Source organism: Diadema setosum, chromosome 3, assembly GCF_964275005.1.
Source record: "Diadema setosum chromosome 3, eeDiaSeto1, whole genome shotgun sequence".
Taxonomy (NCBI): domain Eukaryota; kingdom Metazoa; phylum Echinodermata; class Echinoidea; order Diadematoida; family Diadematidae; genus Diadema; species Diadema setosum.
Window position 1 is genome coordinate 23,682,733 of NC_092687.1, and position 70,025 is coordinate 23,752,757.

At 37.1% G+C, this 70,025-nt stretch overlaps 2 protein-coding genes across 2 annotated transcripts; both read right to left on the reverse strand.

Moving 5' to 3' along the window:
- Nucleotides 1-14,898: 14,898 nt before the first annotated feature.
- On the reverse strand, nt 14,899-36,763 carry LOC140226296 (cytochrome P450 3A29-like). The gene is made up of 12 exons (XM_072306794.1): nt 36,681-36,763; nt 30,601-30,694; nt 28,217-28,366; nt 25,384-25,500; nt 23,672-23,760; nt 22,014-22,162; nt 20,872-21,002; nt 19,838-20,011; nt 18,892-19,112; nt 17,686-17,823; nt 16,018-16,180; nt 14,899-14,973 (listed from the first exon to the last, which is right to left on the reverse strand). Exons 1-12 carry the CDS (start codon nt 36,761-36,763, stop codon nt 14,899-14,901), a joined length of 1,584 nt encoding a protein of 527 aa, XP_072162895.1.
- An 8,166-nt stretch (nt 36,764-44,929) lies between these two features.
- On the reverse strand, nt 44,930-46,727 carry LOC140246701 (cytochrome P450 3A19-like). Its single transcript, XM_072326038.1, has 4 exons — nt 46,510-46,727; nt 46,148-46,285; nt 45,724-45,886; nt 44,930-45,004 (listed from the first exon to the last, which is right to left on the reverse strand). Exons 1-4 carry the CDS (start codon nt 46,725-46,727, stop codon nt 44,930-44,932), a joined length of 594 nt encoding a protein of 197 aa, XP_072182139.1.
- Between the last annotated feature and the right edge of the window lie 23,298 nt (nt 46,728-70,025).

The window sequence follows — 70,025 nt, forward strand, 5'->3', positions numbered from 1 at the left end:
AGCTCAATTAAGTTATCACTTATCTTATATATATATATATATATATATATATGCATTAATTCTTACACATCAACTATTTTCTATCATGAGTCGAATATAAGTTCTCCTTAAATATGACAGTCATCGAACAATGCATCATTGTGTCTATTCTTTGTTTTCTTTGTTTTTAATATGTCCGCTCTTTTGTAGTTTTTCGGGTATATGTACCCAATCCGTATATTCACAATATCATTCAAGGGTGCGTCTTATTACTCCTATACATCCTGGAAATCTGTTTGCTTGTGTCCACGATGGCGTGTGTTGCTGTTTCATTTTCTTTTGTTTCCCTTTTCTCTTTTTTTTGTTCTTTCCTGTTTTTTCATTTCATGTCAGTTGACATTGGTTTCTTTGATTTTGTTTCATATATTTGTTTGTAGTGTCATGAAGCCATTATTTGCTTTTTATGTATTTCTGAGGGTCCCATATCTTACAAGCTTGGCTTTTTAGTGGGACCCTCCATTTCCATTCCCATCCGTGTAATATGCATATGTATATACCTTATAAATGCAATTATGTCGTTAATCATCATCACATGTATCTTGTCGATGTACGTTTATCGAAATTACTACAAATTTGTTCTGTTTATGCATTGAACATAATTTCTCCTTATTTAATTGAACATAATTTGTCCTTATTTAATGGAAATGAGAATAAAGTTGAATGAATGAATGAATGAATGATCATGATCATCAATGCGTAACGTTACTTACACACGGTCTTCTATGGGCAGCACGTTCGGATAACGATGCCAATTTCATTTTGCATGTCTGGAATTTCCCCACAAGTTTTAGCTAAATAAAAAGCTGTTGAAGAGCTTGCTTTTAAAGATTAATAGATATTGTTTAACATATTTATTATAGCCCCATATTGCAATTATACTAAATTACAGCTTTTGGAGTGCTTCGTGTGAGATTTCATCAGTAAATTGGCATTATGTAGTTCGTCTTGCTAATGTCGGAGTTGTGCACAAAGAGCACCTGTGACGTAGGCCAAATTGCGTGGATCGTTCCATGGCTTGCTCGTTTTCATTTTTTTTTTCAAAAAATCATTACAGGCTTATCCTGGGTTTTACAATCCTCTCTTTCCAGTAGTAGGCATCAAAAAATGTAGATTAGAATTATCAGACAATTAGAAAATGTCAGTACAGTTTTCTTTTAAAGGCACATAGACCCGGTGGTTTGCTTGCGTACACGGCGCACGGCACAAGCTTCCTTGAGAGACCTATGCTATCGACTCCTCTTTATCGTTAGCGCTTACGCTTTGACCCATTTCCATGAGTCCGAAGAAGTCCAATCCACTGCTGATGATGACAGCTTTAATATTTTTTTTTTCTCTGAAGTCAAACAAAGAAGCATGCACCCTGGCATTCAAATGCTACGGACTGTCTGACACGCAGAGAAGACAATGAAGGCAACATTACCTAGCAACACCTACGCGCTTTACTGTTGACGACAGCTCAATTTCGGCAGTCTTTGTATCAATGCTAATGGTGATCGGCACTCTCATCCAAAAGCGCTGCAGCAACTACCGGGTCTAGGCACCTTTAAAATAAGAAAGTACACAAGGGTAGAAACAGTCAATTATGATTATACATTCAAAAGTTATTTTTCAGCAGCTGGGTGTGAGAAGTCAAAGTATCATACAAATATCACATTATTTCCAGTTGCAAAACTGTAGGTTTATGTAAACAAATCAATGAAGACAATGTACTCTTACTGAACCTCAGTCAACAAATAAGACATAAGAATGCACATTTGCTCACTTTGCTGTTACGATTGAAAAGTAACTTTTTATTGCTTCATGAGCAGCATCTTGACTGTACATAGGTATGGCTTATTGCCAGTCACATGATTTAAAACTACAATGTATAACAATATCACCTGCAAAGAATATTTGGATAATTAAATACAGTGTACATACATTAGTGCATGTTTGATGTACACGATCATTTGTAGCTTTGTATAGATAATGCAAATTTGGACTTAAGTGACACCAGGAGCACTGGACAACAGAACAAAACAGCATCATATATATATATATATATATATATATATATATATACATATATATCTAGCAACCAACAGTCCTGACATGAGAGCATACATGCACACTTCACATGCTTTGAAAACTGTCCTTGTACTTCTACTGTCCAAGACTATCCAGCAGTAAGCTTTGGTGCAACTTCTGGATGAGGCTTCGCAGGAACTAGGTCTTGATATAGCTTGGTTAGTGTGCCCTTTGTCGTTGTGGAGCCTTGAGATGTCATTCTTTTGCAACCGTGAGCCGTGAAAATTTTCTTGGGGAAGATCACTCCTGCAACGAACTGAGAATTTATTCATCACGCTATTATTTTTTTAATGATAATAATAATAACATGTAGTACGTGTTAAACTCTACTTCAAATACTCAACACACAAAATATTCTTCCACAGAATAGCTACTTTGCAAAAAACATAAGAAGAATGGGATTAGATTGATCAATGGTCATGGATGAACCTCAAGTCTTCTATGGACTGCAAGTCTTCTATGGAAACACCTTCTCACATCAGTCACCTGCACAGTCAATCTTTGATTCTGATGAGGAGAAAAAAAAAAAAACAACACACCACATAACAATAATACACCTATTAATGATTGAGAGAAAAAAAATAAGGTTAGCCAGAAAAATCACACAACAATCCGTTAGGTGAATGATATACTGGTATAACATACAAATTACAAAATACAGCATCCTTTGCCATTGGGGGATTTCAAGATCAGTGCTAGTGCTAGCTCCCAAATGATTGACTTAAACTGAGCTCCAACACCGACGGTCGGATTAACTAAGCGATACTGATCAAAGTTATTGATCCCCAGCAATAGGTGTTGAAATCGCAGCATCGCGAGGTCCGTGAGAATCGCACGACGAAAAGTGATGGCGCATGATTACACTCGAATATTAAAAGATGCAGGACTGCTTTGTTTTTAGACACAAAGTGAGGAAGACAGACTAAAATGCCCCAAATTTCAACCATTCTTCAAAACACAACTAACTCGATAGTTAATTTTATGCTTCCAGGCTCAGATTTACGAAGCCACATGCTTGTGTAGGGCCTACGTTTCGTGGCGTGGGTGACCATTGCATTAGCATAAAATGTACATGCTACAGGCCTAACTCTTACACTACGAAATGGCGGAGCTAGGTTCAGCAGACGACATTCTTTGATTTCAACACCAAGCCCAGCACTTGACCGAAAGATTGGTCTGTATCTCGTCGAAGGGGATATGTTCCACAGAGCAGAGACTGCATCTGGCTTTACGGATCCCCTCCTATAGACATAGTCCGGAGGTAGAGAGCCATAAGTAACGTCAAAAAAGAAAAGAAAAAAGACTCCTCCTCCGGACAAACGAATCTTTCACAAGTTTGCCCAGCACCAGCAACCAGAAATGTATGACATATTTTTGAGGTCATCCTACCAGCACCTACGGACTTCAAGTTCACTTCAGTTTTATCGCCAGTGCCAGTGGCTGCCAGTGCTAAAGTTAGTGCTGAGACACAATCAAAGAGTATAGAAGCTAAGAGGGCGTACTCTCGCGACTTCGCACGCAAACGGGTGTAGAACCCCATGGAGCGGGAGCCCAACATGGAGCCCAATGGCAGCCATTTTAGTAATAATACCACAAGCTTCTTAAACACATGAGCCTATGGAGCAAACCCTACCTTCCTTTCATTTTCTTCATTTTAAGGAAGCACACAGCGGTAGAATTGCGTTTCTGTGGATAGCATCCATTTGAATACATCAATTGAAGAAACTTATCAGAATTTCTATCACTGTCATAATCACATATCAAATTAACATTAAAATCACCCATTGAATATATCTGCTTATTTTCACGTGATAACGCAGCAAAGCATTTTTCCAAATCTTCCAAAAATAATTCATTATGAGTATTCGGGGGTCCATAAATCAAACCGACAATCGTATTTTTATTTTTAGAACGTTCTATTTCTACAAATAATACTTCACATTCTTCAAAACAAATATCAGCTCTTACTTTATATTGCAGGTTTTCATGAATGTAAAATGCTACGCCTCCACCTCTTCTTCCTTCACGGTCTGCTCTAACCATATGATAATTTGTTAAATTAAATAGATTGCTGAAGTACAATGCAGCCAAGTTTCTGTGATACCAATAACTGAAAAAGGAAAATCATCTACAATATGAAGAAAGGTTTCAAAAGAATCAAAGTTCTTATTCATACTCCTAGAGTTAACATGTAACAAACTAAAATTCTTCGAGTTTTTGAAATTCTCAACGAATTCCGTAGTTGTATAATAATTACTGTCAGAAGTTGAATTGTTTAACTCAAAGCATGATTGCTGTCTTAAATCCATTTACACAGTACGTAGCTGTATTTTGAAATCTTTTCAATTTGAATTCAATTCAGTATGACGTTACACAAGAGGTTTCTGTGCGTGAAGGATGAATGAAAAGAGAAGTGAGTGACAATGATGAAGATGATAATGATGGGGATGAGAAAAGAAAACATGTATGGCATGATGAAAATGAGAAAAGAGAGGGAAATGACAAATTCGTCACTATACACGTCCACGAGCATATTAAACTTCTCGACCACTTAATGACAAAATGAGGAACCAGTTATTTGTTGTATTTTTTTTTTTGGTAGTCGGATCGTCTATCCAAAATAACTAATTCTTATACCATTGGGATTTATAATCAGTACGAACAATTATATCAAAGTAATGCAAAAACACATACACAAAAAAAAAAAATGCAATTCCATTGTTATTGTTAAAAATTTCATCAAACTGTTATGCAAATACAAACAAAATTGCCCAAAATACGAGTACACAATGTGTAAACATATAAAATAATAAATAGCCCAATCTGTCTCACGGAGTGACTACCCTAGATAGAAGAGCGAGGGAGGGAGAGAGAGAGAGAGAAAGATAGAAAGAAGTGAGTGAGAGGGGGAATGAAAAGAGAATCTAGACAACGAACCTTGACAAACTGAACAGAACGGCTATACAATTAACTTATAATATTCGTAGGTATACATGTGTCTATAGGTGTGTGTGCAAAAGAAGGCAAAAAGCAAAGCCAAGAATAGATGAAAAACATAAAGGCGAGTTGTCACCTGGGAAAAATATTTACACATTACCTCATTACACTCTTGCATAAAAATGTAGTCAAATGTGGCTTGATCTATATCATAGTGTATAGCCGTATTCACATATTTTCCTAATTTACCTAGGGGATAGGTAATAATTATGATATTGACTGGCCTTGAGGGAGATACCAGATAAATATTGACCGCACTGAAAGAATATTGCCCTCGTCTTCGACTCGGGCAATATTCTTTCAGTTTGGGCAATATTTTCTGGTATCTCCCTCGAGGCCAGTCAATATTATGTAAGTGTCTGCTCTCTTGGATGAGGAGGCAAATAACTATGACACAGTTTAGAAAGCAGTCCTTCTTGCCTATCAGTTAGTCCCAGAAGCCTACAGGCAAAAGTTTCAAGGATACAGGAGAAGTTCAGGACATACTAACGTAGAGTTTCAGAGAGAAAAAGAAATTCTGTTTGATCGATGGGTTCGATCAATGAAAGTAGATCTCACTTATGAAAATTTGAGAGAGATAGTGTTAATGGAGGAGTTCAAGAAATCGACACCTCCAGATCTGAGAATATATTTGGAAGATCGAAGAGTACATGATGTAAAGGTGCAGCAGTCGCCGCTGACCAGTATGAGTTGACACATACGGTGAAAACAAAAAGTCCTGCGGGAAAGAGGAAGTGTGATCAGCTGAAAAATCCTGACACTCAGAAGTGGCACAGTCGTCATAGTGAACGCAGGGATAAAGTAAAAACTGAATCACAGAAAGAGAGCCCGAAATCGCCACGGCCTCAATATAAAGAGGTGAGATGCTTTTTCTTTGGAAAGACAGGTCACATTAAGTCCGAATGTAGGCGATTCCTGGAACAGAATGAAGCAAAGGAAAAACAAAAGCACAAAGCAACACATGGTTTAGTCTATGCAGACACACGTCCACAGAACAGTTCAGATGCTGAAACATGAGAGAAACCATACCAAACAGCCACCAATGGTTTTGTTAAGTTAAGTGTAAGTGATGAACAGCGTCCTCCAAATGTTGTAAAAAGCAGTGTCTCAAAATGACAGATACGTGTTCAAGTGGTCGTGTGGATGAAAAGTACAAGGACTTCATTTCCAAGGGCACAGTTACCATTGCTGAATTTAGAGTACCGGTTGTCATCCTTCGTGATACTTGAGCTACACAGTCCCTCATGGTAGGAGATGTGAAGAGTATGCCCATAGACTGTAACACGGGTAGAAAAGTACCGATACATGATGTCAACGGAGGAAAGCAGGCGGTCCCTCTTTTCCGAGTGAATTTGGATAGTGGACTGATTTCAGGGGAAGTGATTGTGGTAACTGTTCCGTTTCTCCCTATGGATGGGGTTTCCCTTTTGCTTGCAGGAGGTCGAGTGAGTGTCCTTCTGGTTGTTTCCGAAGTCCCAGTGTACGAGCAGGAAACCGAAAAACTCGTCGATGAATTTCCAGAAGTATTTCCAACATGTGCTATCACCAGGTTTTCGAGCAAGTGAAGCAGAGCGTGAGAGAAATGAGTCTGAAAGTGAAATTTCTCGTGATAACACATTCTTTGGAAAGGTGACTAGTGAAGATTAAAGAGAACAAAGTTGGGAAGAAGGTGTGTTCAGTCAGCCAGCTTTAATCAAAGCACAGATGGAAGATGAGGAGTTGTTGAAGTTGAGGGATGGTGCATTGACTGTAGATGAGGCGAAGGGAGTGCCAGAATGTTCCTATAAAGGTCTTGTGTTCTAATGAGGAAATGGCGGCCTCCAGATCGTCCCGCAGATGAGGACTGGACGATTGTAGACCAGATAGTTGTTCCTCCGCCGTATCGAAAGGAAATTCTACGTCTTGCACATGAAATTCCACTGGCCGGACACATGGGTGTCAAGAAGACTTTGTGTAGAATCAGAGCTCACTTCTTCTGGCCCAAGATGAGAAAGGATGTGTCTGAATTTTGTCGAACGTGTCATGAATGGCATGTGGTAAGAAAACCACTACATGCCATTAGACCTGCGCCGTTGATTCCTATTCCGGCTTTTGAGGAGCCATTTAGCCGTGTGACGGTAGATTGCGTTGGTCCATTGCCGAAGTCCAAGTCGGGATGTCAGTATTTATTGACTGTGATGGATGTTTCCGCGAGATACGCAGAAGCATTTCCCTTGAGGAGCATAACTGCTAAGTCAGTTCTGGATTCCTTGTTGAATTTCTTTACTAGGCACGGGCTACCAAAAAAAATTCAGTCGGATCAAGGTAGCAATTTCATGTCTCGTGTCTTTCAGAAGTTGATGTACCAGATTGTTATTCAACAGATCAAGTCGTCTGCATATTACCCGCAATCTCATGGCGCCTTTGAAAGGTACCATCAGACGCTAAAGACGATGTTGAAGGTCTTCTGTCAGGATAATCCCAGGGACTGGGATAAAGGTATCCCTTTTCTTCTCTATGCTGTTCGTGAAGCGCCTAATGAATCAACTGGATTCTCCCCCTTTAAGTTGGTGTTTGGGCATGAGCCAAGGGGGCCCCTGAAAATTGTGAAGGAGCAGCTGTTTTCTGATGGGGAAGAGAAAGATTCCAATGCCTTAGACTACATCTCCACGTTCAGAGAGCGTCTTGTGAGAGCGAATGAAGTGGCGAGAGAACACTTGAAGTCTTCACAACAGACAATGATGGAACACTTTGACCGAAAGGCAAAGAGTCGTCTGTTTGAGGTGGGAGACAAAGTCTTGGTTCTGCTTCCATTGCCAGGAGATGCACTGAAGGCTAAATTCAGTGGTCCATATGTAGTAGAGAGGAAGCTTGGGAAGGAGACTTATGTGGTGAGCATGCCTGACCGTAGGAAAACCAAGAGAGTGTGTCATGTTGATATGTTGAAGAAGTACCATGATCGTGTAGAAGACGTAGGTGCAGTTGTGAGTGAGAGTGTCGTACACAGTGCTGGGAAAAGTGCAGAAGAGCTTGAACATGATGGTCCAGATTTTCAGAGTGTGAGTTTCAAGTCAGGAATGATTCCGCGAGTAGAGAACTCAAAGGCACTAGAAAATCCAGAGTCAGTCATCTGTCTGATTTAGAGAAGCAAGATGTTGTCGACGTCTTCCAGGAATTTCCAGAGGTTTGCAGTGATAAATTGGGTTGTGCGAAAGACACTGTTCACATGGTAGATTTTGGTGAAAATAAACCCATAAAGCAGCATCCATATCGGATTCATCCTGCTAAGAGAGAACAGGTGGATAGGGAGATAGATTTCATGCTTGCAAATGGATCAAAGAGCCCAGTAATTCAAACTGGAGTTCCCCAGTAGTGCTAGTCCCAAAGCCAGACGGAACGCCCAGGTTTTGTGTAGATTACCGGAGGTCAATACCATAACCAAGACTGATTCGTTCCCGCTTCCTTTGATTGAGGAATGTATTGATCGGGTAGGAAGTGCTGAGTACGTTAGTAAATTGGACTTGATGAAAGGGTATTGGCAGGTGCCATTAGACAAGGATGCAAGAGAGATCTCGGCGTTTGTCACGCCCTCCGGTTTATACCAGTGTTGTGTCATGCCCTTCGGGAGGAAAAATTCCCCCGCCACTTTTCAACGGATGATGAATGGAGTCTGGCTTTGGGACTAGCACTACTGGGGAACTCCAGTTTGAATTGCTGGACATGATAACTGTGTTGTCTATATACTCAGTAGACGATTTGTTGGTTTTCAGCAATACGTGGGAGGAGCATGTTGCTCATCTTCGAGAGCTGTTCCGGAGGTTGTCACATGCAGGACTCGTGGTGAATCTGGCCAAATGCGAGTTTGGAAAAGCTTGTGTGACCTACCTAGGTCACAAGGTAGGCCGAGGTAGCGTCGCACCACGAGATGCCAAGGTCCGAGCAATCATGGACTTCCCAGTGTCGGCATCGAAACGGGAGCTATAGCGCTTTCTGGGAATGTGCGGATTCTACCGGAGATTCGTTCCCAACTTCAGTCACCTGGTGGTGCCCTTGACGGACCTGTCAAAAAAAGGGTACAACGTTCCAGTGGTCGGCGAACTGCCAGGGTGCGTTCCAGAAGCTGAAGGCCGTGCTCATGAACGATCCCGTGCTCATTGCACCAAACTTCGAGAGGAGCTTCCAGCTGGCTACGGATGCTAGTGACCGAGGAGTTGGAGCCGTGCTGCTTCAGAACGACGACAACGGACAACGCAAACCCGTGTGCTTCTTCTCCAAAAAACTGAATCGCCATCAGCAAAAGCATTCTACGGTGGAGAAGGAATGTCTCAGTGTCGTTCTAGCCTTGCAATATTTCGAAGCGTACTTGGACGGTGGAAAAGACATCGTGTTGTACACTGACCATAACCCATTGACGTTCTATGAACGCTTCAAGCACAAAAATCAGCGTCTCTTCCGTTGGAGTTTGATTCTCCAGCCGTACCCACTGAGAATTGTGCACATAGCAGGAAAGGACAAGTTAGCAGACGCTTTGTCGCGAGCTTGAAACTCTGCACGCTCTGATAATGTTGCCGAACGATAACGATCTCAAATTTACAGTAAAACCTATATCAAGCAGAATATTTCAAACAAGACTCAAAACAGACAAGAAACTGATGTTGATTTTTTTTTTGTATATGACAATGTATACATGTGTTTATGTATTCTTGTTCAGTTTTCTTCCTTTCCCAAGGATCTGTGAAGGAAGAAATTGTATTTATATTAATCATGTTGGTTTTAAACGAAAACAGTTCATGTGAGTGAGGCTTGGAAGAATGAGAAAGTACACAATATACTGTCTTTATATTAAAGGAGACATTACTTGAAAAAATTCATGATGTGTCACACGCCAAGCATTATATGGTATTTAGAAAACCCAAATATTACAGGAAGCGCCAGGATACATTTGTGGTGTGTGAGATTACAGTGAAAGCTTTGCTTCAGTTGCACACTTCTATTTTGATTTCATTCAATGAACCCCAAAGAGTCAAAGGATTCAGATTTTTATGTATACCGATACGTTACAGAGTTAATGCTAGCAAATGCAAAAACAGTATAGCAAAACACAACCGGCCAGTCACAAGAAAACTGTTGATCAAATTTTGAGTTTTATGTCAAAAGATTTGTGTCAAAACAAAAGAATTTTTATTGTTTTGTATTAATGAAAAAGTGTTGAGTGACAGTGAGGCATAAAGAAGCCAAGATATAATGTCACTTCTGTAAATCAATAATCTGTATATGTATTTCGTTACAGAGTGACAGAGTCACATTTGTGTGTCGAGGATGATTTCGATATTTTCCAGAGTTTGCACATATACAGTGTATTATAACATCCTAACGAGTAACAATACATATGTGTGAAGGGACAAAAAGAAATGTCCCAATAGTTACATTTTTGTTGTTGTTTTGGCTAACTTATAAGGCAGAGTTGACATAAGTATAAGATATATTAGCAAGTACATTGAGTAGATGTACACCTGTGTCATAGTGTTTAAATACGATTTTGTTATAATCAAGAGATGCGTGCTGTTACCTCATCCAGTGAAACTCCAGTGAAAGTTTCTTTCATGAAGAAAGTGTATGTTTGGTTTCCACATTTAAAGATGAAGTGTATGTGTTTAAATATATATATATATATATATATATATATATATATGTGAGATATGAGGAAGGAAGGAGAAAATCGGTGCGCAGCTTTGACATTATTATTCCTCTTACTGTTCTTCCTTTTCGGAAAAGCGCAAGAGTTGAAAAATTGGTCTCCGCCGGGACTCGAACCCGGGTCTTTGGCATGGAACGCCAACGCCTTAACCGCTCGGCCACGGAGACGTCATAGCGGTTCAGGCAGACCCAAGCTCGAATACCCGACGGACCAATATATATATATATATATATATATATATATATATATATATATATATGTATATACTGTACATGCCTGAAGTTATTTTAGTTTATTGGTCAAGTATGTGAGGATATAATTACAGTCGAGACTACCAGAAAGCACAGTCTCAGTCAAAATATTGATACTACTGGAGAAATGATTGATTACATCTCGTGTAATCTTTCCGGATTATGTGCACCCGTATGTGCGACCGTTGATAACAGTTTCACATGTGTATTGACTGTAGACACATTGCGTATTTATTGTACAGGGTGTATTGACATGTTTTTGTAGGGGGCTTGTCAAGTATAGTCGAAAAGTTACATTCATAACTTTCCTCTTGTTGAGGGGAGGTGTGATGGAAAACAGAAATGAAATGGAATAAAAAGTGTCCATCCGGGACACTAGGGTTGGTTGCAAAAATGGAGTGAACAGTTGTGGTCACTTTGGCTCTCAGAAGGTTCAAGTCTCGGTGTTGGTTCAAGATTGTTTGTCGGTGCATGACATGGTTTTGTTGGCGTATGACAAAACATTATTATTCCTCATCCCAGTCACTATAAATTCTGAAACTTTGTACTCAGTATAAGTTGTTCAAATGTAAAAGTTTGAAAATCATCCGGAGTTCTCCTTTAAAGAGCATGGAATTCTAAGAGAAATTCAAAGTTTATTTGATGAAAATGAGTTTTGAAATGGATGAGATATTCAAAAACAAAGTAAAACAAAGCGACTCTAATAAAAAATTGGTCTAAACTTTAATTAGGATCGCTTTATTCTGGACATTTTAACTATTTCAAAATCATTTTTAATCAAATAAACTTCAAATTTAAATCCACTTCTAAAGAATTGTATGCTCTTTCATATTTCATGAAATGTTTCCAATTATTTCAAAAAATTATCATCGAAAAACGTTGGTAACCTGAAGCCCAACCTCAACCAAAACTGTACCATCCCTTTAAGAGAATGGAAGTTATGTTGAAGAAACTAGCAAACTAACTGGGGAAAGCTACGAACTTACAAGAGAATGTACAAATCATATCGTCAGTATGGCAGATATTATGTTAAATGAGAATCACCCACTACATGGTTATTTTGTTCTTCTGCTGTCAGGTAGCAGACTCGGTCTCTGAAATGTCGTATCAATCGATATGCAGATTATTATTTTGTCTCATACGAAATGTGGATGTGCAAGAGTGAGAAATCAAACAATAGCTGCAGCTGGTTTGAATATGGAGGCGGATGGGATTGGGAGTGCTTGTGTATTAAAGGAAATAATTATGTGAAAGAATTTACGTATTATGATATCACATTTTGCACAAAATGATTTTTAAATGAAGTGTTTATATGATATTTGTTTCCTTTGAAGATAATTGATTTTATCTTACATTTTTTTTTTCGTATGTAGGCCTATACTTTTGCTATGAAAAAAAAAAGCGACTTAATTTGGACTTATGCAGAAGTTAAGCAGAAGTTTTAGTTCTGAAATGTACCAACAGATATGCAGTTTTTTTTTTTTCTCGGTATGAGAAATAGCCGTTGATAGAGCACAGGGCACCAATGAAAGGGAGTGGACCGTATAGCTGGTTTGGGATGGGGGGGGGGGGGGTAACGTGCAATATGTGGAATAATTTATGACTTATGATACTGATGTAGTCTGTCGAAAATTTTCTTTAAAGAATATGTTTTAGAATTTGTAGTAAGGATTTTTCAAGTAGTTGATTCTTTATATAGGTTTTGCGTATCTATTTTCTCTATCGTATGTTCACCATGTAACGTTAATAATTTTTGTTTTTATTGATTATTTAGTTCCGTGGAACATTCTAGTACCAATCAGATATTGTATCTAATGCAAATTGTTTCTTATAATTTATTTGTTAAGATGTTTCCATAGGAAACGTCTGACCAAACCAAATCCTCAAACCATATATATATATATATATATATATATATATATATACATAAAATACAATGTATATAATTCAATTCAAAGGTTTTATTTTCACTTCTTTCAACAGTTATGTAATTATACATAACTTGGTGAAATAAAGAAAATAAAAAAACAAAAAAACAATAGATTATTAAATTTCAATTCTAAAATGCAAAACTATACTTTAAGTGGATGGAGGGGGGGGGGGAAATACCCCCTCCAAAAAATCCCTCGTTTGGTACATCTCCGTGGTCTTATAGCTCACAGTGAAAGACAAATACACTCACGGAACAAAAAGTGCATGCAGATAGCACGATTTTTATTAGCCATTCACATTCTCCCTGGATATCTGTTTTTCTTACTTTTTTATTTAATATGACAAAACATGCCACCTATAAATTGCACTATACACATAACATTATTTGCGGTGTGTTCGCATAAGTTTTATTCTTTTTCTACATTAGAGTAAAAAGTGTTGGTGTGCTAGTGGGTATGTATGTCTCTCTCTCTCTTACCCTTGTTCCTGCATTGTTTTGTCATCACGAAAGTGTGTGTTTATGTTAGAGAGAGAGAGAGAGAGACAGAAAGACAGGCAGAGACATCCGAGACAGGATGACAACATCAGAATGAGACCCAGAACCACCAGTATTGAAATGCGCTGTAAAAGATCGTTTATATGTGAGTTGATTATCAACGATTTGAGAAATTCCTTGTACATGAATATATAATTTATGAATCACATCCACACATAACAATATATTCATCAATCACATTAGATGATTATCTACTACTTTCTATACTAGTGGATCGGCTTCGGAAATGTATATTGCCGAGGAGTTACAAACTCTTTTGTTAAGTGATTTTGTTTGTTTTTTTACAACTTAACTTTAATGTAAATTTACGTTAATTCAAATTAACTTAAATTTACTAACTATTGAACGCTATGAAAAAAAAAAATGAACATGATTAATGTCCAGGGACTACTACTCACCACTGAATACGATTTTTTGTTGATTTCAAGAGGATTTCTTTTTTTATGGAATCTTTCAGAAAAATTAAATGATTCAAGGCTCAAGGTTGACTTAGCCTTTGTTAAAGGCATAATATTTTGTGAAAAGATAATCCAGCTCAACGTTCGCAGTATACTGACCTCTGAAAAATGGACCTCTCATATTAACGTACTAGTAGATTAATCTCTTAGATGGCTGAGCAGTTGAAAAAAAAAAGACGAACAGAAAGTTGTACTTTGCATGTAGGATCCGTGAATACCTTAAGCTAATTTGGTTTGAAAAAAAAAAAAACAACCCACACACATTTGCCCGTATATTCCGATTCGTGACTACTTCACCCATGTACATTCATAACAGTTTTCTTGAAAACGTACCCAATTTTGAAAATACAACAGCTGGAAGTCGGTTTCGAGAAACAAAACAATCTGCAATGACTTTTATCTGCACATGCTCAGATTGCAGCCTTGACCTGGCTTAAATCCTTCCTTATATTGGCATGCCGACATGAACAAGAAAGAAACAACGAACAAGCTGGAAGTACGTGAAGTAAATGTGACAATTATGATACAATGGAATGCATTTTTTCATGACTAGAAAATCTCTACGTGAAATCTTATCATGACATTTTAATCACGTACTTGTATATGACAAACCACATGACAAATTAAGAAATGAAATAGGTATTCCCATTGACACTATGTGAGACAGTGAAATTTTCACATCATACTTTAGAAAGCTCCAACATCCTAGCATTATTTCATCAGCTCTTAAAAGTTCAGTAACCAAGGTTTTGTCATCGACTTTTGAATAGACATAATTTCAGCAGCAAATTATCACGCAAACAGATATAAAACCTATAAGGCGGTAGAAAAATGGCCAGTTCCACCTAAAGTCTACAGGAAGTTAAGAATCTCGCAGGGGTCGGTTAACACGAAGACCTATAATAGCGAGTAGAATCATTCTCAGCGAGCGACCAGTTTCAGGGTTATTCCATTGGGAGGAGAAAGAAGACCACTGGTACCCAGCTTTGGAGGAATCTGCAGAAAGTAAACAAACAAAATAAAGGAACAGACAGTGACATTCTGTTAGAACGAGTTCAAATTGGCGAACGCCAAGACGAATCTGGCCACCTTCAATTCAGTGGAGAAGCGGGGGAAATTTATGTCGTGCATGAACTTCAGTAAAAATAAAATATTTTGTGTTGTTTGACATGCGTGTCAGAGTGTATGCATGTCACCACTGGGCAAAAGCTCTCCCTATACGCTACTGGTAATGTTTAAAGATGATATTCTAGATTTGCAGTGGGAAGTATTACCATAACTGCCTCGAATGAGAGATATGAAAAATATAGAAGATATTAATGTTTAAAAGTAAAGGACACATTCTAATGCAAACAGAACAACCATTTATTGTGGGATTCGGTCAACATCTCAAACAGCTTTTGGGGGAAATGAAGTGGGTAAGGCGCTTACTCCTAGTGAACACATCACAAATTTACGTTTATGACCTGATTTCGTTTTACGGTTGGATGGAATCACTTTGTTAATATCCAAAAGCTGCCGAAATTTAGGTCAGGCGCTAATGTAAGTGGGATAAGTCTATAAACGATAGTTCTTTCGAGATCATTACTAATAGGCACACCAGTTAAAGAGACAAACACACCCTTACGAGGATTCAATACTAGTATACATGGATAATGCCAGAAAGAAAAAAAAAGTGGATATTTAATGTGTTGTTTATAAGGATATGTTTTTTTAGTAAATCTTAAAGGATAATAAAAGCTCAAATCAAGAAACTATTGATGAAACTAATCAATTTGGTTTTGAGGAGCTTTGCCCGGCCTTTAAAACAGCCATTTTCAGAATTGATAAAGACAAAAAAAAAAAAAAAAAAAACCAACCTCAAATCTGCAGTCTCGTGCAACCTTTTTTTTTTTTCTTTTTTTTTTTTGATTTTGCAGATGTGCTTGAACGTGTACGTTTATTTTACTCTAACCCTTTAATAACGGAATCTGATGATATGATAAAACTCGAGTTTTCAGAATGGGGGTAGGGTTTCAACAACAGGCAGCGGGACCGTACCTCAGTCAGCGGGCTCGTCTCGAAACGAGCTTTCTGCAGGACGCGAACAAGCGCCATCTTAGCTTCCATCAGGGCGAACCTCATTCCAACACAGATTCGCGGTCCAGCGCCGAAAGGCATCCAGGTGAAAGGGTCTCGCTTCTCGCGATTCTCCTTGGAGAACCTGGAGACGATGGAATAAAGAGGCATAGAAGAAGAATATAATATTAAATTGAAGGAAAGAGGGGAACAAAAAAAAAGAGACATCGAAAAAGGCAAAGGAAAAAAAAATCAGAAGCAAAAGTAGGCCTACTTCAGCGACACATGAAGACAATGAGGACAAGAAGACAAATAGGGAAAGAAAGAGAAGGCATAAAAATCAAAAATAAGAATATAGTGTAAGAAAGAGAAAATAAACAAGACAAGGAAAGAAGAATAAAACGCGCAAGGAAAGGGATGAAGAATAATCAGAAGAGGAGGAAGAAGAACAGAATCAACAGCAACATTAATAATAATGATGATGATAATAATAATAATAATAATGATAATAATAATAATAATAATAATATATTCTAATAATAATAATAGATATCATTTATAAAGCGCTTATCACGTTGCTAAGCCCTAAGTTTCTCGTAATGAAGAAAAATTAGAAAGGAGAAATTCAGTCATGAAGTAGATAGTAAGATGAAACACACTCCAAAATACATAATACACACATTGTAACGTAATAGATCAATAAAAATAATAACAAAATAAATCATTAACAGATATAGGAATCTAATCTGTGCTTGAGAATAGGCTGGTGTTGATGTTGCTTGATAAATTAATTATTGTGCTAATAGTGTGTGTATTTTACATCCTTTTATTGTCTCCTGTCTATCAGTACAATATCATTACAATGCTCTGTTGGAAAGGGTTGTACCCGATCAAAAAAAAAAAAAAAAAAAAAAAAGGAGAAGAAAATGAAAAGAAACATGATTTCGAGAAAACAAGTGTGACAGTTCAATGACTTTATGCAGAGTTGGTGTAGCAGGCTTTTACGTTACACGCCAAATCCCCCTCCCCCATATCACCATGGAATACGTTTCGTTACACGACAAAAGCCATTGCCTTTCTGGCTCAGATATTTATTGACTGTGCACAATCTATGAGGCGAGAGACAGACTTCATGAAGCTGCTGTTTAAACAGAAAGAAAAAAAAAAAGAAAATTATCTCGAATATCCATTGAAATGTTCGGCCCAATCACGTCACGTGGTTTCAATTTATCCAATCAAAACTCATGTCTTCAAGGCATGATTTAAAATTTCGAGATGGAACAAAAACCCAGCATTAGTGCTTCAAAATAGGATAGAAACAACCAATGTAAAAAAATTGGAACCAGTATAATCAATGTTCGGTATCTAATTCAGGTATCTAAACTTTGCACAGAAACGATCTAGAAATTAATACTTTATCTGTAGCTGTCAAGTTAATGTTTTTGTTTTTTTTTTTCGCCTGATGGTTGATCATGCATGTATGAGTACCGCTGATGAATATGACATGATGTAGGCCTAATTACCTCTTAAAACTGGGTCAAATAGATTATGGTATCCTCTAGTTCCGTCTGACTGGTGATGAGTAGCCCCTGATTTAGGCGATGCGTGATTTCATGGCGGCTAATCAAGTTGAGGAAAAATATATCTTACCTATCAGGATCAAACTTGCTCGGTTCGGGCCAGTAGTCCGATGAGTGGTGCATGACGTACGGGCTGACGAAAACTCCTACGCCCCGCTCGATGGTGACTCCCTTGTACGTCACAGTTTCGCCACACATGCGATCCAGCCTACCGTTGTCCATAAAATAATAATCATTTGATATTTGCCTGGACGCCATTCATGTAGTCTATACTCAATGCTGACACACTGGGGAAGGATTGAGGAGGGGCGTGGCTTTGTATATGATAGTAAGCAATTTTGGAATCTGTATCACACAACTATAACATGTGCGATTATCGTTATCGGTTATTGTCATGCAAAAATGCATGTTTAATCAAATGTTAAAACAACTTGTCATTCAACACCATAATCATAATCACTGCTACTTTGTAATTGATAGATAGATCATCAATGAAAAATAGAATATGACGAAATTATCACGGCAAGTTTTGTTTACTTGTCATCTGCCGAGAATTGCAAATCGAGAGCTTTCACACACACACACACACACACACACACACACACAGACACACACATCCCTAAACAAAACAAACCAAAAATCAGAAATGACAGTGCACATGAAGCTTGTCATATCCCTTATCGAAGGTGTTAATGTAACGAAGTCATAAAGTTTCGTATTTTCCGTAAGAAATAAACAATCGTAGGCTCTTTATTCTTGATGTCTCCACGATGTCTCGGCGACGTCTCCTGCAGGCTAGCCTAGTATCTAGTGTGTCACGAAAGAATTGAACATGTTCGATTTTTTGTTGTTGTTGAGACATTCACCTGTCTCCAGCTGGTCTCGGAAGCGTCTTTATGACGTCTCAACGACGTCTCTTAAGACAAGGCCAAGTCGCAGGGACTATGCTTTATCCACGAGGTCCCTGTGATGTCTCGGCTACATTGAGGGGACCTAGTGGCGGTCTACGGGAGACTTCGTTGAGACGTCTCAGCGACTTAGCAGAAGTTTTATAGACGTCATGAATACATTGTAACCTTGTTGAGAGACTTCTCGTGTGTTGCTCTAGAGTCTTATTTTGTGAGCAATTCTTTTTTTTTTTTGGGGGGGGGGGGGGCTCTAAAGACTCTCAACTGTCGCGAAAGTACAGTAAGATGGGCACTTTATTATAAGAATTATACAAAGAAAAAATATATATAACTTATAAAAATAATCAAACATAGAAGAGAATCATTACGAGGTAGCGGGTGGGTAGTAGCGGAGAATCTCACACATGACCTGATCGAGGTACGGCATCGTTGAGACCTTCGTGTAGTCGACATCGTCGCGTTTGGGAGCGAGCTTGTCGATCTCGGCGATGAGTTTGTCCTGGGCTTGAGGATTTCGGGCGAGGAGGTACGATCCCAGCGTGAGAGCCGTAGTAGTCGTCTCATAGCCGGCCGAAAGGAAAGTCACCGCCTATATAGAAAGGAAAAGTATTTCTAATGGGGCATGGATTATTGGTAGTAATGCGCGCTTTAAAGAAGTGCGTCTCCAAATGTTTTGAAATAAAGGTGACTCCCTATTGACAAAAAACGTCTGTTTGCTTAGAAATGATGAAAGCAGTCGTAGGTGTTTCGACGCCTGAAAGAAAAAGAGAAAAACACTGCTGCTGCATTCCCAGTGACATATGCGCCAAGCATTGCAACGACAGGCATTATTGCGTTATGATGATGATTAATACTAAATTTTCCAGTAGCTTAGGCTCTTCATGCCATGTACCACGGCTGGGCCACACAAAGGGCGGTATTTACACCTGTGATAAGGGGAATAATTATTACATTACAGTAGTTATGATTATAAATCTCCATTAGTCCAGATGTTGTAACTTTATCATGAGGCGGACATAACTTACATTACATGCTACAATTTTACTGATTTCGTTCATGAAAGTATTTCCTCGTGTAGGTTGGTTCAATAATAGTTTACCTCGAAAAGGAGTCAAATCAGTGGTTGAGTAAAAAACGCAATCAAAATTATAAAAAAAAAAAAATCTTGGGAATCACAGGTCTGAAGTGAAGCATGATTATTGGTGTATTGGGCAATGAAATATGAGATACATTGTATTTTAATCATGTTCATGTATTTTTGTCTTTTTTTATTCACTTTACAAGAGCATGATCAAAATTCAGACTTGAGCCTACCTGTCCAATAACTTCACTTCGAGTAAGTCGCCCTCTAGTGGCCGGCGTGATGGAATTCTTGCCTTCGTCGGATCCGACGAAGAGTTGGTTATGCTGGTCGTCTTCGTCGTTTTCGATGGCGTGTATGTTTTTGCCATCCTGGGCATCGATCAGGAGTTGGAGGAAGTCCACATTCTGTTATGTCATCAGAAAAATCGATCATCTTATCATTGTAACCATAAATTTTCTTGTTATAACTATCCTTCCATTCAAGGTTTCCACATGTTTATTAGGAATTGAGATGTCATGGTCTACACAAGTCCAGGCTAATACAAACCAAAGGTTTGCGTCATTGTTTATTTTTTTGTGTATTTGTGGTTCTATTTTACCATAAGGGGGCAATGGGTATGATAAATATATTCTTTGGAGCACATTTCAACTGCTGCAGAGAAGGTAGTTCTTACGAAAGAGTCTTAAAGATATTGTTAAACCATAAATTGTGTTTACTCAGAAAAAAAATAAAGCAAAAAAGAAAAGGAGAAGAAAAATGTAAAGAAAAGAAAGAGACATGCGTGCAGTAAGCCATGAAGTCATGGAAACGGCCATTCTAAGGTCTGATATCTCTGTTTCTTATCTTAACTACATTGTTATCATTCGTCGCATCTATTTCAAAAGATCGAATAAAAACAAAAGCTCTTTCATTTCAGATACTTTGGGCTTTATATAACTATTTATTTCGTCTGCAAAATTATCAAGAGTTGCCATCGCTGCAACATTTTAGAACAATAAAAATGTTTCTGCCTCAATTTGGCCTGTTTTTTAGGTATACATGTAGATGCATTTAATTAAATTATTTCCATCAATTTTTTTTTAAAACGCTACATGCACAGTGAAATGCAGGCAAACCTATGTTATTAGTAAAATCTGATAATTTCCCGCGTAAGTCGATGGGTTACGTGAGTGATAGACAACAACAAGAAACGACTAAACCCAGATGAAAAAAAAAAGACCACACAGCGACGAAAAGGGCAGCAGCTAAACCGTATCAAACCTACGTGCGTGCCGTGTCCGCTCTTCCTCAGAGCTATGGTTTTGTCAATGACTTCAGTGAAGAACTTGATCGTTTCCTTCGGGAAGAGGGTGAATCCAAGAAATTTGACAACAGGCGCCATGAATGGCAGCAAAGCTGAACCCGAAGAAAAGCATCGTGAAAGACATAAAACAGTGGGGAAGAGGCAGTCAGTGGAGGCACACTAAACATACTACTAGGCACTACTACTACTACTACTACTGCTACTACTGCTACTACTACTACTACTACTACTACTACTACTACTACTACTACTACTATATTATTATTATTATTACTACTACTACTCCTTACATTGGTTACCTGTAGAAGAAGTGATTATTTTCAAGATTCTGTTATTAATACATCATTATATTCATTTTTTCTCCGTATACCTAAGTAAGTCTGTTCAAAAATACAATATGACACGAAGTTTATATTCATCATCAGATGCATTGTTACTCCAAACACCCAGAGTAAAACATGCATGGGGTGATCGTGCTTTCTCTTTTATGGGACCAAAATTGTGGAATCAGTTACCTATACTTTCATCTACAGAGATATTCAAATCCAAACTTAAAACTTTTCTCTTCCTCTCACACTGAGAACTGTAATATTATTGCCGTCATTAGTGTTTGGAACAACATTGTATTTTTTATTTGGTATATGTTTGTTTTTTGTTTGCCGTTTTCTTCTTTGTTGACATGTTCGAACATGACCGTAACAATTATACATGTATATATATTTATGCTTTCATTTTTGAAGCGCATGAGCACTCGAAAGTTGATCTGTGCGCTATACAATTATAGCCACTATAATTATCATTATCATCATTATTATGTTTTAGTTTTCTCAAAACTGGTAATGTCATTGGCGCGCATGCGCAACAAATGAGAATGCTTGAGTCGTCTGAATGACTGTGACGTAACAATGCTCACACGTGCATCAATGGTCACGTGACATACTTTAGAAAGTTTTAGTTGCGTGCGTCCAGACTGTACCACGTCGTGGTCAGACTGGCAATACATCGAGAACTTAAACTTTGCGAACTTGGACTTCGCGATGTTTTGCCGGTGTGACCGCGACTTTCGTGTACATAATCCTTTCAATAACTCCTCGGTTACTTACAGACAAGGGCGAACACGGGCGTGGTGAGAGAAATCTGGAAGAATTTCTTGGCGTGATTGACAAAAGGTTCGTCTGGCTGAGTCTGTGACTTCACCTGCAGACCGAAGGCACAACTCGCCACAGTGTCCATCACGAAACCACCGAACAAACTGCACCGGGTAATCAAGAAGACATCAAAATTAGAACAACAGAAACAACGACAACCACAACTGCAGCAACTACAGCAGCAGCAACAACAAAACGACACCAGCAACAGCAGCCTCAGCAAAAACAACATCAAAAAATATACCAGGTGGGTTGAGGAGGATGGCCTAATGGCCCAAGTCATTTAGTTGGCTCTTTCAAACCCCGGGCTAACCAACTTGGTGCACCATCACCTATCCAGTATATGTTCTGATTAAAAAAAAAAAAAAATGTAATATTGATATTTGTGACTAAAAGCCGAATAAATAATGACAATAATAAGTGTTCCGATACTAATGAGTAAACGCGCAGTATTTCTTGGTAAGAGTCTTATTTCGTCAAATTCCTCATCCTAGGACTAATTTAATAGTCGCAGCACAAAACACGTCACACATCTCGCATTCTTGTGCCGACAACCTAGCATGTCTGAAAACGAAATATCAAAGCTCGATTCACTTTCGTTATTTTCCATTACATGCCCAATCACCTTGTTGACTGCAAAAGATTATTCCACATTTCCGACAACGATGTACACAATGAGAGATTTTAGCTGTAATATCAACTCACTGGTGGACACATTAATCATTGTATGCACGTACAGGTCTCACGTCCGTAAATAAGGTTAAATAACCCAAGCCCATCATTTCCTCATAGCAAAAATATTAAATCAAATGCGGATTTGTTATTACTATTGCATTTTTTAATAAACTTGAGCACCCAATTCCAAACTAATTAGATAGAGCTTATGAGTGGGAATTCTGGTAGAAAACACATGTCATTTGGAGGCTGGAATTAGTTAAGGGAAAATACTCTATTAATTTGTTTTGGCCAAGACTGAAAAAGCACGTTTAATAAGAGCACTGAATATGATTTTTATAGAGACTTCTGAGTGGAGACAACCCCTCCCCGTTCCTCGACTGGCGTGAAGTAAGAAGTTTATCTACTAATAGACATACAACAACAACAACAACAACAAAGACGCTGAATCTATTGCTACCATTTACATAATATGCTGCAATCTCTTTATTTCTATAAACAATATGAATAATATGGAAAATTATTTACAGGTTTGAAATCGACGAACACTCGAGGGGAGAACACTGCAGTGGTGGCCTGTGTCGAAATTATCCGTAACCATGCCGACCTGTACTGAATATCTTATTTGTTGAGAGCTGTGAGGAGCGCCCTCTACAGCCCAATCTAGGGCTATTTTGAAGTGTCTCGATAGTGACACGCCACTTTACGAATGTGATTTTTTTTTTTTTTCACTTGAGAGTGTTTGTAAATTTGCAACTGAGTTAAAATATGAAATGAATCAGACGAGCTTTATCTAAACTATTTAGTAATGTGTTTCATGGGTGGGAGGTAGTCTGAAGAAATAGGATATGTGTTGAAAGCTACAGTGATGCTACAGAGAAAGCGTCTGGAGAATAATAGAGAATAATAAGAGAATAATAATAAATTATTAATCTTACTCTCTACACTGCACTGTGCCATCCTTAGCACACGCCTTTTGCACGTTATCCATCATGGTATCTGCGCAAGAATTCACGATACCTGACATCTGGGAGAAAAGAAATTATATTGTACATGATTAGAACAAGCTGCAGCATGGATTCGTTGAAACTCTTCGAAAGGATCACATGCGAGATGAAACGGACGGAAAAAAAAAGAAACTTTCCTTAACCCTAAAAAGACATTTCGCACGATTACTCTGCAACACGCAATGCTCTCGCCGCGATGCTCTATGACTTTTTTCTTTCGAGTTTCCCGCATATTTTGACACCAAATTTGTGATGCCCGGGGGTACGGTTCTGAAGTTACATAACTTTTTGTACATGCACGTGAGGCCGAAAATGGCTCAAAAATGTGATTTTGTGTACAAACTCAATGCAAATTGAGTTTTTTCACATGGTTCATATCAATATGCTTATTTTTACTCTCAGTGGCTAAAATTAATTTGTTTTAGGAGTATTATGCTTCAAAAAGTGTCTGCCACAAATTTTGTTTAAGAAAAAACAACAAAAACAAAAGGTCGAAAAAAACAAAGAAATACATAAGAAATTCATAAACAATAAAATAAATAAGAAATTAATTTTGATACCGATTTTTTTTTCAAGTATATTTGCTAAGAATGCCACAAAGAATAATTAGACCAAAAATGAGCACTTTTGGAGCTTTATTTACTGATTTAGATCAAAGAGTCTGATTTCTCGCATAAATTAGCATAATTAATCAAAATAAAATAAAAGAAGACTATTTTGTAAAATTTAAATATACGATCTTGTAGATTACATCGCACACTACCATTGTGCAAATTTCCGCGGCGATCGCACGATCCACGGCCGAGATCTTAAGGGGGGGGGGGGGGGGTGCGCCCTTTAGGCCCCCCCCCCCAGTCTTTCGAGCTACCAAAATAGCCCAGTCTTTTTAGGGTTAAACATGCGCAGAAAAATTGGTGACTATACATAATTGGAAGTGTTAGGAAAGCAGGATGATTCGTTCAAAAGTAAAAATTATCATTATTTTTTTATATTTTATTTTATTTTATTTTATTTATTTATTTATTCTTTTTTTTTTGCCGGGGGGGGGGGGTAAATTTGTATTATCCGGACATTTCTATATACCGCCCTCCTTAGATCAATAAAAAGTCTGGAATAATTCTTGAATGTCACAGTTTTTGTTTGTTTGTTTATGTACTTGTTCGTATCAATTCAAGGAGGCAACAATGGAGGCATTTGATGATCATGAGTTGAAAATTGATATAATGAGAAAAAAAGTTCAGCTTAAACTGGAAAATTTCAGGGCAAAAACTAATAAAGGAACTTTTCGAATAAAAAGCGTGTTACTTTGAATTAATTTAAAACACCCTTATAAAATAAGTATTATAAAATGAATGTGGCCAAGACAATGATGTAATTTATATGACATATATTCCGTTAAAACACATACAAATTTGACTTTCATCCAACTGGAGAGAACAATTCATTGAACACAACATAAGATAAAATATGCACGAATGGCATTATGAAAAAAAAAGGAACGCTCTAGTGTGTTTTGAATGTGTTTGAAGATGTATTGCTTGTGCAGGTGTGTGCGTAACACTAGCAAACAGGAGAATAAGTTGATATAAGAACCAACACTTGAAATTATCAAAAGAAAAACACCCGAACACTTCTGTACTTACCATCTTCATCTTCCTGCCAGTGAAGGTCGGGGTAAGGATGTCACGCACTCTCTTCCACTGAGCGTCTCGGAGGCTGAACACGGCGCTGTCAAAGTCCCCGGATGACACTGGTAACTCCTATAGCACAATAATACAAAAGAAGTGGAAAGTCCGCATTGAAATACATGGTATTCACTTAATCTGAGCTATAGATAAATGGGCGATGAATTGATTGACAGATGATGAAAATAACAATGACGGTGATGGGAATAATGATTATTGTTATAATGATCATGATAATAATAATTATTATTATCATTATCATCATCATTATTATTATCATTATTATCATTATCATTATTATTATTGTCATTATCATAATAATGATAATAAGGTCTTAATTATCCTGGATAGCTTCTTCAGTGTTGCCATTACTCTACTAATGGGCCCTGCCATTATTTTACAGTCCAGCGTTACCAGGTTCCCATCAATACCCCTGGGTCGAGAGGGACATGGTCGATAAAAACATCTTGTCCAAGGACCTAGGCACCGGACGGGAATCGAACTCGGGTCCTCCGATTGGAAGTCGGGAGTCGTTTTCACTATGCCACAGCGCCCCCACACATGAGACAGATAGATACATGCGTCAATTCTTCAAAGCCTTACCATCATCAAACAAAATATGCCATTCAAACTACTGAAACCATGATATAGTTCAATCTTTAGCCAAACAACCCTATAACCATAATCCTAAGCTAAACCTAAAGCCCTATCACAACCCTAACTCTAACCGTAAGTCTTAGGAGAAAATTAAGACCGGAGTAAATGCCACAGGAGCTAATGTGCCACTGGATAAATACAAGTAAGCTGTACATGAAGAACTTACAAAATGTCTGAAGAAATGTCCAGACACTCGAACGTGAATTTGTTGAAGGTAAATAATTGATTGAGTGCGCGCATGTAATTGACTGAGTGTGCATTGCTATTAAAAATTATGCAATTCTAATGTTATTGATAACGGTAATAGCACAGTGATGCGCGTAAGGGTGTGATGTCACGGAGGACGCGAACGATTTGCGAAGGACGCGAATGGAAAAATCCAATATTCGAAAAAGTTTTTCTCCGAATGTGTTCCGACAATGAAGCTGAAAATCATTCTTGCGCAATTTGTGCGACGTTCTCACGACGTATGTGCGAATGTCGTGTGTATCATTTCTTAAGTACAGCATGTACGCGCGACGGAAATGTGCACAACGCAAATTTTTCAATAATCATGGGAGAAAATGTACCCAAGGAGATGTGAGAGCTGTCTTGAGTTGAAGTTTTTTTTTCTTTCCTGTATTTCTCCTTTCTTTTTCTTTCATTTCTCTTTTAGGACCCATCTCCACTAGTAAAACATTTGATTTCTTTTTTTTTAATGCAATTTCTCTTACACATGATCTCTAGTTTCAAATGCAATTTGGGGATATTTTAGATTCATTCTAAGTGTATTCTGCGATTTTTTTGTAAATCAAACATTTCTTTCTCTTTGCTCGTCTTTAATTTCTTTTTACTATATACAAATGTAGTTGTTAATAATTGTTTGATGTTTAGATGTATGCTACGATTTTGATTTGTAAAAAACGTAGGTCAAACATCCCTCAAACTTACGCTAAATGTTCGTAGGAATGTCTCAAAGGCACTCGAACAGTTTGCGGTTACGTCGGAAAATGATCGGAAAAACTTCGCAAATTTCGCGAAACATACGCGAGACATTCTCCAAAGTTTCGGGATCTGTTTGGGGTTTCACGAACATTTTGCGAACATCGCGCGTGTCTTGCGAAGGTCTTGCGCATGTGACGAGGCTTTAAAGGCACTTTCGAGAACAAATCACGAGCAAATCACGACCAAGTGTGCGGAAATGGTTCGAAAAAATTTCATTTTTTTTTTTGTTGAAATTCTCGCCGAAGCAAAAAACGACATTCGCGAACAATTGACGACGCTTCAGAACCCTCACGTTAGTTTGGCGATCTTTTGCAGAGTAAAATACGAATGCTGGATTTTGCCATTCGTGTCCTTCGCAAATCGTTCGCGTGCTCCATGAAATCACACCTTAACCTTGGGTGAGCGGTCGTTAGTACCTGTCGCGATATCAAGTTCAAGTTCAAGTTCAAGTTGATTTATTTCATTTCCAACAAACAAAATAATTGGAAGTACAATGAAACATTGGTATACACAGATGTCAGAAAATCAGTACCACAATGCGATGAACAGATATAACATCGTAAAAAAGATACAGGTAAGTTATCAACAGAGATACAAAAAATTACTGTTATGTCACTGTGGTAGCTGCATAAATGCATAAATGCGTAAATGATTTGCACGCAGTCATGCTTCTTGATTAGGATCCATGTAACCACTTTTTTTTTTTTTAAATAGCTACTTCTACTTTGTTATTACAACAACTACTGGTGTGCACTGCAACTACTTACACCAAACACCGCTACCGACACTGTAGGTATGTTTTCTGGTTTAACTGATCTATATACTACGACTTTATGCCGTATCCGGGCAGTTACCCCAGAGGGCAATTACTCACGGCTAAATACTGGTTAGTGGTAAGGTTAGAGTAAAGATTAGGTTTAGGGTTAGGTTAAGGGTTAGGAGTTTGGGTTAGGGTTAGGATTAGGTTCAGGATTAGGATTAGGATTAGAGCCAGGGGAAGGGTCCGGGGTAATTGTCCAGGGGGTAACTGTCTTATACCCCTTTATACTCCTCCTACTTCTACGACTACTGCTTACTTAGTATACTACTACTCTCAAAAGCACATCCCCCACTTCCACTCCAAGTTTATCTACACATGGCCACGACTCACCCTCCTGTTATAGAACTTGCCGAAGTCCTTGATGAGTATTTTCCTGAGGAGTTCGACATCAGTGACCATGATGACGGGTTCTCGCCATAGGTAAAGCCCCATCACTGGGCCATACTTCTCCGACATGCTTTTTATCGTCTCGTGAAAATTCTTCAAATGTGAAAGGAACAAGTGATGTGCATGTAGGTATAAAACTGTACATTATTCAAATGTGGAAAAGTGAGCAAAGAAAATGGGATTCCATCGGGATTCGAACCCGAGACCTCCGGATTGCTAGACCGGTGCTCTACCGACTGAGCTATAGAAAGCCCTAGTGCAGTGTTCGTCCCAGAAACCCTTAATTCTCAATGCTCGGGTGGTCAGAAGCTATAGCAGTGTGTTTGTGTGTAACACACACGCACACACTTGAACCTGGCATAAACCCGAAGGATAATTCAACTTGGGGATAAATGCGAGGGATCACCGAAGTGATGCAGCTTTTTGAGTTTGTAACAAATAAAGACAGAATAAACTGACCAGAAAGAATATAAATTATTAGTATAAAATATTAGTATTTATTCTGTCTTTATTTGTTACAAACTCAAAAAGCTGCATCACTTCGGTGATCCCTCGCATTTATCCCCAAGTTGAATTATCCTTCGGGTTTATGCCAGGTTCAAGTGTGTGCGTGTGTGTTACACACAAACACACTGCTATAGCTTCTGACCACCCGAGCATTGAGAATTAAGGGTTTCTGGGACGAACACTGCACTAGGGCTTTCTATAGCTCAGTCGGTAGAGCACCGGTCTAGCAATCCGGAGGTCTCGGGTTCGAATCCCGATGGAATCCCATTTTCTTTGCTCACTTTTCCACTAATAATTTATATTCTTTCTGGTCAGTTTATTCTGTCTTTATTTGTTACAAACTCAAAAAGCTGCATCACTTCGGTGATCCCTCGCATTTATCCCCAAGTTGAATTATCCTTCGGGTTTATGCCAGGTTCAAGTGTGTGCGTGTGTGTTACACACAAACACACTGCTATAGCTTCTGACCACCCGAGCATTGAGAATTAAGGGTTTCTGGGACGAACACTGCACTAGGGCTTTCTATAGCTCAGTCGGTAGAGCACCGGTCTAGCAATCCGGAGGTCTCGGGTTCGAATCCCGATGGAATCCCATTTTCTTTGCTCACTTTTCCACTAATAATTTATATTCTTTCTGGTCAGTTTATTCTGTCTTTATTTGTTACAATCTCAAAAAGCTGCATCACTTCGGTGATCCCTCGCATTTATCCCCAAGTTGAATTATCCTTCGGGTTTATGCCAGGTTCAAGTGTGTGCGTGTGTGTTACACACAAACACACTGCTATAGCTTCTGACCACCCGAGCATTGAGAATTAAGGGTTTCTGGGACGAACACTGCACTAGGGCTTTCTATAGCTCAGTCGGTAGAGCACCGGTCTAGCAATCCGGAGGTCTCGGGTTCGAATCCCGATGGAATCCCATTTTCTTTGCTCACTTTTCCACTAATAATTTATATTCTTTCTGGTCAGTTTATTCTGTCTTTATTTGTTACATTATTCAAATGGTTACAGTTCGTTATTCCGAAGGTTCGTTATTCCGAAGGTTCTTCAGTCCGAAGGTTCTTTATTCCGAAGGTTCGTTATTCCGATGATTCGTTATTCCGAAGGATTGTTAATCCGAAAATGAACAAAAGGTTCGTAATTCCGAAGGTTCATTAATCCGAAAATAGTATAAGGGTCGTAATTCCGAAGGTTCGTTAATCCGAAAATGAAACATAACTCGTTATTCCGAAGGTTCGTTACGGACCCTATTTCATTTCGGATCAACGAACCTTAGGAATAACGAACCTTCGGAATAACGCCACAAATGTTCGGATTAACGAACCCTTTTTCATTTTCGGATTTACGAACCTATAGGTATAGGGAATTTGTGTGTTTCGGATTAACGAACCTTCGGAATAACGAACAGCAACCATTCTAATAGAACTACAGTATACTGCAAGCACATAACCGTCACAACAACATTACCAACTATTTCATTACGTAAAATCTCATTTGAATTGAACTGAATTGAACTGAACTGAATTGAATATCTATGTAAATGAAAGCAAGAGATTTTTATGCAGAGGGGTGAAGGTTGAGGTGTGGGTTTTCTTCAGTTTGTCTCCCTGTAAAAATTAAGTTAAAAAGATCGCAACTTATCGAGATAGGCATATTTAATGAAAGCAATAAAATTCAATTCATGTCAAGTTCCTGAACAATGTACAACTCATTACAACGCTTCTTCTTCTGAACTTCAATAATTCATGCTATGAACAATGTTACCATGTCAACGTGTGTAAGTGTGTCCACGTACGTATCTATGAGGTCTATGTGTACTTACGCGTCCAATAGCGAGGATGTTGCCGAAGATCGGGAGAGGGGTGGGACCAGGAATTCCCTTTCGCCAAAAGTAGGTGTGGCACCAAAAATCGTACCTACACGGCAGAAAACATATGCAAAGCATGATAATCAGTAAGCCCATTTCGTCGAGGCTGACAAACAAAATATACATGATATAATCATTAAAGACACTAAATAATTCGAAAAATCTGCTCTATTGGTGTATTAGTTATTTTGTTGGATCTTTTTAGCTGACAGGTTAATATTTTCTAATGTTCGCCTTGGTGAACCCTTTACTTGTCATGCCATAATAAATATGCGTCACGTCATTCAGTCAGGTGATTGTTCAGTGCTGAGGATTTCCAGGGTACATCGTGCACAAAGTCTTCTTATCTTGATTTTTAAAGGTATAATTTACCATTTGTAGATGAAACAAAAACCCAGTATTAAAAAAGTTCTAAAATGTGAGTTAGGAATAGAAAAACAACCACTGTCAAAATCTGAATTAGTAAATTCGATGTTCAGTATTGTTAAATATACAAAATGTGAACAATAGTTATAATAATTTTTTTCCAGACTAAACCGTCTACAGTTTATTGAGAAAATACAGATATCTCCTTTTATTTTAGGCTTTATCGCAAAAATTCTATATGATGGGGTGTTTTGTGGTACAAGAAACCTACACATATGCATTAAATGTCCTATCTTGAAAAATGTTTAAATCACTGTTCCCAAAGGTAAACTGGACCTTTAAACTCATTGTTACCACGATCCGCCTTTCTTTAAAGAGCATAATGCCCCAAACATCGTTTTGTTTTTGATTTTTAAGATCTCATCTTACAGCACTCGAAACAACTCACATCAAATAAAGATTTAACGTTAAAGGAAGAAGGTGCATACTCGATCAAACCGGGACGGAACGAGGAGGGGGGGGGGGGGGTTGGTGGTGGTGGTAAGGGCATGAAAACTCCGAGATCTGACATGCCTGAGCTGGTCTCTTATTTGAAAGTAATATCGTGCGTTATGATAATGTGGATCATGAGAGGGTTATGTTTGCTGTACGGCTTCAAGGTTCAAATATGAACCACGTGATCCTCGTACCAATGTAAAGGGAAACAATCACACGTGATGTTCGTATCACTTAAAGGGAGGCAATCACATTACTGTTTTTACTTTAATGTAAAGAAACGAGAAAGGTGAACGTTTTAATAAAAGGAATGCAATTTTCAGGTCTCAGAACGGGCTAACGCGAAACAATGATATCTTTTAAAGTCAACCATTAAAGTTGTTCGAACGAGAAATTGGCATAACAACAACTCTCCCTTGGTTTGCACATAAAATCGTTTCTCATTCACAAACACTGATAACTCAGGGCTTACAGGCTACAAACAAACAATCTTGCTTTTATGTAGCGACCGTCGAACTTTCTTTGTACAACCCGATTCGATTGCGACCAATCATTATTATTACTGTGAAAACTATGCATCTATATTTTTGGTTTGTTTATCATGGACAAGGTACAGAATTTGTGATATCATTCTTGCAGTAACATTATATGAGAAGTAATAAATACATTGAAAGTGAAACTGACACAAATTATAGTGTGTGTGTGTGTGTGTGTGTGTGAGAGAGAGTGAGTGTAAAGACTGTTTCCTAGCGAATTGGAAATTACCATGATATTTAGATAATTATTATCTCCTCGTTTGATTTGTAAGTAAGTTTACCACTACTAGGCCTATTACCCCTGTTCAAATTAGGATCATTGAGACAAAATCAATTTCAGCATTTATTCTCCTTAGTGTTGAGTTTAGCCAAAACAGCGTGGAGTTTTCTTTTAAGACAGCGCCTTTTTTATCTCAATACACACGTCACACGATTCTGGAATCAGCAAGCATGTTTATCTTTGATAGATCATCGTTCCATCTATGTAATGCAAACTATATTAAAGAGATATTCCATCAGACGATCTGTATAAACTCACACCAATATACTGCATAGATCGATGGTGTCATCCATAGATTTGAGGGATTCATTGTGTGTCATTATGTTGCCAGCTCATAATATAAACACTTAAAAAGGATGATGTCATAGGAGGCTCGCATATTATTTTGATAATGTAGCAGTACAATAACACTTGCTGCTCAACAAGCTTACCTGTGCAGAATTGATGCATGATTTATTCTTTGTTCTGCTTCCTGAAGCATCTAAACCTGCATTCTTATGTGAAACTGCTATTTCGTCATCTTTGTTCATTGTAATTTGTTAATCAATTCAATTCAATTTAATTCAAACTTTATTTTCATTTTTTTTTTCAACAGAGTTATGGAGTTATACAAAATAGTACGAAGTTTTCCCTAACATTATGGTTCATTAAAATTGATTCGTCATCAATGTTTACCTCCCTAATCTATATCATACAATGATATCATGAAGACATAAAAGATTACAAAAGGTCTCGTCACCTTTGTGTGTGTATAGCTTATCTGGAAAGGTCGCTTGGTACAAACTGCTCGTCAGGTGATCATATCAGACACCATATTGCACCTAGACTCTTTCTAGACGTGAGAGTGGATGGGCGGAGCACTGGGGGAGGGGTGGGGTGTAGTTAGGGGAGGGATTAGGAATTGGCCCAGCCTGGCACGTCACAAACATGTACCTCTTATACTCAACAACAAGGCAATATTTGGTCCACCCCCTTTTTCCTTTTCTTTTACTTTGCTGCTTGACCCTTCGCCCATATTATAACATATCCAATCATTTTCTTAGAAGTGCTGACCATCAACACTTTCGCGCTTCATCACCTGCACACGCACTCACAGGCACCACTCCTGTTTACCAAGTAATTGTATAAAACTGGATTTACACGCACTTTAACAGGGCCCATCTGTATTAGTGTTCAAGTACTACAATAAAAAATGGTAATTTAACTCTGGCTGTCCGTCTGTTCAAGCACGGCTTATAACGGCGGCCCTCTGCATCATATGTATATATCATATATTGTACTGTGAATTAAGTCATTATTGGCCATATAAACATTTTGTATGTTATTTAACGTTTCATTTGTCTTTACATACAAAATATGACTTACTATGTAATATGTCAATAATTTTCAGAATTGTATTTGTGTAATTGAACCTGCCTTTGTTATTCTTGTTATTCTGAAAGAAAATATGAAATGCAGAAAATAAACCTTTTCAAACAAAAAAAAAACAACAACAACAATCATGCTCGTTGCATGACTGTTATTTGAATATGAAAATGAATTTGAATTTGAATTTATTTGTTCAGCATAAAAAAAAACAACAACAACAATTTGTGGCCCATGTATTGGTTTCAATATAACTGTTATGGAAAATAGACAAAGAAATGATCGGTAAAAAGGGAGTAAATCCTATAATCTACATGACAGCCTCAAAAGAGTGACAAATGTAGGTTATTAACCCTTAGTCCTACCTTTTTTTAAAGGTAATTACTACTAATCACAGCAAACATTTTAAGATGAGAGGCCCATTATATCTGCAAACATTTGAAGCACGCAACTTTGATATACATGGATTCCTTCCACTTATTGTGCAAACAAACAGGCAATATGTGCCCTGAGGTACGTATGATGATGAAACATAGTTACAAATCTATTTTAGAACCAACGAAAGATTTCTAAACTTGTACAAGACTCATTACCTTATTCAATGTCGCGAAACCTGAACTCAGAATGGCTGTTTAGATCAAAAAATTAAAAATAATTATAAACAACAGGATACTACTTGTCAAATTATTTCATCAGGAAACGTATTGCTCTTGCCTTAAAACAACAGTGGACTTCTCTTGTTGTTTTTGTTGTTGTTGATGTTGTTGTTGTGGGGTTACATTTTGATCTAGGCTTTTTCTGTCACCCGCTTGTAGAAACAGCAACCATGCGTTGCATAGTGAGTGTCCTGTTATTGGGAATCTGCTGCTCAAGCCATACTTGAGACCATAGTGTGATTCACAATAGGAGCGCTAATTAAATCAGTACGTTTGACAAGCTGTGTATGCACATGACATTGGTATCAAATTTAAAGGGCCCCTGAAATCCAAATGCATGTTGATTTGTGTTGATTTATGATACCCTCAACATCACTTTTGCAGTGAAACGAATATCTTGAAACATTCCATATATTTTTAACGATTTTGTCTACTTCTTTTCTTCAGATTACTTGGGAACGCCCACAAAAATCCTTCCAAACCAATATTCCATTTGTGACCTCATCTGTCAATCATTGCTAGAGTACTGAAATGTTTAACAAAAGACATTGGAATGCACCTTCCCCTCGACTCAGCATAACTTGCATGTTCCCTCGCCATATCTTTTGTTAGTCACATTAATATCACAGAAACATGCAAATAAACTTTGAATTCTTCTTCTAAAGAATAAACTGTATGCTCTTTCATATTTCATGGGATGTTCTTAGTAATGTAAAAATATTAATCATCGAAAAACGTTGGAAACCTGAAGCTCAGCCGAAATTGTACATCAAAGAAACATTTATAATAGTTTCAAAAGGGTATGAAAAACATGTTAATAGATCATCTGAAAGCTATGGACCATTAACAATTTTAAGCTTTTATACTAAAGCAACCTCGAGAAAGTAGTTTTGTTTATTTTGTCTCCCTTTGTAAAAATCAAATTTGTAAGATCGCAACCGCTGATCTATATTCCTTACAAACATATCGGATGAAGGGGAAAATCAATGTTGATCAGCAGTTACGATCCTACAAATTTCGTTAATATACGGAGGGAAGTGAAAAAAAGTCTTATCTGTTATAGTTACCTATTAATTACAAAAGGTCACAGGCTCTGGTGCTAAGTAATAATTTCTCTTCTCTTGCAAAAATATATCTCTATTGCTATTGTTGATGTGCATTAAAGGAAAAAGAAAACAATCATATCAAACTCTTTAGGTGTTGAAATTGTTTATGAGTGATGACTTGGTTAAATTAGAGGAATAGTGGCGGTTTATTACTGAAAGCTAGATATATGTTCAAGTGTAGGATAAGTTTGAGGCGATAATCCCATTGCCGTATCTATTTTGCATAAGCGTTGGTGACATATTATTTTACATATCTAAAATTTTGAAAGCAAATCCGAACCAGAAAAAAAAAGTAGATAATAACTTTTTAAATTGCCAACTTTTGTTATTCTGGCCAAACAGATGTCGAATAGTCGATATGAATATGCAAACAAGTCAGTTGACAAATACCTCTCACCTCTACTGCTAGTGTTGAAAGAAAATGACGATAATTAATTTCCTATCCAGCTATGGAATTGGAAAAAACCCATAATATTAGTTCTTACTGAATAATTTCAAAATAATGGTAAGTCAGATATACTTGGATATCAGAGGAGCTCTCAGATGAAGATAATTATAAAACAACAACGGGAATACTATGTGTATGTGTTTCGTGCGCGTCTCTCATACAACAACAGGATTTAAAAGATATAGGAAGAAAATTTAGATGTACACACGAAAATTTAATTCGGATTGAACTTTAAGCAGCTAAATTCAAGTTCCGAATACATCACCGAGATTGCTTCAGAATGCACAAATGAACCTCTGAACCAAACCCTAAAACGTAAAATCTCTATTTACATATAACTATAATGTCTGATGCAGTGGGATAAACCTTTTTTGATCGCCACGAGCCCCGCTGTTTCATAGCGAACGGTGAAATACATCTCGTTTCATAGTCGATCTCCTGGTATAATTATCCAAACACTTTCTCAGCCATTTCCTACTGCTTAAACATCACCGTGTTTTTTGCGTTTTTGCCTCTTGCGCCTATGAATGGGTTTAGTATGGGACTCTTTTGTTACAATTACTTTTTTGCAAAGAAAGTACCCGATGTATTACGGTGGGTCGAAAACATAACAAAACAACCAATACGGTCATGGCTCGACCGTCTTGTAAACCAATGACATGTATAATGCGTGTAGTTTATAACATTTCAGCATTATGTGATAGCATTGCACCACCTGTATATAAAAGAAAGTACGTATGAACTGACAAATTTCGGTAACCTAAAGAAATTGCAAGAACTCACGCGAAAAGTAGCAGAAGGGCCGTGACGAAGAGATAGACCGTAGTCGTGGACATGGCCACATTGAAGGCGTCGAGGAGAGCCATGACGATCACGGAGGAGTCAAGATGTAGCGGGTATCACGCAAAACAGAAAACTTGGCAGAAAACTCAGGGGAGAGTCACGCCCCTCACATCCCAGCACGAATGGTGACACCGCTGTGAGATTGACGCCGATTTTAATACTACGCAGCGATGCGTGCTCTTCCGTGTGGGAAAACTACTTAAAGAAGGGCGAAGGTAGTGTACACAACCACACATGACATACAGTATATTTGCATCTCTCTTCACACGTTACGATAGCCAACATTTCCTTGTTATACTTTTTTCAAAGTTCAAAACTGTATTCAGTATACGGGTGAGAGGTCCTTTTGAATGAGTTGATTCTAAGCAAACACGTATTCTTTTCTCCCAAGCAGTGTAGGAACAATCCTCGAACTTCAACCACTCTTATTTTGCATATTTTGTTAGCTCCTTCTGTACAAAAGCCTATTATTTCTTACTCTGAAACTGGCCAAGTGCCTCTGGATTTGTGGAGAAGGGGAGTGAAGGGATTTTAAAATAAGTGAGCATATGCCGATTAAATTATCTGCACTGTCAGCGTGAATGTTGCAAGATGCCAAATATAATTATACACAATACTGTAACGCAAGTAGTTCTGTGAACTGTAACCAGACTTTCATATTGAGAGAACAAACCTGGTATTTGCTTAGTTCTGTTGGAATCAAAGGTAGAGAGTTTACTTCTGATCGATAATGAGGATTAATGTATAGAGAACTCTTAAAGCCCTCATTTTACTTAGAAATGCTCTCGTAGCGATGTAGAAAACAGAAAATTAAAAAAATATAATACGTGTCTATAGAGTGTAACAAGACACGAGAACAAAGTTAAATAAAGGTAATTCCAAACTTTTGAGCCCATAATGACAAAGCTCCATTCCCAATTATGCATGATCAGTGGTATGTACTTTTGTTTGTGGGTTTGCTTGTAGATGAACCGAGATTTTGTAATGGTTCGTTAACATTAAGGGTATCCTTAGTTAAATCCTGCGTACTGTATGGTAGGCAAGGAGGAGGGTCTTATAAAAGTAACGCGTTTATTGATTAGGACATTCACACCATCTTATTGGGAACATAGCCTGTCCATACACAATCCACCATGGATGACATTTTGTACAGTCGTGTTCACAAGATGACCGGTACAAAATGTGACGTCAAAATGGAAAGCATTTGCGTTGACATTAGCATGTACCTCTTGTCACTCAATCAAAGGATTGTATAATGCATTGTATATAATCTGTTAATGCATTGTATATAATATGTGACAGTGCACCTCAAAACAAACAAAAAGTCGCCAGATATGAATTTCTAGTTAAGACCATATTCTGAAAGACCAGACTTTAAGCTTTAAAATGATGTATAACTCAAATCAAATGGACTCTCCTAACCTATCTAAATATTGGAAAGAAAGCACAAACTCGGGAAAAGTGTGAACTGAGAAAAGAGGCTCTGAAGTACAGTGTCTATTCTTACGAAAGCGCTTAATCTTTACCAAACCGTGCTGGCTGTGCGATGAATGGGACAAAAAACAGGAAGTAAACCACCAGAGTAACAACAATGAAGGGATTATCAGATTAAACTGAAATTAAACATGCCTCATCAACACATTCTGTCCATAATTAATGCCAACTTTTAAAGCAATGGCACTATTTTTTCAAAAGTTATTAGAGTTGAAAGTGAAGAGTGTGGACAAGGTTTTTCAGAAATGAAAAAGGGGTTCGAAAGACGCACCTAATCACACTATTCTGCCAAAAATGTTCGAGATAAACTGCTAAAAAAAATACACTTTCCTGCCCGTTTTATGATACCAAATTTTAGCATAATTTAAAAGAAGACCCGCTCTTTCAGAAAATATGAAAAAGTCAAGTTCGGCTAGGTTGACCCATTTCACTTATTTACAGTCCTCACGCAAAATCAGTGTGTGCGACTTTATGTTCGTTTTGAGGTGCACGGTCACATATTTCCTGTTTATTTAAAGGGGAGGGGATGGCTAGTAACTGATCAGTGGGAATCAGTGGGAATGCTGGGGGATGATTGTTCCAATCCTTGTGGGTTTCATTTAAGAGTACATAATATATCTATTGTTGTGAGAAAATGATTATTTGCTTCAGAATGGTCTCATATTCAAGTAATGTATAGTTTAATCGCCCCGTCACTGTACAGGAATTCTAACCTGGAAACATTAAACTGCGTACTCCTAGCAAGTTAGGTGGTATTGCACCACAGTATTTAAATCATTTTTTTTTTTTTTATGATAAGGGGGACTTTGAACTGGAGTTGACGCCATAAGCCTGCTGCTACACGCAGTATCTAATCAAACTTTGCATAGGCACGCATGCTGATTCAAGAGCATATCAGTAATATTGAGGCAAGACCAAACGTCATGATATCATTGTTATTTTTAAACTCACACTTTTTTTTTTTACAAGAGAGTCATTTGAAAACGCCAAAACAATACAAACATGACTTTGTATGTCTATAATATTAATCATACAAGAGTGCAGATGTGCCTGTGTGTGAGAGCGATAGTGCTTGTATTTGTGTGATAGAAATTGAACAACCGCGCAAATAAATTCTTTTTCATTAGGAGAACGTATCGCAACAATCAATTAGTGATAACGTGAAAACTCACACAAACTCTCAGATAAAGTCAATAAAACAGTTTATCTACTCCACACACCCATGTTGTACATTTGGCAGGTAATTCTACACCGTTACATATACATTTACAATGCATTACTACACCGACACATTTATTCTACTGTACACATATTCCTCAGGGAAAAAAAAAATGATAATCAACGATAGTGTCTTGTTTATCCGTGTGTGTGTGTGTGTCTGTGTGTGTGTGTGTGTGTGTGTGTGTGTGTAGGTTGGTGTTGGGGTGTGTGGATTAGATAAGTTGTTTTATTGACACACACGGATAACAAGACACTATCGTTGATTATCATCTCATTTTTTTCCCCCCTGAGGAATATGTGTACAGTAGAATAAATGTGTCGGTGTAGTAATGCGATGTAAATGTATATGTAACGGTGTAGCATTACCTATGTACAACATGGTATCCTATCTAATTCAAAATGTCTACTTGGTTATTTTCTGCTTTGTTTACTCACGAATGCAGTAATATGAACTCTCTCCTTTTTCTTATATTATGTTATTCTGTTAGGGACAACGTCGTCATTGGCAATTCTTACATCGATTTGGATCTTACACATACCCCTTTTTGACATAATGTTGTTTCCATTTTTGTTACAATATTTGGAGAAAAAAAACAAACAAATGCAGAATGAAATGAAAAAACAAACACACAAACAAACAAGCAAACAAACAAGCAAACAGCCCCAAAGTGGGGTTTTCACGGTTTGACATCAAACGTTTAACCGTTGATATGTAACAGCTACATTTATTGCACTTCTCAATCCTAAATTGTGAAAAAAAGTTTGATATTCATTACCTCTCAAATTCAAATGACAATTTTGAGTAGTAGATTGAAAAAAAAAAACATATATGCAGTATTAAAGAACAGCGGTCATAAATATCTAATTAAATTTGTCTTGTCTTTACGCCAAATCTTTAACGAGCGCAAGAGAATATAGCATGGTCCATGATGATGTGAAATGTTCAAATTTCAAAGAATCAGAAATAATACCGACGAGCGGTTGTTGAAGAACTTTAAATTTGCTCGTGCTTTTTACCCTGTTTTCTTGTCTTGTGTTTGTTTTATCTGACACATTCACAAACGCACAGGCATCCGCACAAACACACACACAAACACACACACTCACGGACATGGTTGTAACCAAGAAAAAATCACTTTCATTAAGGTAAACTTTTACAGATGAAACCATACACAAATGGAGTAAATTCTACAATTCAGATAGATTTTTTTTTTCTTCTGTTTCAATGGCATGATTGTAGTCACAGCTTGTAAAATTCTCTGAATCCAGGTAAAATCCTTAATACGTTGTATTTTATCCTTTCGTGTAACAACGGTTCCTCGTTAACTTTTTGCTTAGTTATAGAGATTCATGGAAATCCATTCTATTCAACAGAGCCTTTACAGCCTTTCATTTTCAGAAACCTTTCTTTACCTTTCCTCCAAGTCCTATTTATATAATGTATACGCTATGTGTACAGTATATATTGTATGATTATATATATATATATATATATATATAATATACATAACTAGTCTTGACGAAGCAAGGGCGAACGTACGTTGCCGAACGTACGTTGCAGTAGTTCATTTATTGCCTTTAATACCAGTGAATACCGAGCTTTCGACCTTTTTTACGGGTCTTCGTTAGGGCTTGAACTTAACAACCATTTGCAACAATTTTAAGAGAATAATGGTTGAAAAGGGGCAAAAACAATCGAAACCCAAAGAAAAAGAAAACAACAACATAACATCCGTAAGTAGATATCCACTACACCAGAACAGTGTAAAGTAATAAGACAGCGATACGATATAAATACACAATAGCAACGGTCATAGTGGCAATGAAATAATTCAAATCATATAACAATGAAATTGAATTGCTCGAATGATATAACCAAGCAAACTGATAAACTTGCTTAAGGCATAGGAAAGTGTACCTGTGGTGTTCCTGGTGTCTGTGGAGTAAGTGAAAGGGGTTCGCAGGCGTATCATTACCGTAGGGGTGGTGAAGCGTGAGCATGTATTTTATGTAAAATACAGTGTTTTGAGCGTTGATGGCGCAAGAAATTTGATGCTGATGAAATACATATATATATATGTATATATGAAGAGTTTGTTTGCAAAAACCGATAAGTCCATATTTGCCAAATGGAGATAATTGCGACTAAAGGTCAAGAAAACCAAAGAGAATAATAAGAAAATTTTTACTTCTTTTGACCATAACTTCAAAAATATACCTTTATATGTAGTGACCAATATATCATTTAAAAGGTATTATTTTGTACTTTATGACAGCGATCGTACTTCAAAATCTTCAAAAATGGACTTATCGGTTTTTGCAAACAAACCCTTCATATATATATCGCATATATGTCAGTCAGAGTGGTAAACGATTTTATCATAATGGGACAAGAATACAACGAAGGAGAGAATATAAGGAAGAATAATTAAAAAAGTTGATAATCCATATTTCTGCAACTTTCTCTGTTGACAAGCCATCTCTTTTCTGTCTGGCTGTCTGTCTGTCTGTCTGTCTCTCTCCTCTTTCTTCCTGCCAATGTATTATACCCTTGATTCTCGCTGGCAGTTTCGATTCTCTTTGCGCGGACACACTATGAACCTAGGTTTTTGCTTTATCAACCTACTACCCCTTTTATACTAGGCGTTAGCTCGCTTCAGGTGCGGACCTGAAGCGAGCTAACTCTCAGTATAAAAGGTTGAACAATAGTTAGCCCGAGCTAAAGTTAGTGGGGGGGGGGGGGGTGGATCAGGTCAGCTTCACGTCCGAGCTAAGTTCAGTATAAAAGGTTCGCGAGTTTAGCTCGGGCTAAATTCACTGACCCGTGACCGGAAATCGTATACGGTGCTTCCGAGTTGCCACCGGCCCGCATCGCATCCACTGGTGTATTTTACGCTGCTGTCACTGTTTGCTGTTCGTTAAAACTCTCAGTGAACTCTTTGAACTAGCAAAAAAAAAAAAAAACAAACAAACAAAAAAAAAAAGAGAATAGACCGGCCCAGTGCGTACACTATATATATATATATATATATATATATATATATATATATATATATATATATACATATACGCCTATGACTGGTTGAATTTGAACAACAGAACTGAATTCGTACTCGTAAGTAAGCATGAAAACTGTCACTGAATTTTCCCGCTGGTGGGAAAGACAGCAGGCTGATTGAGAGTGGGGTGGGGGTGGGGCGATAGATTTGGTCTCTCTCGTAACCTTAGGTGGTCGAGAATGGCAGTATAAAACGACTTAGACCGAGCTAAAGAAGCGAGCTAAAAGTCGCGGCCAGTATAAAAGGGGTATACGAGAATTAAAGCGAACGGAATAATTTAAATCTCAAACGATCCTTGCGTCTGCGAGGGGATCAGTTCTGTGCCCCCTTACCCGTCCCGAGCCCTGGTGTAAACGGGCATCAAGGGTTAAGGAAATCTAGGTTCCATTAGATATGAGAGCATAAGTAGGCGTTCATATTCATACTATGCACGACAGTGTAATTTTTACATTATAATTAGACATCTCCAACATCCTAGCATTATGTCATGAGCTCCTGCTCTTCCAATCACTCCGGTGTATCACCGATCTTTAAACAAATTATTACACAAACATAGTAAAACCTAAGACGATAGGAATATGGTCAATTCCATTGAACATATGAAGAGTTTGTTCGCAAAAACCGATAAGTCCATTTTTGAAGATTTTGAAGTATGGTCTCTGCCATAAATTACAAAATAATACCTTTTAAATGATATATTGGTCACTACCTATAAAGGTATATTTTTGAAGTTATGGTCAAAAGAAGCAAAAAATTTCTTATTATTCTCCTTATTTTTCTTGACCTTTAATCGCAAATATCTCCATTTGGCAAATATGGACTTATCGGTTTTTGCAAACAAACTCTTCATATATAGGAATTGGGACAATTGTGATTTTTACATCATAATTAGACATATTCAACCTCCTAGCATAATTTCATCGGCTTTTAATCTTCTAATCACTCCGGTGTATCACCTATTAAAAAAGATAATATTACACAAACAAATGAACAGTTTTATTGCAAAATGAGTTATTAAACACGGTAATTTCCATAGTAAGTCCATTATTACATAGAGTAAAGTTAAACCTTTCCAGTTATACCTCACAGTTGTGACATAACAAGGAATATTCTAGATGTCATGATTGGAAATATCCTATATTTCATTGATATTTTCTTTTTTAGCAACTTAATCACAAGCTCGTTTTGCGATAAAACTCTTCAAAAATAAGAGTTTGTTCGCAGAAACCGATAAGTCCATTTTTGAGGCTTTTGAAGTACGGTCTCTGTCATAAAGTACAAAATAATAATTTTTAAATGATATACAGAGCGTATCAAAAAAAGGTAATCCAACTTTGGAGGGCCATCATTTCTAAATTGTCAGCTATGAAGAGCACAAGGTTGGTTGCGAGGAAAGGGTAACTCATGAACTGAGCACATGAACTTTAAAAACAACAATGACAAATTGCACTTTTTCCAAGTTTACGTGTTATTGCGAAGGAACAATGCATGTCTCACTGCATGGATGAGATATGTTAATGAAAGTTGCTAAGTAGGCTAGCCTGTACAAATGCAGGTTTGTGTTTAGGGTTTGTGTTTAGGTTTTCTCCTAACATTTCATAGTCCATAACCTTTAAAATGGCCTTTCGTCCGATAACTTGGTCGCTCCCACAGACGCCAACCCACACAGTCCATTTTTCTCTGTTCATATTCAACACATAGCTCCCAGTGACAAACCATGTCTTTGATATGAAGACAGTAAAATGGATAATGGTTACACCCTAATGGGAAGGACCAAGTTATTGACAACACGGCCATGTTGAAGGATATGAACCATAAAACGTCAGAAGAAACCCTAAAACACGAATCTGCAGTCGTGCAGGCTGGCCCGATAATTTGACCACTTTCATTGACAGATCTCATCCATGCAGTGAGACATGCATTGTTCCTTCGCAATAACACGTAAACTTGGAAAAAGTGCAATTTGTCATTGTTGTCTTTAAAGTGCATGTGCTCAGTCATGCATGACAATTGTCAACATAATTAGGTATCAATGGAAAGAGGAAGAGTTCCCCTTTCCTCACAATCAACATTGTGCTCTTCATAGCTGACAAATTAGAAATGGTAGTCCTCCAAAGTTGGATTACCTTTTTTTTATACGCTCTGCATTGGTCAACATAATTATAAAGGTACATTTTTGAAGTTATGGTCAAAAGAAGGAAACATTTTCTTACTATTCTCTTTATTTTTCTTGACCTTTAATCGCAAATATCTCCATTTGGCAAATATGGACTTATCGGTTTTTGCAAACAAACTCTTCAAATGTAAACCTAAGGCGATAGGAATGCGGTCAGTGCCACCTAAAGTCTACAGGAAGTTACGAATCTCGCAGGGGTCGGTTAACACGAAGACCTATAATAGCGAGTAGAATCATTCTCAGCGAGCGACCAGTTTCAGAGTTACTCCATTGGGAGGAGAAAGAAGATCATTGGTACCCAGTTTTGGAGGAATCTGCAGAAGAAAAAGCAAATTTAACAAACATATTAGGGAACAAACAATGATTTTTGTTTAATGATTTTTGTAACTTTAAAACGAGATCAAACAAGAGCATGCTAAGGTAAATCTATCAAATAGCAGCTTTTAGTTCAAGCAGAGTGGCGATTAGAAGCGTGGAATATCATAATGTTGTACAAGAGCTTTAGTAAAATCGAAATGCAGTTGTATTTTGTGTTGTTGACATAATGTTTCGGAGTGTATGTTATTACTGGCTAAATTCCTTGCTCAACTTTCAGTTTCATAAGAAAGAAAAAAAAAACAGCAGAACAGTACAAAAATACGATCAAAATCGGATAAGAAGTAAGGAAGCTATGACATTCTGAAATTTCAAAATTTTTCGGAAAACACTTCTTGATCAGTCGTTATGAATATTCACATCAGGAAGATGATGATGTTATCCTGTCACAATTTCTTATTCATTTCATTATACAGAAAACATAATTCCCAGGGCGAAACTTCGTTGCCGAGTCATATGAACCCTTAATACCTGCAATCCCGTTCAACCTTTTCTGTGTGTATTTCGTAGGTGTGAGTGAATGTCAACGTTTGTTTCATCCTACCCTTTACCAATGGTTCCTCGGCAAGATTAATCAGAATTGTAGAATCTCATAAGGTATAATAAGCACGAATTGTCGGGGGGGGGGGGGGGGTATCAACGGGCATGGGGACTGTACCTCAGTCAGCGGGCTGGTCTCGAAACGAGCTTTCTGCAGGACGCGAACAAGTGCCATCTTAGCTTCCATCAGGGCGAACCTCATTCCAACACAGATTCGCGGTCCAGCGCCGAAAGGCATCCAGGTGAAAGGATCTCGCTTCTCGCGATTCTCCTTAGAGAACCTGGAGACGATGGAATAAAGAGGCATAGAAGAAGAATTCATTGGGAGAAAAATAAGAGAACACACACAAAAAAAAACAAACATCGAAGAAGGTAAAGGAGAAAAAGAAAAAGTATAAGAAGCAGAAGTAGTTCAGCAAAAGATGAAGAAAATGTGGACAAAGAGAAACTGAAGAAAAGAGAGAGAAGACATAGAATAAAAAAGATTTAAAACCGATGGCTTTGCCGAAGAGGATGGGGGAATAAAATTCAATGTATCTCACCTATCGGGATCAAACTTGCTTGGCTCGGGCCAGTAGTCCGATGAGTGATGCATGGTGTACGGGTTGACCCATACGTCCACTCCCCGCTCGATGGTGACTCCCTTGTACGTGCAGGTCTCGCCACACTCGCGATCCAGTCTACGTAAAATACGTAAGATAATAGTCTCGTGATAGTTGCCCAGACTTTACTCACTTGGTGCTACGATTATATTCATTTAGGATAGAGGTGATAAAAGGGCGTGGCTTTGTATACCGTATATCAATGATCTGCTTGGCTACTCATCTCTTCATCAATAGAAGATTTAAACGAAACATAATACATAAAACTAACAAAACAACCACACAAAAATGAAAATCATTACCTGGTGGCCGGTGGGTAGTAGCGGAGAATCTCACACATGACCTGATCGAGGTACGGCATCGTTGAGACCTTCGTGTAGTCGACATCGTCGCGTTTGGGAGCGAGCTTGTCGATCTCGGCGATGAGTTTGTCCTGGACTTGAGGATTTCGGGCGAGGAGGTACGATCCAAGCGTTAGAGCAGTGGTAGTTGTCTCATAGCCGGCCGCAAGGAAAATCATCGCCTGTGTGTATAGGAGAGACAAGGATTTCTAGTGGAATATCAATCACAGGTATTATCCTACTTTTCAAAAAACGAAATGTGGTATTCACGCGTGCTTTTCAAGATGCACGCAGCCTTAATAATGATTAAAAATGTTGAAGAAAAAGACAATTTTTTTTATTTTAGAAAACATGCATGGTTATTAGACAGCAGAAGAGAAAATGGTTGCTACTCTGGCAAGTTGATATCTCTCTTCGATTCTTTTTCAGTCATTTATATGAGCTCACTTCGTCACATTTCTGAATAATTGACATGGCATGAAAACTATTTTCGAAAGTCATATAATTTCCATATGAAAGCAAAAGAAAATTCACACATCAACTTCCCTGTTCTTATCACTGAGACAAAAGAGAGGTGAACTTTTTCTTTTTAATTTTAACGTTTCAAGAAGAGCGGAGATGACACTTCTTATGCCCGTGAGTAAGGGAGAAAAATCTCCTCACTACAATATGTATTACAATACAATGTAGTTTCAATTATAAATCTGCATTAGTCTTAAGGCCCTGTCACACCTTTCCGGGCAAGCCTTGCGTATGACTTGCGGGAAACAATTGCTGCTACCCGGAAGTCCCCGCACATGACCCGCACATGACAGTACCTAGCACGTACTTCGCCCGTACTAGCCCGGAGGTGTGCACCATGTCTTATTTACCCGTGGCCAAGTTTAGGCCCTGTCACATCCGTCCGGGCAAGCTACGCGGGTCTTGTTGCGTGTAGGGATTTTCCATTCATACGTAAAGCTTTCCCACAAAGGTGTGTCAAGGCCTTGCGCATGCTCTAAACGTGCTCTGGATGAGTTGCGGGGGTTAGCAGCCGCACCTTCACGCAACATAGTTGTAACACAGGTACTTCACCTATCATGTCGCCCGTAACTTCGGCGGATCAGTTTCGAAGCTCTCACGTGCTCCACATGCGCCTGACATGCAGGTCACACGGAATACACACAAATAGAACGTAATTAGGACGCGTCCCGCAGGTAAGACGCAAGCGAAACTCGCCCAAATCCTTGACCGCCTACAGAAAAATCCCAACGCGCAAGAAGACCTCGTAGCTTGCACCGAAAGGCCTGACATGGTACAATGCATGCTACAATTTTATACTTGTAAATCTCACGACATATTTCTTTATTTCAACATAAATGTGAGAATCAGTGTATATCTTTCGTATTTTTTTTTTCTAACACAAACATATAGGCCTGCGGATTGAGGCTGAATTTGGGGGTCAACTGGCAACTATCGTATAACAAAGAAATTTTGTAATTTTTTGAAAGTATATTTCTTAACCAACTTACCAGTAAAATTTACCCGAAATTTCTGCGTCGGAACATGCTCAAATGACGTCATCAATATGGCCACCCCAAAACCAACAAAATCAATGAGAATTTTAGGATATCTCAAGTGTTCATTATACAACTGACATTATAATCATTAGATAAGTTGCCAGTGTATGTATTTCTTATTTCCTGCCTTTCTTCAAACAAAATTGGGCCCATTTGTGACCTCTTTTCAAAAAATCTGAGCCCAAATTAGGTCATTTCTATGGCAACTTTATGCTGAAAACATTTTTTTTTCTCAAACAAAAAATGCAACACCCTCTCAACGATAAACACCATTCTAAATTTACATAAGTATGTAAATTTAATAGACTAGAGTTGAGACCTAACCTGTGAGAGACCATAGCTACCATGGTTACACTCAAATTTGCCTGTAGCCATTATAACACAGCTGTCCAGATATCACAAATTTTCATTATTAGTGGTGTATTATGTATATATATTCCATCTCAGTAGCTGGATTTTTTGTTGTTTTTCGTTTTGCATTTGGCACAATCATAGGACAATCTGACATTTTTTTCAAGCCAATTAGGCATAGAACATAGATTAATTTCTCATATTAGACGAGACCCTCCTCCACCTCAGCCCCCTTGTTAGTTCATGGCTGTTCCTTTCTTACAGTCCTGTAGGGTGTTTCACCAAACTTCTCATTGGTTTCATTTTCACTTCACTGGTTTCAGTCTCGCTATCTCACTTTTTTTTAAGTATGTTTCAGTTACGAGGACATGCTAAGTGAAACTGGAAACACTAATTGACACTGATCTCACTGAAATCAATGTCGGTGAAATGGATCTTGCATGGATTTCTGTACGATATCAAAGCAAGCTCATTATACTCGATGGACTACTACAACAAATACTGTACTTCTGAAAGAAATGAAGCACTGTTAACAGAAACTGGATACCGTTGTACACATTTTGTCATAGATCACATTAGTCCAGTCAAAATAGGGTTTCACCCACTATACTAATTGCAGTAGGAAATTCCACTGCAGTGCTACTTGTTATGGGCTCCCAAACACCTTACTCAAAGTCCCAAGAAATCCAGTGGGGCATAGTGGCTAAATTTACATAATATGCAAATTAGCACCCATTATGATAAAAATACAGTGTTTCCATGAAAACTATACTTCTAGGTTTTAGATTGGAACACCGAAAGTGTTGAAACCTATGTTTATAATGTCAGTTAGTGCAATGCAAACATTCGCCATGACATGTACATAGTCTGGGCCTCATTTGCATAATATGCAAATTAGCTCCCATAGGCCTAATGATAAAAATACAGTGTTTCCATGAAAACAATGCTTCTGGGATTAAGACTGGAACACCGAAAGTGTTGAAATCTATGTTTACGATGTCAGTTAGTGCGGTGCAATTATTTCCATGTACATATAGTCTGGGCCTCATTTGCATAGTATGCAAATTAGCTCCCATAATGATAAAAATACAGTGTTTTCATGAAAACAATGCTTCTAGGTTTCAGATTGGAACACCGAAAATGTTGAAACCTATGTTTGCAATGTGAGTTAGTGCGATGTAAATATTTCCACGTATATAATCTCGGCCTCTTGCATAATATGCAAAGGGTTCCCGGAGCCAACGGAATACTCTAATGCATCAAAGTGCCCGATATGAGCATATCAAGAGTGTTCAAATAATATTTCAGTTTCTCTTCACCAAACACAAACTTTACAGCCTTAGTAGACCAGCATGAATAATATCATAAAATTAGAGTTTGTTATCCAAAAGATAATGATAGCTTAAAAGTACGAAATTAAACAAGTGTCAACATCTATAATTTGTCTAAATTTGTAATGAATTAACTCTATTTGGAGGGTGGTTTGCTCGAATCTTGATGATTCATCTCTTGCATCCTTGAGGGTTTTGAGATATTGAAGATGGCACAGTCAAAGGAAACCCTGTAGGTAGCGCCCAAAGTCACCCCAGTCGATCATAATTATCCCCACGACCATTTACACAACATGCATCAACCAACGCGATTTCCGTTGTTGTAAGCGTACGAGATTTTATTTTCAAGTCGTTTGGCCGTCTAGCAAAGACTCTTTTATTTCCATGAAATAGAAGTGGTAATAACAGAAACATTTTCCTACAATGTGTAAAATTATCTTTAAAAAGTGGTGCACAGTCAAAGCGACTCGTAGGGAGGTACCCGAATTCATCCCTATACCCTCACGGCTCGGTACAAAACATAATTATACACACGTGAATACAGCTGTTTGAAGCGAAAAAAACTCTGTGCATAACGTCCCTTTAGTTTCATTTCCATTAAAATTCAGTGGAAGTTATAGAAGAATTTTTGTTCTACAATATCTATAGGGTGAAAATGGTTCACATACGAAGGCAACAACGTGGAGAGCGCCCAAAATTACCCCACCCAAAGGCAGTCTAAGACATGCAATAATCATGTACCAACGCAAATACATAATGATGTTCTATGGGTACATGCCTTTAAACAGTCCCTTTGGTCCTCTAGCAAAGAAACTTTTATTTAATGAAATTCAACGGAGTCAACAGACGATATATTGCTCTGCAATTTTGACTTACACTGACATAGTTAAAATGGTTATCATTCGAAGGGAGCGTGCTATATGGGAAGTACCCACATTAATTGCCTCTATACATGACCCTTTGTAACGCAAATATCAAGGCAATTACAGTCGTTCCAAAAGTGCATGTCTAAAAAAAAAAAAACGTTCCTTGAGTTTTATGACTATCACTTGAGTTTTACATTTATGTATAATTATCGTATGGTGCTATAATCATTGTAAATTCTTTTCATTCGACATAGTTTTACGCACCTCATTTTCTTTTACAAAGAAAGTGATGTCTCGATCTGTTCTTGTTGAAAATGAAATAAAAATTAAATTGAACTGTATTGAACTGGATTCCTGCCATATCAAGACACCTTTTTTTCTATAAAAGTTGCCGGGGTAGAGATGAAATAACAACATCGATCTACAATATCTATGCAGTCCAAAGGGTTCACTTGCAAAGACAACCTTAGGAGAGGTGCTCTGGGTAACTCCATGCATCCTAAAGGCGATGAAAAACGTGCAGTATACAACCGAGAAAAATGTTCCATGGTTACATACCTCTGAAAAGCTCTTTCGCCTGTGTAGCACATGCGCTTTTATGTTCGTAAAATGCTATTAAGGTGATATAGGACACGTTGCTTTACAATATATATTTTGTCAAGCCCTTGGGAAGTGCCCAGATTACCCCTACCCTGACCGTCGTGGTCCTGAAACAGATTAACAAAACATGCATTTATGCCAAAGCAAACTCACTTGTACATGCATGTAAAGTCGTTTTGCCGAGTGGTAAGTAAAGACACTTTACTTTTCATGATTTTTGAATGGTAGAGACACTGCTTTGCAATCATCATATAGTCAAAGGGGTGCACATTCAACGGCAACCGAGTGGGATGTGTTCAAAATCATCTAACCCCACGGCAATATAGAAACATGCACTAGCATATAGCACAAATATGTTTCAATTTCCCATGCCTTCACATTTTCCCGATCGTTACGGTTGTAGAGCAATTGCCCTTTTGTTTGTAAGAAATGCAATATGATTACAAAAAGAAAAATGCTCTACATTAACTACATTGTCAAAAGGGTGAACATTCAAAAGCAATCTCTTGGGAAATCTCCAGAATTACACCGCCGCTCAAGACCCGTAATTACATCACATGGATACTATGAACGCAAATACCGACGTTCTTTCGTGCATGGTTTTAGAAGTAGTTGCAGCAATACAGCTACACACTTTTATATCAATGAATGTCGTGGAAATGATAGGAAAAGCATTGCTTCAAAAAATATCTATTTAGTGGGAGGATGCACATTAAATGCCAATCCTGTGGGATGTGCCCCCAAAGTGCACCACCCTCATGGCGATAATATTGAAAACATTGAATATCATGAACGCGAATACACGATTATGTTCCAAACATACATGTTTTCAAACTTCGATCGTGCCGTAAATCAAGGGCACTTTTGTTTTCAAAAATACGTTGTAGTTAATAGAGGAGACATTGCTCTACAATATCCATATCGTCAAGAGGGTGAACGTTAAAAGACAACCCCATGGGAATATTGTCCAAAGTACACCTACGCTCAAGCCCCCTTAAGACAAAATATAGATATTAGCAACACAAACATCGTTGTTCTATAGCGTGGATGGTTTTAAAAGCAGTTCCGGCAATATAGCAAATACACTTTTTAACAATGAAAAGTCATGGAAATGATAGAAGAGGTTTAACTTTACAAGATCTATGCAGTGAAGAGGGTGCACATTAAATGGCAACCCTGTAGTATGTGCCAAAAAAATATCCCACCCTCACGGCAATGGTGTAAGACATATGAAATCATATAATGCGAATATATCATATGTTCCAAACGTGTATGTCTTCAAAATGCCATCGTGCCGTACAGCAAAGGCACTTTTGTGTCCAAGAAATACAACTTATTAATAGAGGAGACATTGTTCTACAATAAATATATTATCAAAAGGTTGAACATCTAAAATTAATCCCTTGGGAAGTGTCTAAATTCACACCTAAGCTTACGCCCTCTTGTTACAGAACACATATATTAGCAACGCAAATACCGTTGTTCTAGCGTGAATGGTTGTAAAAGTAGTCCCGGCAATACGGCAAATGGAAAGCAATGGAAATGATAGAAGAGACTTAACTTTACAAGATCTATACAGCGAAGAGGGTGCGCATTAAACGGCAACCCTGTGGGATGTGCCAAAAATACTCCACCCTCACCGCAATATAGAAAACATTGTAATATCATATAACGCAAATATGATATGTTACAATAACAATAATCACCAAAAGTTTGTAGTATACATTTTTCAGAAGATAGACTTCTGTGAGGATGAGGATGGCGAAGTAGTTCTGGCATATTAAACTTTAAAGGTTCAACTCTGTTGGAATTCAATTCATTCAATTCAATTCAATTCATTTATTTCATTCTCATTTTCTTTCCAACAAAACATAACACGAGGTAAATCAGAAAATCCATCATAAGCATGTATACAGTACAAAGTGCGAAGGATTAACGATATCCAACAAACTAATAGAGATGAATCATGTATACATACGGGAAAATACAAAGTTATATTTTGAGGAGAAAAAAAAAGAGAACTGAGAGGTCCACTAAAAAGCAGTGCTTGTAGATTGTGGACCACTCAAGAATTTCTTCCAAAAATACACATACAATTACAAATACATTACACATATGCACAACAACATGGCATAACTAAACGAAGGAGATACAATCGAACGGAATGGGACAAAAACAGAATTAGTGGAAGAAAGGGAAAGGAAGAAAGAGAGAGAGAGAGAGAGAGAGAGAGAAATGAGAGAGAAGGGGGAGGGAGAGGGAGGGAGAGGAAAGATAGAGAATGCCTACACGCTGAACAAGAGAAACGGAAGAGAGAATTGATGAGGTGCTTCGAACAGCTGGTGACTGCACGCAGCTGTGTAGAAATTATGCAAATAACATGCCGTATTTCATTGCCTAGTAATGCCGTTTTTCACTGCGTAATAATGAATTAAATAACCGATGATGACCCTCATGTTTGCTGTAACCTGTATAGGTAATGAAAATAAATATCTTAGCTAGAATTTAACAAAAAAGATTTCAAATTACGCTTAAAAATGTATAACGATGAAGAATTTTTTATTTCAGGACCTAATGAATTCCAAAATTTAGGGCCGATGTATATAAATGTGTTCTGAGCTAATAAGGTTCTCAAAAGGGGTAAGTGAAACTCATTAGAGCTCCTAGTAGGATAATCATGAAAAGATTGATTTCGTGGAAACATTGAATTAAAAATATTGGGAAGAGCATTTGTGTTATAATTGAACATGAACTGGCCCAGTTGAAAAAGAAACAAATCTTTAATTTTTAAAATCTTATATTCAATGAACAATGAATCTGAATGAGAACGTGGCGAAACCCCACAAATAATACGAAGTACTTTCTTTTGTAATAATAATAATTTATCTAATAAAGTTTGATGGGCGCTACCCCATGCTAAAATTCCGTAATTAAGATAAGGTAATATTAAAGAAAAATACAACGTTAACAAAGACGACGATGGAATGTGAAACTTAAGTCTGTTGATAATACCAATATTTCGTGAAATTATTTTACTTATGTTGATAATATGAGGCCTCCACGAAAGCTTATCATCCACTGTAATACCAAGGAATTTTATGTGGGATACACGTTCTAATTGAGTACCATCAAAAATAAGATCTGTGCTTAATGTTTCTATGGATTTACTAAAAAGCATATACTTAGTTTTCTGGAGATTAAGTGATAATTTATTAGCTCTTATCCATTGAGTCACTTTTTTCAATTCAGAGTTGACGGTGTCAATTAAAGTAACTGGGTCTTGATGGGAAAAGAAAACATTTGAGTCATCAGCAAAAAGTATAAATGAGAGTGTATCAGATGACCTGCAAAAATCATTGATGTAAACAATAAAAAGTAAAGGACCTAATATACTACCCTGAGGGACGCCACATTTAATAAATTTGAACTTGAGTTATTCTCGTTCAGAGATACATATTGTTTTCGGTTTTGCAGGTAACTCCTGAACCACTCCAAGGCCTTCCCCCTTATGCCATAATGTGACAATTTATGAAATAAAATGTCATGATTAATTGTATCGAAGGCCTTGGAGAAGTCCAGGAAGATACCAACAAGATGCGAATGATTATTTATTGTATGCGCGGCATTATCAATAAACTTCAATAGAGCGTGAATAGTGCTGTGTTTCCGACGAAACCCAAATTGAGAGTTTGCAAAAACATTATGAGAGTTAAGAAAATTAATTGTTCTTTTAAATATTAATTTTTCTAAAATTTTAGATAAGGATGAAAGTAAAGAAATGGGTCTATAATTGCTGACATCAAGATCATCTCCTTTTTTAAATAAAGGGACAACCTTAGCAATTTTCATTTGATCAGGAAAAACGCCATATAACATAGATTTATTGAAAATATGTACAAGTGGGTCCACAATTGAAAATATAATACCCTTTAAAATGAAATTACTTATGTCATCATAACCCGCACTGCGTTTGTTATTCATTCCAGCAACAATATCCATTATTTCATGTTTCGTAGTTGGAACGAAAAAAATAGAACTAGAATTAGATTCACCTAAAAAATGTGAAAAATGTGTATTAGACGGTGGTACTTCTTTCGCCAAATTCTCTCCAATCATTGAAAAATAAGAATTAAAAATATTTGCCATATCACCAGAATCTTCAAAAATTCTATCATCGAATCGAATTTTTGTAATACTTGATTTCTTTTTTGATACATTCATGGCCTGTTTCAATACCTTCCATGTATTCTTCATATCATGTTTATATTTTTCTAACTGAATCACATAATATTTCCTCTTTTCAAATCGTATAACTTTAGTTAAAACATTTTTATACGATGTATATTTCCTTTTTGACTCTTCAGTTTTTTTCATTTTATATTTATAATATAACCTATTTTTCCTATTCACAGAACGCAAAAGGGATTTAGAAATCCATGGAAGCTTAGGGGATGTTTTATAATTAACTAACTTATCTTTTATTTTAGGAATATATTCATCTAAATTTCTATTAATTATCTCTAAAAAATTATCACATGATACATTAACATCATCATTATCACAAACACCAGACCAATCAACTCTTTCTAAGCTAGCACCAAGGCTAGCTAAATTTTCTGGTGTGGCTCTTCGTCTAGTTGGAGGAACATGAAACTTATTAACCGCATGCTTAAGATTAAACCAAGCCATAACTGGGAAATGATCAGTCATATCGGATAAAATTATAGAAGAATCTAAAAATTGTAATAAATTACCAAAAATATTATCAAGGAGGGTGGCTGAATGATTTGTAACACGTGTGGGTTTCGAGATTAAAGGCAAAAATGAGGCTGATAAAAGTATTTCAAGAAACTCTTGTGACATGATATCATTTTTTATCAAATCAATATTAAAATCACCCATTACAAAAACATTTTTATTAACAAAAAGGGGACTCTTTAACACATTTGTAATACAATTCAAAAAATCATTAGGATTAGAACTAGGGGGTCTGTAAACAATACCAATTATAATATTCTTACTTTGTGGAACAAATATTTCCACAAATAAAGATTCTATAATATCATTCATTGAATTTAACTCATCGCAAACGTTGTAATCAAATTCATGAGACAAATAAAACGCTACCCCACCACCCGTCCTATTCAATCTATTATTAACTATTAAATTATAACCATTCATTGCATACGGTAAATTAATATCAGATGATAACCATGTCTCAGTTAAACCTATAACTGAAATTTGTTGTTTATTTTGATTATCTAATAATATCTGTAATTCATCAAAATGCTTATTGATACTCCTGACGTTTAAATGTAACATAGAAAAAATATTTCCAGAAAAATTTTTCACGATACCTTTAAACTGATCAACTGTAACATACTTAGAAGAAATTTGGGCCGGATCATATTCAAAATCAAAATCATCATATAAATCTTGTGAAGACGAATTAACATTATTGGCAAAACAATTATCAATAAAAGCAGATGAATGTGAATTATTCCGACTTGATTCTGTAGGGGAGTGTCTAAACAAATCAAAGAGTTCATCATCATCAAGGGAATCAAATGCTAGGTTGGGTCTATTAGCCATAATGAAAAGCAGGATCTACATAACAGCATATCAATTGGTGAGGTTGCAAGAGAAAGACATATTCTGGCATAAGTGAAGCACAAACAATTCCGAGTTCATGGAGAGTACAGCGAGTAGGCAAACACAAATAAACAAAGAATTCTGACAACATAAACAATGAACATAGAACACATAAACAGACTTGAATAAGTGTATGAAAAAACATTAATTTTCAGCACAAAGCATAATATGTCTGCGTTGCAGGTCTCATAAATTAATCTTCTTGTTTTTCTACATGGGACATTGGCTATCCTCTTGACAAAATATGGATGTAATCAAGGTGTCGATAAAAATTGTTAATGGCAAACAGATATTGCAGAATGTTGGGGGTTTTTTTAAAATAAAAAATCAAGATACACATGAAAATGAGCTATAGCTTATCATGCTAAGTGGATGAGTAATAAACAGATTAAAGCTTTCACGCAATGAATCCATTTTGGGAGAAAAATATACAAAGAAAGTGTATATTATTTGTGTTGAACAAAAGGAGCGACAATGTGGAGGCCACAAAGAAAAGAAATATATATATATAAAATCACACATTATCAACTCAATATCAGAATAAGTTTACACATATTACACAGCACTGTTATTTCCAATAACAATTCAACAGTAAATCTATTCTGATCACTTTAAAAAAAAAAAAAAACTTGAACTGCATGTGAATAATAATCAATATATGTAAAAAAAACAAAAACAAACAAAAAACAAAAAAAAAAACATGCAATACCCTCAGAGTACATCGTTAACCTGTACACCTGTTTTGCAGTCAATCACCTCACAAATGATTGTGCATACAGCCACGGTGCAAGTCATTGTGCATGACCGGACGGTCGCGCACAGAGTACAGTCGAAAAGGTAAGTGTGCCAGCACGGACGGACAGCAGTACAGGTGTGGTGAGGTAAATAAGAATTCCTTTCATAATCTGTAAATACCTTTCATACTTGTGACGTTTGTAATAACTATTAACCTATGCATCAACTTACTATAACCTATCAATCATTGAAAAAAAAAAAAAAACGTTTTAGATATAAATTCATCAATATTCAAACCTATCATATCGAGTGGATGACTGGTAACAACTACAGACAATGTCATTCTCATCGTATTAATATAAGCTAAATATTGTATATGCTTAGAAAATACGAGGGAAAAAATGAGGAAAAAATGAAGAGCCTGTTTGCAAAAAACCGACAAGTCCACATTTGCCAAACGGAGATATTTGCGATTAAAGGTCAAGAAAAATAAAGAGAATAATAAGAAAATTTTTACTTCTTTTGAACATAACTTCAAAAAAGTACCTTTATATGTAATGACCAAGATATCATTTAAAAAGTGATATTTTGTACTTTATGACAGAGACCGTACTTCAAAATCTTCAAAAATGGACCCATCGGTTTCTGCAAACAAGCTCCTCAAATGTACCAGTACAGACATCGAATAAAGAAAGCACCGATATAGGAGTCATGAACTCGATCCATGTCGAACTATCACACAGCTGACTCGATCATCATCGGGATATAGGCCAATATACATGTACCGATGGGTCTGTGTATTAAACAGTACCAGCCACCATTTATAATACCTATTCTTATCAATAAATTCCTAGATTACTTAATACTAACGTAGTCAAAGTAACGCCACTCTGAGCCTATTCCCTATTACACAGACGAGCGTAAAAAAGTACTCATACTGCATGCACAGTACATCACCTTTCGCCCGCACGTAATCATTCTGAAAAATACATGTTGTGTAACAGCAGGGATGGACGGTAACACCACCCTTTAACATGCGCGCACACCCACATAAAGTTACATGTTTAATAATTACGACTAAAATCTATAGGAGTGCCAAATGAAACAACTGATTTCTTAAAATTCTTCTTGTTTATCGGATTCATACATAAGATCCAGATGTAGGGCTATTACTATAAGCCTCGGGCCTTCCTCCCCATATCATGTTATTGCACTAATACTATGTGCAGTACGTGAATCACCGTCTTCATCTATGCATGTGAAAAAGAATTTTAAAAAATCTAAACAATTTGCGTTAGAGAAAAAAAAAAAAGCAAATAGTTTTTATGACTTGTGGTCTCAGTACAGATTGTTGTGATAAGACTGTAAACCATGATGAGAAAGACGAAGTGTATAAACTGCTCTGGATGTCAATTTCAGTCTGCCAAAAAAAAAAAATAGAAATGATAAAATATATATATATATATATATATATATATATATATTCGGCTGTTTTCCTAACAAAAATGTTTATATATAACACACCCCGCGCACAATCGTCTTGCCTTTTACATGCGGATATCTAGACTTATTACTCAAACACAAAAACAAAGACTGAAACGTTCAGAAGAAAAAAAAAAACAAAAAACAAGGAGAATTATCTAACTGATCCATACTCACTCCCACCTCAGTTTGATAACTTTCCCCCAAATTGAGTGAGCTGCAGTTACCGGAGAGGGGATTTAGATCATAAAAGTACACGTATTCTTCTTGGGCGACTTAATTCATGCTGACAATCTATTCATCTAATGCTTTATACTTACTGAAAAAAGGTTACCTTAAAACTGAAAATTCGAATATCAAAGGTAAGTCATGGTGCTTGGCTGTATGGCCGCGCACAGACAGTCTGAAAAGGTGAGTATGCCAGCACGGACGGACAATAGCACAGGTAAGTATATATGAAATGAATAAAAATTTATCTTATAATCTGTAAATATCTCTCATACGTGTTACTTTTGTAATAACTGTAATCCAATATACCAGCTTATTATAACACATCATTAATTAAAAAATATAATTTACGTTTCAGTGATGGATTCATCAATACTCAAATTAGATTGTCCTGTCATATAAGATGGATGACTGGTAGCGACTACATCATTCCCGTCGTGTATATAAACATATTATTGTATATGCATATAGTAAATACAAAAGAATGTACCAATTCAGACATCGAACAGAGAAAACAGCGATGTAGGAGTCATGAATTCAATTCATGTCAAGCAATCACACAGCTGACTTGATCATTATCGGGACATAGGCCTTATACATGTACCGATGGGTCTGTATATTAAACAGTACTAGCCACCATTTGTAATAATATCTGAAGAGCCCGCTCGCAGAAACCGACGAGTCCACATTTGTCAAATGGAGATATTTGCGATTAAAGGTCAAGAAAAACAAAGAGAATAATAAGAAAAAATTTGCTTCTTTTGACCATAACTTCAAAAATATACCTTTATATGTAGTGATCAATATATCATTTAACAGGTATTATTTTGTACATTATGACAGAGACCGTATTTCAAAATCTTCAAAATGGACCTATCGGTTTCTGCGAACAAACTCTTCATCTATTCTTCTCAATATATTCCGAGACTACCTGATACTAACGTAGTCAAAGTAACACTACTCTGAGCCAATACACTATTACACAGTCGAGCGTAAAACAGTACTTGTGTGTACTCATACTGCATGCACATTATGCACCACCTTTCGCCCGCGCCAGTGCCGTATATTATACGGCACTGGCCCGCGCGTAATAATTCTGAAAAATACATGTTGTGTAACAGCACGGACGGACGGTAGCACCACACCCACAAAGTTACATAAAATGATTACTACTGATGTTTGAGATCTATGAGTGCCCAATGAAACAACTGATTGCTTAAAATTCATATTTATCGGATTCATACATAAAATCCAGATCAAATATCATTAAAGATCCGTAAGCCCATTACTATAGGCCTCGGGCCTTCCTCCCATACTATGCAAATGTACTATGTGCAGTACATGAATCACATTCTACATCTGCATGTGTGCAAAAGAACTGTGAATATCCAGACAACAGCAAAGAGATGAGAGCAAATGAATGATAACTTGTGGTCTCAGTACAGATTGTTGCGATAAGAATGTACACAAGACCATGGTGAGAAAGTCAGACTTTTAGAAACTGCTCTGAAATTATTTGCAATTTGCCAGCTAAAAAAAAAAAAAGAATACTCGGCTGTTTTCCTAATAAAGTGTTTTTTTTTTTTTTTATGTATCACACATTGCACACAAGCGTCTTGCCTTTTCACTATAACACAGATTAAAGGATGGAGCGTCAAACAGTACTGATATTGAACAGTACGCCACCTTCCGCCCGCGCGTAATCATTCTGAAAAAAATACATGTTGTGTAACAGCACGGACGGACGGCAGCAACACTCTTTAACATGAGCGCACGCCCACATTAAAGTTACATAAAATGATTACGACTGAGATCTATTATAGGAGGCTGAGGGCCAAATGAAACAACTGATTTCTTGAAATTTGTCTTACTTGTCGGATTCATACATAAAATTCAAATCAAATATAATTATACCTCAAAGTGAGCTTCTCAAATAGCTTTATTTCTCATTAATATCAAATGGAGAAGCATTTGTATAGCTTTCTTGATTGAGGACACAGTGTAAATTTGATACAAGAACTAAAAAAAAAAGAATAAATAAATAAATAAATTGCCATATATGCCAAATGAGCGTTGCACGTAATTTGTTACAAAAACAAAACAAAACAAAACAAAACAACCCAAATGGTTATTAGTCAATATCCATATATTCTTATCAGATTCATACGAATCATAGATATACAGCAATTATTTAGCACTTATCTTCATACATGTAGGTCGTCCTTCACTCAAAGTTGAAGGGGATGCCACCAGCCTGTCGCCATTTGCCGGAGTAAAACTTCAGTTTTGTTCCTTTGTTGTATAGATCCTGAACTTGTTTTGTCCACTTCTTTTTTTCCTCCAGGTCCGTTGGGGTGAGATCATCTGTGATGAAATACCTTTCATCCTTCAGGGTCTCGCGGGCACGGCGCATGATGTCGACCTTTTCTCTATACGAGAGAAGCTTCACTAGAATATGCCTGGGACGACCTTCGACTTTTTTCCCGTCACGATGGGCTCTCTCCACTTTCGTCTTCACCTTAAACTTGGAATGGAGGATCTCCTCCACTATGGTGACAGGATCTTCGCGTTCGCCTTGAGAATGATGAAGTAAGCTTTGAATACAGGTGTAGGTATCAAAGGGAGAGTTCAGCTAGCTTAGACAGAGTTTGGAATAACCCCTTCGAGGTTGTATACGAAATCGCTTGGATTACGAAAACTTGTTCTTACGAAATATATTAACATCATTTATATACTGTGAAATTAACAGAGAAAAAGAAATAAAATCTCACTAATTTGATATGTAAAAGTAATACATTTTGGTGTGTTATACAGTATATTCTAATCTATCAAAATTAATTGTAATTAATTTATAAGTAATCGTTATTTTTCAAATTTAATGCGTTTGGGAATGAAATTCGAGTGTCAATTTGATATTGTTTTCAGCCAGAACACCCTTCTACCAAAAATACTGAACTCCCCCTTTACACCAAGTATGTGGTTATATTGCATACCTTGCCCAGGTAAAGGGGCCTTAACAAATTATTCACGGGGCTGGTAGGCACCCGTACAGAGAGTGTTTTGATAGTAGCCAACCAATATCTTATTCGAAAACGTTATTAGCATGAAGGTTGGCCGATTATCACAACATGCCGACTCCAAGGCGATCCACAAATTCGTATTGGGCCAGGTGGATATCTGACCTAGGCTTTACTAACTTAATTCATTCACTCACCCCTATTCAATAGCAATATAATAGGGACGCCATGTCCCCTGTTTTGTTGTATACTTATCCGGAATCATGTCTTTCACGCAACAGTATTTATGTAGTCCCCCAATGATGCACCTGCATAAACTCTCACAAATTTTCTTCAGCCAGAATATCTCCTTAATTGTAATTAAAATGATGTGAATTCATTGACTGCATTTCAAATGTCAGCCATTCTAAAAGTGTCACTGTAACGTGCATTATGATACACAGTGCCGAAGTTTTGAAGCCACAATTTTATGCATGTGTATTCCAGTAGTTAAACGGTGTTAGTGGGGCCCTCGAGGATGATCTCGGGCTATGCATGTGAATCGCAAAAAAAAAAAAAAAAAATCTTACCCTTTATTTTTAATTGTTCCACTCATCCTTGTATGCCTGGATTTGGCTTGTCTGTGGGAGCTACACTCGATAGGTTCCCAATGGTTATCAAACGAGCCTAAGTGGCACTACTGTGTTCTGTGGCCCCACTGTTAGGCACTCTGCATATTACATCTGACTCTACATTTTACTCTAAGGCATAACTTGTCATTATTTCCTATATCACATCCACTGTAAAGCTCCATTTCAGACAACGTTTGATTTTATATAATGTAGGTCCCTCTTTTTGATATCAACTGGTATACAATTGTAAATGTCATCGGTTTCTGAGTCCTTCATGGTTGTCCGCAATTTCTTTATAAATAAGATTTATATAGATTTAGTTCTACTCACTTTAAGGGGGAAAAAAAAGACCCAACAAACTAACATTTGTATAATATACGGTTGATAATACCTCGCATACAGTATACTGTTTATCAATAATTCATAGGTAATATAACATTTATACCTGTCTCTTAGTTGCATTCTAATTTCTGTAATTACTGTCTCATTTTGTAAATCAAATTTATAATTGCATTTCCTTAATTACACCCATAGTGTAGCAGGGAGCTTCCTCTGGTATCATGCTAATGTTTTGCATTGTTTTTTTCAGCTCATGTACATACCCAGACGCTGACCATGGCCTTGAGTACCATCCGTAACGATGTTGCTTTTGTTTCATGTGTGTTCATGTTCGTTTCCTTGTTCTGTGTGTGTTTCATGTTTCTCTGTACACATTCCGTTTTCCTTTCTTCTTCTAGGTCTGCATACCCCCACGTAGCTGCTGAGTCAGGTCCAGGCGAGAAGCCAGTTATCAACTCCCGAATGTTTTATTATAACCATGGCTAACATAACAAATTTTGTTTTCAATTCCTTGAATAGTGATGAATTTTATGACACAGTAAGGCATTCTGAATCTGACCATCCAAATATTACTTCCAGTTTGTATGAAGATTATATATCCAATAAATACAATACCTCAGCACAAGAATTTGAATATAATTTCGACTCAAATGATCCAGTTCAGAGTCCATCATGTGTTTATTTGACTGAAAATCAATATAAGAATCGTATTATGAATACAGTCGATGAAACATTGTTGTTAACTCACTTTAACATACGCAGTATCAACAGAAACTTTGACAAGTTGCGTTTACTCCTAGAAAACCCAGATCAAAAATCTTGCTCCATCATAGGGCTAACAGAAACATGGTTGAACTCCAATATAAGTCATCTGCTTTCTTTACCCGGATTCGAATTTGTATTTAGAAATAGAAACAACAAAGTCGGTGGTGGAGTTGGTTTGTACATCTCGAAAAAAATTAAATATATTATACATGAGGAGATCAGTGTTATGAACGATAAACTCGAATCCCTTTTTATTGAATTGATAAATCCACATGGAAAAAACATTGTGATTGGCGTAATTTACAGACCCCCTCGGTCGAATTTGAATGATTTTCTGACATATATGCAGGATTTAGTACAAAATCCCATTATACTTAACAAAGATACATTCTTAATGGGCGATTTTAATATTGATCTCATGAAATGTAATTCCCAAAACAACCCACAAGAATTTATAGAAACATTAATGTCTGCTTCGTTTTTACCATTAATTTCCAAGCCTACCCGAGTCGCCAGTCAATCGGCTACCCTCATAGACAACATTTTTTCTAACGTTCTTCCACTTCCTGAGTCTGGTATCGTCCTCTCAGACACCACTGACCATTATCCTATATTTGCCCAGGTTCCAATTAAACTGACTAAACAAAATAACTATCACAAGCGACGTAAGATTACTGCAGATAAGCTTACAAGTCTCCAAAACAGCCTCAAAGAAATCGACTGGTCCTTTGTATACAACACCACCGATGTCAATTTGTCTTATGACTACTTTATATCTACTATTACCTCTGAAATCGATAACCATATTCCGCAGCGTAACATAAAAGATAGATATAAGCAAATTCCAAAACTCCCATGGATAACCCAGTCCATATTAAGATCTATAAATAGAAAAAAATAATTTATTTTATAAATACAGATGCAATCCTACTGAAAAAAATAAGAAAAAATATGTTTCATATAAAAACACACTCACCACATTATTACGTACGCGGAAGAAAAATTTTTATGTAAATCAGATAAATAAATATAAAAATGATATTAAAAACACATGGAAAATATTAAAAGATGCTATGAATACACCTAACAATTCATCCAATATTACTGAAGTTCGATGGGGCGATGCCTCCAGCAACACTCCCGCTGGCATGGCTGAAATTTTTAATGACTTCTTCTCTTCAATTGGACAAAATCTTTCTCAAAATATTCCTCTTTCTAGTAAAACTTTTACTGATTTTTTAGATACACCTAACTCCAAAACTATATTTTTTGACCCTACATATAAAGAAGAAATAGTAAGGATTGTTGCCAATTTGAAAGAAGGAAAAAGTCCTGGCCACGACGGAATTGATAACCACCTGATAAAAAACATAATTCCTCAAATAGTGGATCCCTTAGTACATATTATCAATTCATCGCTTACAACTGGCCATGTGCCAAATAGCATGAAAATTGCGAAAGTAATTCCTATTTTCAAGAAAGGGGAGAAGGATGATGTCAACAATTATAGACCTATATCTTTATTATCTTCTATCTCCAAGATTCTTGAAAAAATAGTTTACATCCGGACAGTACGTTTTCTTAAAACCTGTGACATATTTTCAAATGTTCAATTTGGATTCAGGGAAAACCACAGCACAACACACGCATTACTCGCCCTCATCGACAAAGTCACACACGCACTTGACACATTTTCACACACGATAGGTATCTTCTTGGACTTCTCCAAGGCCTTTGACACGATTAACCATGGAATACTTCTCGCAAAATTATCCCATTATGGCATACGTGGAAAGGCCTTGGAGTGGTTCACGAGTTACCTATCAAATAGATCCCAATTTGTACATGTCAATGGTTTTGATTCTCAAAATAAAACGATAACATGTGGTGTCCCACAAGGGAGCTTACTAGGCCCGTTGTTATTCATTATTTATATAAATGATTTTCATAGATCCTCGGAGAAACTATCATTCATATTATTCGCGGATGACTCTAACCTTTTCTTTTCCCATCCCGACCCAAATATCTTAGCAAGAACAGTAAACGAAGAACTGAAAAAGGTTATACAATGGATATACGCAAATAAATTGTCACTTAATATTCAAAAAACAAAATTTATGCTTTTTAGTAACTCTTTAGATAGCCTCCCGGGCAATATATCATTTGATACTACTCCCCTAGAAGAAGTTTCTACTTTTAAATTTCTTGGTGTTTGCGTTGATAACAAGCTTTCATGGAGGAATCATATTGATAGCATATGTAAAACTATTTCACGAAACATTGGCGTAATGAACAGATTAAAATATTATCTTCCTTCATGTGCATTATTAACTCTTTACTCTAGTTTGATACTACCGTATCTAAACTACGGGATTCTTGCTTGGGGTAATACATATCAGATATTACTTGATAAACTTTTTTTATTGCAAAAGAAAGCACTCAGAACTGTTTTTAACCTAACTACACGAGAACATACAGATCCTTTGTTTTTTTACCATAAAATACTAAAAATAAAAGATTTGTATGTGTTTCAACTTGGTCAGTTCATGTTTAATTATAACAGCAACTTTTTACCCAAAATATTTCACGACTCTTTTCATCGAAACAGTCATGTACATAACTATCCTACGCGACGATCCAACGAATTCCATCTTCCATTCATGAGAACCGTACATGCCCAAAATACATTTCTGTATACCGGACCCAGACTTTGGAATAATCTAGATAATAGCTTAAAAGACTCACCCTCATTCCTCACATTTAAATACAAATTCAGAAAACATTTGTTATCTACTTATAATTCTAGATAATCTGAATTAATTGTTTTAATTTATGTTTGAGGTTTCACCTGTCCTGATGTCGCAGCACTTGGCGTGTTCTGTATGCAGACCTCTCTTCTCTCTTTATTCTTCTTTCCTCTTCCTTCCTGTCTTTGTTCCTCGTAGACTTGTATTGTCACCGTCTTCTCTCTTCTCGGTACTGTCTCGCGTCGTATATGTGTGTGGGTAACTGAATGTCTGTACGAGTGTGTCGTCCTTCTTATATTTTCCCGGTACACCAGTTCAGTGAACACTGTCTGGGCATTAGCATTGATACTTATTTCCTATTATTGTCGAAGCCAGCGTATAGCTATATTTTTACAAACGACTTAAGTAATCTATATTTAATATAAATGCTGTAAGAAAATAATAAAACAAACTTGAATGATATACTGCTTACTCATCAATTATCTAGGGATCCACGTCCTACAAGCTTAGCTTTTTTGTGGATCGCTATTTTCCAAAATTGAAGTTATTTTCTGAAAGCTCGCGAAGTATACATGTATACGCATCGTTCCTTCTGATTATTGTACATATGTTGATGTATATAATTTATTTCGTATATTACATGAACCTTTTGTAAAAGTGTAGACAATATCATTTTATGATATGTATACTTTGCATTACGTTTTGATTTTCTTTGATTGGAAATAAACTATGATTGAACTTGAACTTGAACTTGAAACGTACATGTTTTCGAAATTCCATCGTGCCGTATAGCAAAGGCACTTTTGTATCCAAAAATGCAACCAATTACTAGAGGAAGCATTGCTCTACAATAACTACATTGTCAAAAAGGTGAACATTCAAAGGTAAGCTTTTGGGAGGTGTCTAAATTTACACCTACGCTAACGGCCTTTATTACAAAATATGGATGTTAGCAACGCAAATACAGTTGTTCTAACGTGAATGGTTTTAAAAGTAGGTCCGGCAATGCAGCAAATATACTCTTACATCAATGAAAAGTCATCGAAATGATAGAAGAAGATTTACCTTACAAGATCTACATGATAAAGAGGGTGCTTATTGAAGGGCGACCCGGTGCCGTGTGTCCCCAAAATGCCCTTCATCCTCTTGGCAATATAGAAAACATATCCTATGACGCGAATATATAATATGTTTCAAACGTACATGCTGTCGTGCCTTATAGCAAGGGCACGATTGTTTCCAAGAAATGCAATGTAATTAATCCAGATTGTCACATAGTTCTTTACCTCAAATGTGACATCCATCATGTCCATTTTTGTATTTTGATAAACAGAATACACAAGCAAAATGACACTTGACAGATATGTTGAAATTGCACTCTCATTCCATTGCGTAAACCTGTTTCCGAAGCTCTTTCTCGTTGCCATGGAAACAATTTTGGTGACCATGGTTAGCCTTACAATGAGTTGAGTCATCTAGTGCCTGGATACGTTTACTGGGCACCTACTTATTTGAAAGTTATTAAGCTTAATTTATAACTATTTTCGTAGAAAGAATTACATTTTATCATTTAGGGTTTTTTTTTTTCATGAAAGCGTTACCATGGCAATGACTATATTTCCCCCGTATTAACACATGAGTAAGACGGAAATTGGTTCGGCACTTCGCTGAAACCAACAAGACACATCATAAAACATATATTTAGGAATTCTTATTATATTTCAACAAATTAGATGAAAATTATGAAAATTATTATGATTTTTTTGTTTATTTCTACTACGTCAGTGTAAGGTTGCTATAGAAACGCTATTGGTATGCGTACAACTCACCAGCTCAACTGAAAATGAGCATAATTGATGGCTGATGACCTGAGGTACATGAGAAATAGCATTACTGTAGCTAGAATTACTTCCTTTCCGAAATATTCCATTTTTATTATTACAGATGTCGAAGTGACAATTACTCTGGCAAAATTGCAGTTCTTAAGAGGACATTTTGATGACGTCATTTGAGCATGTTCCGATTAGATTTTTTTGGGTAAATTTCACGTGGGATATTGTCAGGATGTATACTTTTTAAAAAAGTTAAAATTTGCTTGTTATACGATAGTTGCCAGTTGAGTCTTTTTTAGGCCACTTTTTGGCCATCGTCTGCATGTCCGGTGGATACTGAAATCCTACGTTCAATAGCTGTTCGGGACGGACACATCTGTGTAGAGACACTCTTTCCCCCAACCAACCACGATCAGTCTAGGGTAGCTAACTCTCGCCCCTGTATACAATTTTCAGTAATGTCCCAGGATGACTTTGACGCACTTATCATGCTTTGACGACCATACTATGATCTCTCCGTGTTTCATGCTTGCTCGTACTGCGCCGAGCTCTTACGACGATTGTCAACGTTGTGTTTAGAGGCAGCATTGTTCTCACTCTCACCCTCTCCGAACAAGGGGAGTTCCCCTAGCTAAATAAGGCATCCGCCCATTTTTTGAAGCTGCTTCGTGATTGGTCGTAGTGATCACAGCATGAGAGATGGAAGTCTGTCTGATCTTTAAACAGGTGGAATCTGGTCCGACGATGAAGACCCGGTGAGAACCTCGAGGGATGAAGCTAACTTTTCGAATTCTTGCTTAATTTGTACGATGACCAGACGATTTCGGACGGGTAACATGGCGGCTCCATTTCGCTGGCAACTCTTGGCTCAGCTTGTGGTTAATGTAAGTTTTGCGCGATGTGATTTTAAGGATATCAGCTATAGATCTAATAATCATTCGCTCTTTTTTGTGTGTCTGTCAGCATGTCTGTATCTGTTAAAACTTTTTTCTTTTCTCACTCTCTCCCCTCACATTTATCAGTCTGTCTATCAGTCTGTCCGTCTGTCTCTCCGTATTTTTATCTCTTCACATCTTGTCATGTTGTCTATGTGATGTTTGTATGAATATAAGCATCCAACGTATTCAATATTGCCAATAACCTAATGCGTGTACTGATTTCGCATTCTACTGTGTATCATTAAGGACGTTTCGTTTGAGTTGAGGAAGGGAGCTATTTTACATCTCTGAAGGAAGCATGTAAAGGAGACTTCCGGATGATTTTTAGACATTTACATTTGAACAACTGCATGTATAAATCAGTTATACTGAGTGCAGAGTTTCAGAATCTATAGTGATTGGGATGAGGAATGAGAATGTTTTC

What these genes read in the sequence shown, in the direction of transcription:
- LOC140226296 (XM_072306794.1), bottom strand. Translation starts at nt 36,763, where the DNA reads ATGGCTCTCCTCGACGCCTTCAATGTGGCCATGTCCACGACTACGGTC. An exon ending in GGCACAGTGCAGTGTAGAGA is followed by an intron (nt 22,163 to 23,671) that starts GTAAGATTAATA and finishes TACCCGGTGCAG; the next exon opens with TTTGTTCGGTGGTTTCGTGA. An exon ending in AGACGAGCCCGCTGACTGAG is followed by an intron (nt 14,974 to 16,017) that starts GTACGGTCCCGC and finishes TACTTTCTGCAG; the next exon opens with ATTCCTCCAAAGCTGGGTAC.
- LOC140246701 (XM_072326038.1), bottom strand. Translation starts at nt 46,727, where the DNA reads ATGATTTTCCTTGCGGCCGGCTATGAGACAACTACCACTGCTCTAACG. An exon ending in TACTACCCACCGGCCACCAG is followed by an intron (nt 46,286 to 46,509) that starts GTAATGATTTTC and finishes TATTTTACGTAG; the next exon opens with ACTGGATCGCGAGTGTGGCG. An exon ending in AGACCAGCCCGCTGACTGAG is followed by an intron (nt 45,005 to 45,723) that starts GTACAGTCCCCA and finishes TTTCTTCTGCAG; the next exon opens with ATTCCTCCAAAACTGGGTAC.